Here is a 72,089-nt window from a genome sequence, read left to right as displayed (position 1 = left end):
GGGAATATCAGAGCACCTGACCTGCCTCTTGAGAAACCTATATGCAGGTCAGGAAGCAACAGTTAGAACTGGACATGGAACAATAGACTGGTTCCAAATAGGAAAAGGAGTACGTCAAGGCTATATATTGTCACCCTGCTTATTTAACTTACTATGCAGAGTACATCATGAGAAACGCTGGGCTGGAAGAAGCACAAGCTGGAATCAAGATTGCAGAGAGAAATATCAATCACCTCAGATATGCAGATGACACCACCCTTATGGCAGAAAGTGAAGAGGAACTCAAAAGCCTCTTGATGAAAGTGAAAGAGGAGACTGAAAAAGTTGGCTTACAGTTCAACATTCAGAAAACGAAGATCATGGCATCTGGTCCCATCACTTCATGGGAAATAGATGGGGAAACAGTGGAAACAGTGTCAGACTTTATTTTTGGGGGCTCCAAAATCACTGCAGATGGTGATTGCAGCCATGAAATTAAAAGACGCTTACTCCTTGGAAGGAAAGTTATTACTTTGCCAACAAAGGTCCGTCTAGTCAAGGCTATGGTTTTTCCAGTAGTCATGTATGGATGTGAGAGTTGGACTGTGAAGAAAGCTGAGTGCCAAAGAATTGATGCTTTTGAACTGTGGTGTTGGAGAAGACTCCTGAGAGTCCCTTGGACTGCAAGGAGATCCAACCAGTCCATTCTAAAGGAGATCAGCCCTGGGTGTTCTTTGGAAGGAATGATGCTGAAGCTGAAACTCCAGTACTTTGGCCAGCTCATGTGAAGAGTTGACTCACTGGAAAAGACTCTGATGCTGGGAGGGATTGGGGGCAAGAGGAGAAGGGGACGACAGAGGATGAGATGGCTGGATGGCATCACCGACTCGATGGATGTGAGTGTGAGTGAACTCCAGGAGTTGGTGATGGACAGGGAGGCCTGACCTGCTGAAATTCAGGGGTCGCAAAGAGTCAGACATGACTGAGCGACTGAACTAAACTGAACTGACTAGATGGACCTTTGTTGGCAAAGTAATGTCTCTCTTTTGAATATGCTGTCTAGGTTGGTCATAACTTTCCTTCCAAGGAGTAAGCGTCTTTTCATTTCATGGCTGCAGTCACCATCTGCAGCAATCTTGGAACCCAGAAAAATAAAGTCCGCCACTGTTTCCACTGTTTCCCCATCTATTTGCCATGAAGTGATGGGACTGGATGCTATGATCTTAGTTTTCTGAATGTTGAGCTTTAAGCCAACTTTTTCACTCTCCTCTTTCACTGAAAGATAAATGGATGTAAAATTAAATCTAGGGCAAAACTGCTTATCTTCTCAATGAGAGAAGTGAAAACTTGTGACAATAATCACAATTTCAACATCACTAATTGCCTTCTGTTTACTCTGCTTCCTCTAGGAGGTTTCGATGCTACCTTAATCATCACTGTAGTTTTATGTGTATTAATTAATGGTTTAAGTTTTATGCTTTTATCCTGAGGCAGTTTTATAAAGGGAAATATTGTTAACAAACCAAAATGTTACCCTATAATTCTTCATCTTAGCCAGCTGCACAGGTGTAATGGAGCTCTTGGCTTGTTTACCATTCCCCCTCTGGCAGGGTGAGAATACTCGTTATGAAGCCTAGTCAGGACCATCAGAGCATCTTAATGGATGTCAGTGATGAAGTTCTCTGGCTAAGACCATCCCTTCATGTTTGGATAACACTGGTCACCAAAAGCTTGCTTGGGACTTCCCGTGATAGAAAGCTATAGACCCTGAAGGGAACAGGGAGGTGCAGGACTCTGTTCTAGAGCAGAGGCCACAATGAAAGGTTAGCTTAGGTGAGATGCTATTTTGGAAAATGTCTGCTACAGAGTAGACACTTATTGAATGCTCAGCTTAGGTTTAGCTTAGGTTAAATCACTGTGATGTGGGGAGAAAGGGAAGAGGATGGGAGGGAGAGAGCTTGGGTTCAAAATGCTGTGCACTAGAAAACAAACTTACGTTTACCAAAGGGGAAAGGAGGGGGATGAGTTAGTAGCTTGGGATTAATAGATATACACTGCTATATACAAAATCAACAATAAGGTCCTACTGAACAGCACAGGAAACTATATTTAGTACCCAAATAACCTATAATAGAAAAGAATCTGAAAAAGAACATATATATATATATATATGTGTGTGTGTGTGTGTGTGTGTGTGTGTGTATGACTGAATCATTTTGCTGTACACCAAAAACCCAGCATTGTAAAGCAACTACAGTTCGATAAAAAGTGATATCCCATGAGTCTATCAAACAAAGACCATCACTGACAGTATTTTAGATATTTTTTCTGTGCATTTTGTTTATAGTTATCAATTATACAAAATTTACATAGTTTCATATCATGGCATCCAGTCCCACTTCATGGGACTTGCCCACTTCATGGCAAATAGATGGGGACACAATGGAAACGGTGACAGACTTTATTTTCTTGGGCTCCAAAATCACTGCAGATGGTTACTGCAGCCATGAAATTAAAAAGCTATGACCAACCCAGACAGCATGTTAAAAAGCAGAGACATTACTTTGCCAATAATGGTCCATATAGTCAAAGCTATGGTTTTTTCAGTGGTCATGTATGCACATGAGAGTTGGATCATAAGGGTAGCTGAGAGCCAAAGAACTGATGCATTTGAACTGTGGTGTTGGAGAAGACTTGTAAGAGTCCCTTGGACTGCAAGGAGATCAAACCAGTCCATCCTAAAGGAAATCAATCCTGAATACTCTTTGGAAAGACTGATGCTGAAGCTCTAATACTTTGGCCACCTGATGAGTAGAGCTAAATATTTAGAAAAGACCCTGATGCTGGAAAGGTTGAATACAGGAGAAGAAGGGGACAACAGAGGACAAGATGGTTGGATGGCATCACTGACTCAATGGACATGAGTTTGAGCAAACTCTGGAAGATGGTGAAGGACAGGGATGCCTGCAGTGCTGCAGTCCATGGGGTCACAAAGAGGTGGACATGACTGAGCGACTGAATGACAAAATCCTGGTTTTTGCTGACTTCCCAGGAGACTAAGTGGTAAAGAATCTACTTGCCAATACAGGAGACGCAGGTTTGATCCCTGGATCATGAAGATCCCCTGGAGGAGGAAATAGCAACCTACTCTAGTATTCTTGCCTGGAGAATCCCATGGACAGAGGAGATTGGTGGGCTATAGTGCGTGGGGTCGCAGAGAGTCAGACACAACTGAATGCACACACATACATCCTGATTTTCCCTCTACTTTAATGTAAAAAAATTTCAAATGCTGTGACTAGAGTATTACTAAATGTTCTGTTATTTAATGAGCAGGCAGTTGTGTATCAGATACCATACATCTTGGGTCACAATATATCTTAAGCCGAGAGGATTATTGTATAATGGCATTTCCACTCTTTTTTTTCTTGGATGTTTCCTTCTTATTCTCATTTTTATTTAGGGAAGTTTTCCTTCCATAGAAACTGAGATCTTCACACTAGTGAGGGAAACAATAACAACTTGGAAATTTCAAGGGAAATGAAAATCTCCTTTAGCTCAGTAACTGACTTATCAGAGTCTGGCATTCTTGTAGCTTATAATAAAGGCATCACTTCCAGTTAAGATTTGTGGTGTTCATTGCTGACCTCAGACTTGATCTTTGAAAAACATGAAATATGACAAATGAACTTTGACAGAAATATATTTACTGATTAGTTTGCTGACATACACAGGGAAGAGAGAGAAAACTGCCAGTTTTCACACACACACACACACACACACACACACACAAGCTAATTTTCATCTGGCTGTCCATCCTCACTGAGAGCTGTCTGTAGGCCTTAGTTCTGAGCAGCAGCAGGAGTCCTACGGGGTGCACCCAGCATCCATGTCTGTGGACCAGGCACCATCTATCTGGAGCCAACACTACGGGCCAGAAGAGTCTGCACCTTCCTCGTTAAAATGCTCTGTTTGCAGACAGTGAGATAAATATTTACTTCCTGTAACCTTTACTTGTGTAAGATGATTTTACTCAAGGGATGGGGGAAAAAAATCAGCTTTCCAGAAATAGAAGGTCTTTCTATAAAATGTCCTGAGTTAAATATATTAAAAAAAAAAAACCCTCTATATAACTATATCTCATCTGTTATTAGTTACAGGATTCTGTTTAGTCGGTAAGTCATGTCCGACTCTGAGACCCCATGGACTATAGACCACCAGGCTCCTCTGTCCATGGGATTTCCCAGGCAAGAATACTAGAGTGAGTTGCCATTTCCTTCTCCAGGGGATCTTCCCAACCCTGGGATTGAACCAGAGTCTCCTAAATTGGCAGAGGGATTCTTTGCTGCTGAGCCACCACAGAAGCCCATAGTTACAGTCTTAGCTCTGCCTAAATTCCTTCCTTTCGTGCTTCATGAGTGTTTATGAAAAACCATTTAACAAGCCTGAATACCTGCAAAATGGTATCAAACACAAATCCAGCCTCCGAAAGACAGGAGCTGGCATGTAGCTCCAAACAGAGCCTTAATTATTTGCTAAGAGTAATTAATGAAAATGACTGCACTTAAATATATTCAAAAATTTGGAAACCACTCATTCCAAGTGTCCTTCCACACACAAATCCAAAATATGAATTGTATTTGATGTCTGAGGTCTACAGCCTAGACCAGTTTTAACCCATTGTGGAAGAATGCCAGGGCCGTTGAGTGATTAAGGGCACAAAGGAAAAAATACTTCAGCAAATGTAACGGAGTTAAAATTTCATGCATTTTTGCAGTTGCAAGTAGTTGAGTATTAAATGATGGCCTTCTTGATCAGAGCATTTCATGACCAATTTACATGTGATTAAACTGATCTGTCAGATGGTTTGCAGAACACATTTTTCTGGTTTGATAACAGGAGCGATTCTTCTTTCTGTTCCTCTAAAACCAAGATATTCAAAATGTAGCTGGTGGACCAGCAGCCTTGACATTGAGCTGGTGAGAAATGCAGGATCTCAGCTGCACTCCAGATCTTCTGAACCAGCCGCTCTCTACGTAACTTACTCACTGTGGTTTGAGAAGCACTGATCTAAAACAAGTCTGCACATCTTACGAAGGAGAGATGGGCTCTTTCATTTTCAGAACTAATTATTAAAATTGTCAAAAATTTTTTTTAATTCTAAATTTTAAACTTTTACATATTTAAGTCAACTCAATGAGTAAAACATTAGCATGACTTTAATTTTTTTTCTAGAAATTCTCTCATACAATTGGTGATTTGTTAAAATGTTCCCAATGTGTAAGTAAATTATGTTATAGAATAAGAGGATAATTCTTGATTCAAGAAAAAAAAATTATCAATGACAGATCTAACAGCTAGTTTTGTCTACTGTAATATTTTTTAATGGACCAAGTTTATTATTTTGCCCTTATATATCAAATAATTTGTGCCTTGTATGCAACATTTTCAGAATTTATGAAAACAGAATTACACTGTAAATTATACAGAAAAAATCTAAAAAGCTTTGTTCAGAGCAAGACTAACCTCTACTGGATTGTGGTTGTCTTTCTAGAAATCCAAAAAAGTTGAGGTTTGCTCAGTCTTTACTAAGGAAGAGCAATTGCTCTGTTTACTCTTGACATAATCTGCCTTCACTTTCTGAAATAAACTGAAACTCCTAATGAATAATATGCATGTTTCCTGAAGAACATATTATCTAAATAATAATTTAGAGCTATAACATTTTACTGCCAAATCATGAGGTCAGATTTAATTGGTTCACTTACATAAGCCAATTACATATTTTCTCCTTAAGTTTAAATATTATAATACATCATCTTCAATCCTTTAAAAATAAATTCATTTCAGGAAAAAAAAAAAAACTTAAAGGGCAAATAGTGTGGTATAAGGGTAAAGTAACTTAGCTTGATTAAATTCCTTCAACTCTTCGTGAGATGTACATTGAAACAGAATGAGCATCTCTGATAAGAGTTCTTCTCATCTGCAAACTGTCCATAAAAATCACATCTTTTCATTTTATAGATGCTTAAATGAGCATCAGTTAATTAAAGGGAAACTACCTTATGCAATTAAAATTGTTAATCAGTTATGCAAAATTAACCAACAGTGGTATAAAAATGCATAAAAGTCTGTCCCTCTTTTTAACTCTGTAAGTGATATGTTCTTGAAGATAGGATGGAGAAAATGCAAAAGGAGAAAAGGGTAACCATGAGAAAGTGTGTGTGTGTGTGTGTGTGTGTGTGTGTGTGTGTGTGTGTGTTTATGAGACTTTCTTCCCCAAAAAGCACAGTTTTGATTACAGTTCTTTCCACTCAAAAACTTTCAACTGCTCACTGTCTAAGTTCTCAACTCTAATGGCTAAAATTCTTCCATGATTTTGTCCCAAACTATGTTACCAGTTGAAGGTGAAAGTGTCAGTCGCTCAGTCAGACTCTTTGCGACCCCATAGACTGTAGCCCCCCAGGCTCCTCTGTCCATGGGATTCTCCAGGCAAGAATACTGGAGTGGGTTGCCATTCCCTTCTCCAGGGGATCTTCCCGACCCAGGGACTGAACCCATTTCACACACTGAAGGCAGATCCTTTACCATCTGAGTTACCTCCCACTAATCTCCATCTTTCCTTCTTGCTCCAGTCAAACCAAACCACTTGTTGTTTGCCTTATATAACCTGATTTTTTCCTTTCCACGCTTTTGTTCACTGTTTTTATTGACTAGACTATTCTCTCTCTAACACCATTTCACTGTACCCTCCCCACTATCATAACCCCAAACTGGGAAAATCCTATTCTTTGTTAAGATGCTTAGAGCTTCCTACAACAGAGTACTCAACTAACTGCTTTAAACAATACAGATATTTACTATATACATACCAAGAAATTCTGAGATAGAAAAGAGCCATGTGCTTGCTTTCAGTCTACTTTGCTATCTTTTAGCATGTTGGCCACTGTCTTGAGGCTTGTTTCCTTATAGTCACAAGAGAGTTGCCACTGCTCCAGGCATCCCTTTCTATGTCAATAGAGAGGAATTGAGAAATTCCTCTGTACTTAGCAAACTTCTGCTAAGGTGCTAATTGAAATGAATCATCCGTGCTCATTCTCTAGCTTCAAAGACAGCAAGAAATATAGGCATCTACAGTAGTACTTTCAACCTCAAAAATGGGCGATGGGCTGTACTATCCAGGAGGAGGATGGGACAGATGGGACTGGTGAACAACAATTGCCTCTAGTCCTCCAAAGTCCAGATCTAATAACTCTGACACCATGAAGCCCTCTCCGAGTCATCCACTAAGTTACCTCTCCTTTGGTTTTGCACAACACTGTGTAGCTTTTATATTCACATTTTACCTTGTATTATCTGTATGCTTGCCTCATTTCCACTGTGAGAATGCATCAATCCTATCTTGTTCATCTTTTATTCCCATATCCTCTGGCATAGTCCTTGACCCTTAGAAAGTGTTAAATAAATACTTCCTGAAAACCTCACTGATTTGAACCACAGTTAGATGATTTACTTTAGCTACAGGGGGAAATAAAAATGACCTATCATAACCTCTTCCAGGAAAAAAAAAAAAAAAAACACCACTTAGAGCTTTCACCACATTTGTAATTAATAGAAATGTTGCTTTTCAATAAGCCAAGTACCGAAGTAACAGAAATAAAATTAAAAATAGAGAGAGGCTGACCTTATTATCTCTACCAACAAAATAAAAGCAAGGCTTGGGGCTAGTGCACTGGGACGACCCAGAAGGATGGTATGGAGAGGGAGGAGGGAGGAGGGTTCAGGATGGGGAACACATGTATACCTGTGGCCGATTCATTTTGATATTTGGCAAAACTAATACAATTATGTAAAGTTTAAAAAAAAAAAACCAACAAACATCCTGTGCTGTTTTCTCAAGACTGGCCCACTAGCTTCTGGATAAAGGAGACTCCCAAGGGTTCATCCTATAGGGATCCCAGACTCAACCAATTTAGACCAAGAGGATCAGGGCTGCCTACCGGGGACAGAGGAGCAATGAGCTAGGAGTATCCTGAGGGTTTCATAGAGCAAGGCTGGACTATCACTGCTGGACTTGAAATCTAAGAACTTGTAAGAGAGAGAAATTTACTTCTGAGTTTTCTGCCATTCACAACTAAACCCAATCCAAATGAAAGCACCCACTCTACCCTAGAGACTATGGTACTGCGAGAGCCTTTGGAGCTGGTCAGGACATCTAGAAGTCATTGCCAGTAGGAAAGTCCTCTTGAGTTAAGCCTCAATCCAGCTTGGAACTCAGCTCAACTTGAAGACGAACCAACACTAGTTCCATCCAGTCAAGTACCATCAACTCTCTGCACTCAGTTCTCTTGGCAAAATGTTGGTTGCCTATTGAGTTTCTCAAGCAAAACAAAGGACACTAACTAGGATTGTCATCCTAAGGATCAAAATTGCTGATTGTGTTTATTTAAATGCCATTTCTTCTACCACAGAGTCATAGAACTGAATCAGACCTTCCCAGTGGAAAAGCAGCTTACCTCCATCCAAGCAGTAGATGAGACACATGGAAAAACCTGACTTAGTGGTTCCTTGCTTTTTATTTATATTGCTGTATCTTTTACTAAAAATGATCAAACTAACACTGTGGCAACTCGCACAAGCAAAAGAGTCAACAGAACAGGAAGAAAAGTCAGTCTAAAAGTGCATTTTGTATTTTATTCTAAAGATCAGTTTAACTGAAAAGGTGTTTCTTTGGACCGATAGAGTCAGTTAAAACAAGCAGCAGCTGGTTTGTACATGAAGATGCAGGTAGCTTGAAAAATACCCTTTCACAGCACATGTCAGAATTTATGTAAGCAGCAGAGGAATCTCTGAAGCTGGGCCTTGCTGAGGACAGTGGGATTAATACCCTGGCAGACACACAAGAAGGGCAGGAATGCTTGTTCTCAGTTTCTCCACCCAGAGGGCAACTGTCCAGCCAAGATTAAGCTGAAAAGACATGACAGATTATTCTAAATTCTAACAGGGAGTGTTTCACAACCTATCTGATTCAAATGATAAACGTAGACCTCAGATCATATAATTAAGGTCAAAACATTCAAGAGAAGGCTCGAATTGTCTGACTTATCAAACTGGTCTTATTATACTGTGGTGGTATGTTAGTCACTCGGTCGTGTCCAATTCTTTGTGACTCTATGGACTGTAGCCCAAGAGGTTCCTCTATCCATAGGATTCTCCAGGCGAGAATACTAGAGTGGTTTGTGATGCCCTATTATACTGATATTCAAAACCAAGTTTCACTTGGTGGAAAACAGTTCCCCAAAATGGGTGCAGCCAGTCGCATAAAACTGATCATTAAAAGCCACAAAGGAAATCTATGAACCCATTTGATACTGAAAAGTAAAATATTAATACTACCTTTCTTAAAGAAACTACTGGGTTTTTGTGTGTGTGTTTTTTTAACTATTGTGATTCTCTTTCCATTTGAGATTTGCAAATTGAATTCTCATGTTACTGTCTTCTATATATAATATCTTATTCAGGGCCTTATATTTACCATTTCTTCACATACATTAAATACTACTGAAATGTAGTGATTGTGTATTTATACTTTAGAAAATGAAAACCTAAGGACTTTGAACCTGAAATTATTTTGGTGGCTTATATACATAATCCTATATACCATACTTATTAAAGAGAAACCTGTTTTATATGGTGTTAATTTCTCTAAGAATGTATAGCACTGTGGTTATCACAGTATGTGTGGGAAGCAATACAGCACATTGGTTAAGAAGTGGACGCTGGCTGAGTAGTATTCCGTTGTACGTGCACCACATCTTCTTCACCGTGCCTCTGTCAACGGACGTTTAGGTTGTTTCCATGTTTTGCCTACTGTGAACAGTGCTGCTATGAGCGTGTATCTTGTTGAATTATAGTTTTCTCCGAGTATGTTTCCAGGAGTGGGATTGCTGGATCATGATGCAAACTATTACATTTAGAATGGACGAGGTCCAAGATTTAGGATAAACGAGGTTCTAATGTATTGCACAGGGAACTATATTCAGTATCCTGTGATAAGCCATAAGGGAAAAGAATATAAAAAAGAATCATACACGTGTATAACTCAGTCACTGAGTGTACAGCAGAGACTGGCACAACATTGTAAATCAACTAGACTTCAGTAAAAAAGAAATAAATAAAATTTGTAAAAAGTGGACTTTGAATCCAGATTCAAATTCTAGGATCCTGGCTTCAAATCCTAACTCTACAACTTACTAGCTATGTGAACAATGAGCAGGGTATTTTACTTCCAATGTACCTTGGTTTCCTCATCAATTAAATAGTCCCTACCACACCATCCCACTGGGCTGCCCTGGTGGCTCAGCAGTAAAGAATCCACCTGCCAATGCAAGAGACGTGGGTTTGACCCCTGGGTTGAGAAGATCCTCTGGAGGAGGAAATGACAACCCACTTAAGTATTTCTGCCCGAGAAATCCCATGGGCAAAGGAACCTGGTGGGCTACAGCCAATGGGGTTGCCAGAGGAGTTGGACATGACTTAGCAACTAAACAACAACAACAACAACACTATCCCATTAAGAGGTCAAGATAATTTATTGTTAATACAGCACTTGGGATGGCGCCAAAGCACTTCCTTATATAATACAAAATATCTCTGTAGTTGTCAGTAAAAAGCTAATTTAAAACTCTATATGCAACCAACTTCCTCTAAGGACTATTAGAACATAATACCACCCAACATTTAACTTGATTAGCCAGAGTTAAATTATTAAGACTGCAGATTTGTTCAAGCAGTCTCTCTGGTGAATTCCTTTCTCATTGATCACAAAATCAAAGGACAGAAAAGAAGAAGAAAGGATGGAGTATGAAGTGAGTCAGTCTCCTCCATTCATTCATTCAAAGGTCGAAACCAGCTGGCCCCATGAACTGACCTACTAAGAGTGGCACTGTCTTAAGAATTGACCAGGGAAACTTTTTCTTTTCAATTTGTAAGTTGAAAACCCATATAAAGTACCATCTTAACTACTGAAATAGCCCTGTGTCTCCCATCTCTCCCTACATTATTGCTAGATAAGTCTTCCTAAAGCAAAGAGGTAAGAGTCTGACTCCATTTCTGCTGTTTCATCTCTGAGACTTTGAAGCCCCAATCCCCCCTCTTCCTTTGATGCCTCACATCTGGGAAAACCAGTAAGAAGTGTGTAATGTATATAAATATCAATCTGCTACTAATATAATACTGCATGTCAACTATACCTCTGTTAAAAAAAGCTTAAGGGCCAAAGATGCCATTTCTCCTTTGGATAATTGCAAAATGGACCAACCAGGACTATAGGTTCTATTGAGTGCACAGATTTACCAACATGCCAAAGAGTTATTTCAAAACTGCCTTAAGCCCAGTGTCTCTTCACCCAATAAAGCAACAGTTAACCATGCTGCTACTGCTACTGCTGCTAAATTGCTTCAGTCGTGTCCGACTCTGTGCGACCCCATAGACGGAAGCCCACCAGGCTCCCCTGTCCCTGGGATTCTCCAGGCAAGAACACTGGAGTGGGTTGCCATTTCCTTCTCCAATGCGTGAAAGTGAAAAGTGAAAGGGAAGTCACTCAGTCGTGTCTGACTCTTAGCGACCCCATGGACTGCAGCCCACCAGGCTCCTCCATCAATGGGATTTTCCAGGCAAGAGTACTGGAGTGGGGTGCCATTGCCTTCTCTGACAGTTAACCATGGAAGCCTCTAAACCTGAGTCTGTACTTTCTATAGGAAGAAACATATAAATATGACCAAAGTAAAGAGAACCCTTCAAAGTATATCCAGTAACCACCAAGTAGAGGTGTCGGGGACTTTGTTATGGGGGAAGAATCAGAAATTAAACAGAGTTCTGCAATTTGATCCAACCATAAATCCAAAATATACTAAAATAATTCACAGAACAGAGCACTGATTGTCTTTTGTGCCTCTGCAACATTGCTTCTAAATTAATGTTAACGTCAGCTGAGATGTACCAATTGGCCTTTAAAGACTCAGTACTGGTGCCCAAGTTACAATTATAGCTGTAATACATTTAAACAAGGTACTCCCCTAGGAATAAATCTATCTAAGGAGGCAAAAATTTGTTCTTTGAAAATTGTAAGATTTTGATGAAAGAAACTGACAATGACACAGATAGAAAGATGTACCATGTTCTTGGACTGGAAGAATCAATATTTTTAAAATGACCATACTACCCAAGGCAGTTATAATAATAATATAATCGCTAAGTCATGTCTGACTCTTGGAACCCCATGGACTGCAGCCTGCCAGGCTACTCTGTTCATGGGATTCTCCAGGAAAGAATACTGGAGTGGGTTGCCATTCCCTCCTCCAGGGGATCTTCCCAACCCAGGTATCGAACCCAGGTCTCCCACACTGGAAGCAGATTCTTTACCAGCTGAAAGCCACCAGGGAAGGCAGTCTACAGATTCAATGCAAACCCTATCAAATTATCAATGGCATTTTTCACAGAACTGAAACAATTTTTTTTTATTTGTATGAAACACAAAAGACCCTATTCCTTTGAATAGCCAGAGGAATCGCGAGAAAAAAGAACAGAGCCAGAGGAATCACACTCCGTAACTGCAGATTATACTACAAAGCTACATTCATCAAAACAATATGGTACCTGCACAATGAATAGATATCTAGATTAACAGAAAAGGATAGAAAGCCCAGAAATAAACACACATGGTCAATTAATCTACTGCAAAGCAAGAATATACAACAGATAAAAGATAGTCTTTGGGGGACTTCCCTGGTGAGCCAGTGGTTAAGACTTAACCTTCCAGTGCAGGAAGTGTGTGTTTGATTCCTAGTTTTGGAGCTAAGACCCCATATGCCTCGTGGCCAGAAAAACAAAACATAAAACAGAAGCAATATTGTAACAGGTTCAATAAAGACTTTAAAAATGATCCAATCCAAAAAGATGTGTGTGTGTGTTAGCTGCTCAGTTGTGTCTGACTCTTTGCAACCCCATAGACAGTAGCCCGTCAGGCACTTCTGTCCATGGAATTCTTCAGGTAAGAATACTGGAGTGGGTGGCTGTTCCCTTTTCTAGGGGATTTTTCTGACCCAAGGATCAAACCTGGATCTCCCACATTTCAGGCAGATTCTTTACCATCTGAGCCACCAGGGAAGCCCCTCCAAAATGACAGTCTCATCAATAAGGGGGACTGGGAACACTGGACAACTACATGAAAAGGAATGATTTAGAACATTCTCTTACACCGTACACAAAAATAAATTCAAAATGGATTAAAGAACTAACTGTAAGACCAGATTCCATAAAACTTCTAGAGGAAAAAATGGGCAGGACACTCTTGAGACATAAATCGCACCAACATTTTTTTAGATCCATCTCACAGAGTAATGGAAACAAAAACAAATGGTACCTAGTTAAGCTTAAAAGCTTTTTCACAGCAAAGGAAACCATAAACAAAAAGACAACCTACAGAATGGGAGAAGATATTTGTAAATGATGTGACTGACAAGGGATTAATTTCCAAAATATACAAATAGTTCAAAATATTAATAGCGCAATATTAAAAAAACAAACAACCCAATTGAAAAATGGGCATAAGACCTAAATAGCTATTTCTCCAAAGAAGACATATAGATGGCCGACAGCATGTGAAAAGATGCTCAGCATCACTAATTATTAGAGAAATGAAAATCAAAACCAAAAAGATAACACCTCACACCAGGTGAGATATCCCACACCTGTCAGAATGGTCATCATCAAAAAATCTACAAATAATAAATTCTGGAGAGGGTGTGGAGAAAAAGGACCTTCCTGCACTGTTCATGGGAATGTAAACTGACTCAGCTACTATGGAGAATGGGATGGAGGGCTTAGAAAACAAAAATGGAGCTACCATATGATTCTGCAATCCCATTCCTGGGCATGTATCTGGAGAAAACTTTTAATTTGAACGGATACATGCATTCCAATGTTCAATGCAGCACTATTTACAAGAGCCAAGACATGAATGTAACCTAAATGTCTGTCGACTGGTAAATGGATAAAGAAATGTGGTACATATATACAATGGAATATTCACCATTAAAAAGAAGGAAATAATGCCATTTGCAGCAACACAGATGGACCTGGAAATCATCATATAAGTGAAGAAGTCAGACAAAGACAAATACTATTTGATATCACTTATATGTGGAATCTAAAAAAAAAACTGATACAAATGAAATTATTTACAAAACAGAAATGGACTCACAGACAGAAAACAAACCTATGGTTACCAAATTGCAAAGAGTGGAGAGATCCACTGGCCACCTGGACAGAGAGAGAGACAGTGTATGTGTGTGTGTGTGTGTGATCACTCAGGATGAACTGGGAAAAAGGAATTCACTTATTTGTCCATGATAAGGTCACCATAAAACCTGATGGAGCCTTCTAGCAAGCTGCTGCTATCCACTCCCTAACCAAGTCAACCTATATCAAGGATGAGACTCAAGGATTAATGCAACTGGCCAAACTACATGCAGTGATGAAAAATCCTTGATCAATAATTGGTTCCGTGTGCATGTTTTTTTTTTTTTTTAACAAAATCTTGAGGCATTACCAATTATCTGTCCATTTAGTCTGACCAGTGGCAACAACTCCTTATCCAGGGTCACCTCCTTTGGGCTAAAGCACTATGGGATTGACTGCCCTGTAGATACCTAAGATAAAAATCAAGGCTTGATTTTTATTAATTTATTTGCCCATATTAGGTCTGTCCATACTAAAGTCAAAATTAAAGGCCTCCTCAAAACATTCCTTATCCCTTTCAGAGTTCCAGACATTATCGATGATGACCATGGCATGCATTTCACTTCTCAAAACATATACCAGAAACTCTAGAATGAGACATTCAGTGAAACGTCCACCTCACTAATGGCCACATGCTCTAAACTTTAGAAAGCCATAACAGCTTTCTTAAACAAGTCCAACATCAATTAAATGAGACACAGCACGTCATCAGTCAAACATTAGTGGTGACTTATAATTGAGTCTGACTTCACCTGTGATGTCTGAGTACTGACAGCTTTCAAGCCCATCCCCTCCTCCACTTTCTGCCCCACAGTGGGGCAAACCCATAAGGTGGCCCATGAGCTTCATCCTTTGGCACCTGGTGGGCAGTTAAAATCATGAAAACCCCAACTCACTCTGGTCCTACTGTCTAGTCACAATGAAAAACACAGCCAAGCCTTGCCCTCCCAGAAAATCCTGTATGAGAGTAATAAACCTTTTTCGTTCCCTCCTGATGCACCTGTGGTGTCAGCAGGCTTGCTCACCCAAACTTATTTGGGGAGGCAGTGTGGATCACATCCCCGAGGAAACAATCACATCTATGCACATCACTCCCTCGCTCAAAGACCTCTGATACCTCCCCACTGACAACTGAATTAAATGGAAACTATTGACCATAACCACTTCCCAAGTGGCACTAGTGGTAAAGAACCCGCCTGCCAATGCAGGAGACCTAAGAGATGCAGGTTTGATCCCTGGGTCAGAAAGATCCCCTGTAGGCAGGCATGGCAACCCACGCCAGTATTCTTGCCTGGAAAATCCCATGGACAGAGGAGCCTGGTGGGCTACACTCCAGAGGGTCACAGAGAGTCAGACACAACTGAAGCAGGTTAGCATGCATGCACACATGCACAGATAGATCTTTGTAGTGTCACTTTCCACTTTTCTCCTGGATAAACATCATGCTTCAAATGCTATAGTTCCTAGAACATGCTTGGTCCTTAGTCGCCTTCATTCTCTTTGCTTATGCTCTGTCCCGAGTTTTCTCTTCTACCCACTGTCTCCACTGGTCCTTCTTCAAGTTCATATTAAAAGCCAATCCTCCATGAACACTTCTCTGAATCTTCCAATTAGATAAGCTCTCTCCCTGCTTTGAACTTCATATCACATGGTTTGAATCTCTGGCAGTGTTTTATCATATTCTGCCCTATAACAGTCATTCACATCTTATTGCTCCTAAAGGTTAGGCATTGACAGCACATGTCCTGGAAACAGACCAAAAAAAAAAAATCCCACATCTGATTCTTGCTACCTAGTTGTCCTTGGGCAAGTCACCTAGCATGTCCAAGCCTGTTTTCTCTTCCAATGAGAGGAGTAAGATCTTATATGTGAAGGGTTTGCCTAGTATCTGATTCATACTAAGCACCCAATAAAATGTTAGCAATTATCATTATTTATCCTCTCCACTAGATCAGAAATAATTTTATTTCAGAAATTCATTTTTTACTCTAATGCAACAATGTTTGGTATATGGAAAGCACTGAATAAATATCTATTGAGTGAACTGAATAAATGGTTCATAGAACTTCAATGAAATTTTAAAGCAATTTAACCATAAGATTAGCATAATTAAATCACATGCACAAATCTAATTCTAAGAAAACACAAATCACCAAAAAAGAATTCAGGAAAACAGGTTTGTCTTCCAAAAACTGCTTGCTAACTTATAACTAATTTTCCTGACGTTCCTCCACACTCCATACCACCTCTCCCAACCCTGCAACATGCACACACACAAACACATATAAATGAGTTATTTAGTTAGCTATCTTCTAATTCTGATATTTTAACAGAGCAGACATTTTTGGACTAAAAACAGTGACAAATTAAATAACAGTTTAAACTTTCTAGCTGTTCAAAATCTTGTCAACAGATCATTCAGCACTCTATAAGAAATCTGATATGAGACTATAAAAATATACAATGAACAATGCTATTCTACATTTAATATTCTCAAATAGACATCAAAAATATTTTTAGTTTAAAAAAAAATATTTCCATCTTTTGCAGTCAATCCCATTCAAGGATCTACTTTAAGAGAAAAATGGGAGATGTATCATAATAGAAACACAGGTGAAAATACAGGGAGATGTATTATAATAGAAACACAGGTGGGTTCAACAGTGCTTATTAGAACATTAGCAAGGAACATCCTCTTTGTGTAAAATACCTGATTGTCTGCAGTACTTTAAACTATTAAAATAGTATTTAATGATAGTGAGGAATGCTCATAACATTGTAAATGAAAAGACAAGGTATAACATAATACAAACAGAAGGTGGTTTCATCGATATTAAGGTGCTTTTTCCTTAGTAATAGGACTATTCATGGTGTTTGTCCCCCTGTATTTTTCAATAATCTGCAAGAAACATGGGTTAATTTAAAAATGTCCTTTATATGTTTAATAGCTATGTGTTTGCCATGATCTATAACTACAGAGGGACTTTGCTGGTGGTCCAGTGGTTAAGACTGTACTTCCATTGCAAGGGGCGCGAGTTTAATCCCTACTTGGAGAACTAAGATTCCCTGTGCCACGTGGCGCAGCCAAAAAATAAATAAAAATAACTACAGAATGTGTCTAACTGAAAGAGTGAAGTCGTCCTTGAATACATTTAACTAGCTGTATTGTCATAAACTCAGAGAAGCTGCATTGCACACAGAAAGGTACATCTGTAAACTGAGCAACCTAGTCTTTCACTCAGTCCAGTGCTCTACTGTGCCAAGTCGTCACCTTGAAATGTTATGTATCGTGGTTCTCTTTGAGGAAAGAAAACATCGTTGTACAAAAATTACTACAGGCGTTCAGGGTTGGGGAGAACTGTAAACTTCCACTTTAAAAAAGCCTCTCTTGGTAACATCTTCAAGCCCTGGGAAACATATTCTCAAATATTTGCTTTTTCACAAAAAGTATTATAGTTGGTCATATATTAAGCTCTGGCTTCCTTAAAAGCAAATGTATCCTTATATTCACCACCTTCAAAAGGGAACCAGCAGTAAATCCTATTATCAGAAAATGTCAGCTAAACATAAATTGCATTTCTGTTTTTATCAACATTTCCATACAGGTTTGTGATATGGTAATCATGATCTCAAATCTTACACTGTATTTTCATTTTCAGTAGTCAAGCAAACCTAATGAACTTCCATGTAACACATTAAAAGGCACCAACAATAAATTTTTCTCAAAATTCACATAGATGAGGAAGTTTCTGTGATCTGTGACATGCATACTTCTAGGCGCGGATGTAGAGGTTGTCATGAGGTCAGTCCTATATATATAAAGACAATGAACTTGGCCTATCAGCAGCAGGGCTGGCAGGATCTGGCCCGTCAGTCCGCTGGTTTTCCAGGGTGATGATGGATTTGCACTGATTTGGATTCCCTGTTTGGTCTCGGTCCTCAGAGAAAGGGAGACAGCCTGCACCTGGAGCTGGTGTGGGCCTGGAGAGCTGAGCATGCAAAGCTGTCTCACCTGGTGATTGAGTGACTTCACGGCCATGAACTTGGTCGTATTTGTTTGTTGTTCTCACCAGCTGAGCTAACTCATCTTTTAAGATAGAATTATAGAGGCTAGTACAGCTTTCCAGCATTTTCTTTTTCACTTCCCAAGAAATACCACCATTAAATTTCTGAAATACTTCCTATATTATGATGGACTCATGAGCTCAGAGGAGCTTTACAGTAATAAGATTTCCTATGACCAAATTATTTCAAACATATTTAAGCATACTCAGGGGTCTGAATGTCTTTTTCATCATAGGGGACTGGAATCAAATCCCTTATGATTATACAGTAGAAGTGACAAATAGATTCAAGGGATTAGATCTGATAGAGTGCTTGAAGAACTATTTGTGACATTGTACAGGAAGCAACGACCAAAACCATCCCACAGAAATAGAAATGCAAAAAAGGCAAAATGGTTGTCTGAGAAGGCCTTATGAATAGCTGAGAAAAGAAGAGACATGAAAGGCAAAGGAGAAAAGGAAAGATAGACCCATCTGAATGCAGAGTTCCAAAGAAGAGCAAGGAGAGATAAGAAAGCCTTCGTTAGTGATCAATGCAAAGAAATAGAGGAAAACAATAGAATGGGAAAGACTAGAGATCTCTTCATGAAAATTAGAGATACCAAGGGAACATTTCATGCAAAAATGGGCACAATACAGGACAGAAACGGTATGGACCTAACAGAAGCAAAAGATATTAAGAAGAGGTGGCAAGAATACATAGACGAACTATATAAAAGAGAGCTTAATGACCCAGATAACCACAATAGTGTCATCACTCACATAGAACCAGACATCCTGGAGTGAGAAGTCAAGTGGGCCTTAGGAAGCATCACTAAGAACAAAGTTAGTGAAGGTGATGAAACTTCAGCTCAGCTATTTCAAATCCTAAAAGATGATGCTGTGAACGTGCTGCACTCAATATACCACCCAATTTGGAAAACTCAGTGTGGCCACAGGACTGGAACAGGTCAGTTTTCATTCCAATCCCAAAGAAAGGCAATGCCAAAGAATGCTCAAACTACCACACAATTGCACTCATCTAACATGCTAGCAAAGTAATGCTCAAAATTCTCCAAGCTAGGCTTCAACAGTATGTGAACTGAGAACTTCCAGATGTTCAGGCTGGATTTAGAAAAGGCAGAGGAACCAGAGATCAAATTGCCAACATCCTCTGGATCATAAAAAAAAGCAAGAGAATTCCAGAAAACCATCTGCTTCATTGACTACGCTAAAGCCTTTGACTGTGTGGATCACAACAAACTGTGGAAAATTCTTCAAGAAACGGGAATACCAGACCACCTTACCTGCCTCCTGAGAAATCTGTATGCAGGTCAAGAAGCAACAGAACTGGACATGGAACAACAGACTGGTTCAAAATTGGGAAAGGGGTATGTCAAGGCTGTGTACTGTCACCCTGCTTATTTAATTTATATGCAGAGTACATCATGCGAAATGCCAGGCTGGATGAAGCACAGGCCAGAATCAAGACTGAGGAATCAGTAGTCTCAGATATGGCAGAAAGCGAAGAAGAACTAAAGAGTCTCTTGAAAGTGAAAGAAGAGAGTGAAAAAGCTGGCCTAAAACTCAACATTCAAAAAACTAAGATCACGGCATCCAGTCCCATCACTTCATGGCAAATAGATGGGAGAAAAGTAGAAGCAGTGATGAATTTTATCTTCTTGGCCTCCAAAATTGCTGAGGATGGTAACTGCTGCCATGAAATTAAAGGTGCTTGCTCCTTGGAAGGAAAGCTATGACTAGCCTAGATAGTGTGTTAAAAAGCAGAGATGTCACTTTGCCAACAAGGGTTTGTATAGTTAAAGCTATGGATTTTCCCGTAGTCATGTATGGATGCAAGAGTTGGACCAAAAAGAAGGCTGAGCACCAAAGAATTGATGCTTTTGAACTATGGTGTTGGAGAAGACTCTTGAGAGTCCCTTGGAGTCTCAATCCTAAAGGAAATCAACCCTGAATATTCACTGTAAAGACTGATGGTGAAGCTGAAGCTCCAATACTTTGGCCACCTGATCCAAAGAGCTGACTCATCAGTAAAAACCCTGATTCTGGAAAAGACTGAAGGCAGGAGGAGAGGGGGACGACAGAGGAAGAGATGGTTGGATGGTATCGCTGACTCAATGGACATGAGTTTGAGCCAGCTTTGGGAAATGGTGAACAGGGAAGCCTGGCATGCTGCAGTCCATGGGGGCACAAAGAGTTGGACACGATTGAGCGAATGAACAACAACAACAACAGGGGTCTGAAACTCATTTTTTTTTTTAACACACTGAAAGTTAAATTTAAACAAATATAGTGAATGAGTGCAAAGCAAAAACAATAAAACAAATTCACATCAATTGCCTTTTTAAAAATTAGCCATGAGGATTTCAAAGGTCTCAAGGTAGATAATTAGCAATACCATCATGTGGTCAAAAAAGGACTGGAAGGGGAGGATGGAACCTAAGACCTAGTCCTGGTTGTTGCTGTATAACAACAGATCACAACTATTAGATATTCATTTGTAGGGTAGAATGAGAATCTGGGCTTGACACATTTAAGAGCCCATCCAATTTTAAAATAGTGAGAATTCTGATTCTTGTTAAAAATACATAAATCATATACTAAATATTTTTTAAATCTAGATTTTTTTGTTTAACCGATGGCAAAGTTAGAGCTGCAAAAATGTTTTAAGGTAAGAGATGACCTCTTTTAAGGCAAGAGAGAATAACATGGAAACTTATATTACCATATGTAAAATAGCCAATTTGCTGTATGTCTCAGGAAATTCAAACAGGGGCTTTGTGTCAACCTAGAGTGGGATGGAGAAGGCAATGGCAACCCACTCTGGTGCTCTTGCCTGGCAAACTCCATGGACAGAGGAGCCTGGTAGGCTGCAGTCCATGGGGTCACTAGGAGTCAGACACGACTGAGCGACTTCCCTTTCACTTTTCACTTTCATGCATTGGAGAAGGAAATGGCAACCCACTCCAGTGTTCTTGCCTGGAGAATCCCAGGGACAGGGGAGCCTGGTAGGCTGCCGTCTATGGGGTCACACAGAGCTGGACAGGACTGAAGCGACTTAGCAGCAGCAGCAGAGGAGTGGGATGGGAGGGGGATGGAAGCAAAGTTCAAAAGAGAGGGGATATGTGTATACCTATGGCTGATTCATGTTGAGGTCTGACAGAAAACAACAAAATTCTTAAAGCAATTATCCTTCAATAAAAATAAATTAAAAAAAAACAACTGAAAAAAAAAAGGTAAAACAACATAAAACCAGCCTGTGTTTTTAAACAAACATTTCTAGGAATGAAAAATACCTGTACAAAACACCCTGAAGGAGCTGTTTTTCTCCTTCTATAACACAAGATCACCTGGACAATACAAAATATATTTTCTTAAACTATTTCAAGCACAGCACTGCAGAATTACTGAAAGATTTTAAAAAGACATCACTGAGGTCTTTTGCATATACAATCTAGAAATCTCATTTGCTTCTTCCCTCTCCTTTACTATGAAAAATCCTTGCACAAGTGTAAAAGTGAAACTTGAATCTCATCTGAAAAATGTCTGTCTTCACTTTAGTTATGCTGCTCTCTGACGGATGGATGACTAAATGGATTTTGGAGCAGGAAGAAAGCACGGGCCAAATTGGTTTTAACCTTGCACAGATGATAGCAAAGCTTCCCAAACTAGAGCTGCAAAGCCTCTGATGTCGTCAAGTAAGCAAGCCCCATATTTGGAACACAAGTCTAAGATGATGAGATGGTTGGATGGCATCACCAACTCGATGGACATGAGTTTGAGCAAGCTCCGGGAGTTGGTGAAAGACAGGGAAGCCTGGCGTGCTGCAGTCCATGGGATCACAAAGAGTTGGACACAACCAAGCAACTGAAATGAATGACAGACAGAATCCCTAAGGGAACAATGACAGTTCATTTGGGATCTTTTTTTTTTCGTACCCACTTTAGTTAAGACAGAAAACAAAGCTATAACTTATTTCTGATTATATATTGAGGTGACCATAATCCACATTTGCTCCCAATTAAGGTAATTATAAAGGATTTACCCTTTATTTCAACTAATCTTTTCTCTACCTCTGGGGAGGGGGAAACTTATTATCAGTCTTTCAATTTAAGCAGCTCTTCTGTCTTTAAATTTTTTATTTAATGTGCTTCAAAGACTCCTCACTTTGTAAGAAAAATCTGTCAGTTATAAGGTATAAATGTGCCTCATGGGTCACTATTGAATCACATGGGGCAGCAAAATTGATGATAAATGTATTAATGTTGCAAACTGAATTAGTCCATTGAAAGGGGGGAGTTACAATTCAGGGTCAAGGTATATTAGCCTAAATTCTTGCCACTTTAAATCGAAATTTATTGGACATTTTAATAACCTTTTAAATTGAGGGATTTATCAAGTGCTTACATTTTTAAGTATTTTTCTAACTTTCTTCAAATGAAACTGGTAAAGAAAAAAGGGTGTTTTCTGCTGAAATCTTTGCTGAGTAACAGAATGTATCACCAAGCAAAGTAAATTTCAAAAATGGATTACTTGTAGGTTTCTAGGATCGATAATGCATGATACCAAGAAACAGTGTTTAAAACAAGTGCACTTCAAGTGATGATACTGTCATTTTCTTTTTGCCTATTCTATTATCCTTATTGGATTTTTGTAGTACCTATCTGCCAAGGAATTCAGAATGCATTAGCTTATGCTGTGTTGTGCTTAGTGGCTCAGCCGTGTCTGACTCTACCCCATGGACTGTAGCCTGCCAGGCTACTCTGTCCATGGGATTCTCCAGGCAAGATTACTGGAGTGGGTTGCCATGCCCTCCTCCAAGGGATCTTCCCAACCCAGGGATCGAACCCAGATCTTCTGCATTGCAGGCATGTTCTTTACCAGCTGTGCTACCAGAGAAGCCCTACAAGCTTATAGACTTAGAGTATTATAACCATACAATAGAATTGTTTTCAAACAGTAATATTTTTTACCTTAAGAATGTGTATTGCCATGGTTTGGGGAATAGCAAGCAGTGATATGCTATTAAATTGGGAAGTTTATACAGAGGAAGAAGCAAGAAATCAAACTTCAAAAAAGCCGTCACTTAACAGGCTAAAAACTCAGCTTCACTGTACCACAGATTCTGCTTCAGTGAGTTGATGATGAGAAAATCTAGACTAACCCATCTACTGCTTTCCTGGATCTTAGATAAAGGTCAGTTTTAACTGTTAGACTCTCACATGATGAAATAATTCTTCTGAACAGAGACGCTATAAATATTACAATTTGTTGTTTTGTACAATATCAGCAGACTTACCAATGAAAGTCCATTGGCAGTTTATTCCTAAGATGGTGTGCTTTTATTTATTAGATGTTTTTGATAATTTGGCATCATCCTTAGGAAATAATGGCAGCTGGCCAGTTTATGAATTCCTGGTGAACATTTAAAATGCTTAATGGAATATTAAGTACCATATATTTAACCTTTTCTTAGGTAATTATAGGATCTAAAGTATAACCCCAAAATAATGAATACTATTTCATAAAATGAGCCTTAGAAAACTTAATAGAGTTAAAATTAAAATATCATATCTATCTAATCTAAACAAGGAACAAATTCAGATATTTTTAGCTCTATTTTGAAAACTTCTGAGTTTAACTCAAAGAGGGAAAATGTTTCTATTCTAAAAAAAATTTCTACAACTAAAGTACTACCTAATCCTATTTCATTTATAAAAATATGGAAACTTAAATTTTATTTCAAATATAAAACTCTCTAGAATATAATCATTTTAAAGGGAAAGAAGGGCCCTAAGACTTACTGATACAAATTTACCTACACTTTAAATTAAACAATAATAGCTAAATTAAGATCACTTTATATAAGAGGTTAGAGATTAATGGAATTTACTCTTAAGCTTAATTGGCAAATAATAAACTGAAAAAAAGAGAAATTCTTGCCTATCGTTGAAAATACCACTTCATTAACCAATTGCTTTTATTTACCATTAAATGTGATTCATTCTTCATAAAGGTGTATATGCTAACTTCGAATTTAACTTAGCAAAATGTCCCCAAATTCTTAAATACTGAATTGAACATAAGAAACTGATTGAGACACTTGTTTATAATTATAGACAGTTAGCTCTGGGTATTTCCTCAAATTCATATTGTACCATGAGAATTTTTTAAGCACACTAGCAGGGTCTCTGATAATCAAACCATCAACCCTGGTATGTTCCATTTTATGCATTTTAAAAAATACATTCTCAAGAAAATCTAAGTTCCAATTTACATTATGATATTAGGAATTTTTATTTACATTTTAAAATCTTTTATTTTAGAATATTGTCTTAAGACACTTCACTTTCATACATTTATTTGCATTATATTTGTTTCACACCCTGCTCTAAAAATCCACAGAACAATTTTCTATGGAGGGTTTTATTATGTAACTAATTTTGTTCTGTCCTAACTTAATCAGCCTAGGAAGAAACCCAAAATGTGAACTGTTTGTCTTACAGAAATCTTCCTTCTTACCAACTTTATAATGCTTTTACAAAACTGTTTAATAAATAGCATTAACTTTCACATGAATATTCAACTTCTCTATGTAAACTGTGAAAGGATCCACCATCTCAAATCTATCTCCAAAGCCTGTCTGTATAAGACACTGCTCCTGTTTCATTCTCAGCTATAACTAACAGCTTAATTATCAGCAGAACCAAAACCATTCAGTATCACTGCCCCTAATCCTTTTTTCAAATAGCAAACTTGAACACAGCTGTAATTCTTTTAAGAATCTTTATTGAATTTTTTTTAACAATTTAGTTTGTTGGCTCTCGATGCAGTTTATAAAAAAACTTCAGCATAGTTTCATATAAACTGCAATCAAAAAAGTAACTTGTCAAGAAGTTATCTGAAGTTGCAAGTTATTTTTTGAAATATGCAGAACAGTAAAATGTAAGCATGCTCTCGGATGCAGGGGCTCCTGTGGACTATGGAGTTACTCTGAAGAGCTTGCTAAGGTCTGCAGGCAGTTTATGAAATGCAATCATTCTCTCCACAATTTCGGTACATGAGAATAAAACTGATATTTATGAAATAAGTCTTTTTCTCAAAAAAGTTGAGGCAGCTTTTGTTGAATGCTATCAGTGAGAGTACACTTGCTACACCTTGAACTGTACTAAGAGAAAAACAGCCAGGAGGCCATGTTCATGCTGAAACTTGAAAACATCCCTCCACACATGTTGAGTTCCAAGAAGAAGGAAGAGGATAAAACACTACGCACAGTTGTTCATCGTCCCACAGTAACAGAACACACCAAGAAACTTTACAGAAGAAGGGAGCAAATTCCTTTCGCTGCTTTCAGTCAAGGTCACTGGCGGCTACAGTGGAGGGTGGAGGTGAAGCAAGCCTAGGACGGGATAAAGCTGAAGTCTACATCTCATGCAGAGTTGTCCTGGTTCTGTCCTCACGCGCTTCTCAGACATCCGAATTCGAGCTGAGGTTTGTTAACCTGGGGTCCGCATTGATTTCGTATCTGTAATGATACCCTTCCATGTGATCCCTACAGGCATCTCTGATGTTATGCATCCACTTCTTTATCCCTTTGCGGTTCAAATACAAAACCAGGAGGAAGATGGCGCCTATCAGAGCTAAAACAATACCCAGGAACACATAAGACGTCTGCAGGGATGGCGGGAGGATAGGGTCACAGTCCAGATCGGAGCTGTTGAGTTCCAAGAGGACCCGATGCCTCATTTTCTCCGGGAACGCACAGGTGAGCCTGCCTTTGCCCTGCACTACCTCGGTCTCCTTGAGCCAGGCCACCATGTCCACCATGTGGCAGTCACAGACCCAGGGATTGTCGTCTAGGAAGACCCGGACGTGGGGCAGGCTTTGCAGCTCGGCCAGGGTGCCGTTGCGCAGGACCTTGAGGGCATTGTCCTCCAGGTGCAGGCTTTCGAGGTGCGTCAGGTTCCGGAAGGACACGTGGGTCAGGCCCACCAGCGAGTTGTTGCGCAGGTCCAGGTGCCGGAGGCCGGGCAGATGGGCCAGGACGTCGTGGGGCAGGTAGAGGAGCTGGTTGCTGGCCAGCTCCAGGCGGCGGAGCCCCCGCAGCGCGTGGCCAGCTCGCAGGGCCGCCGCCACCATCCCCTCCAGGCTCAGGTTCTGCCGCTCGGCCGCGGGGAGCTCGAGGCGGTTCAAGATGAGTTCCGCCAGGGGGCTGGGGGTCGCGACACTGGCGTTGCTGCCCGAGAAGGCGAAGGGGCTGAGGTCGGCCAGCGGGTTGTGGCTGAGGTCGAGCTGGCGCAGGCCGGGCAGGTGCTCGAAGGCGCCGGCGTCCACCTCCTTCAGGCGGTTGCCGCTGAGGTTGAGCGCGGCCAGGTCGGCCAGCGGCGGCCGGCGGGCGAAGGCACCGGCGGGCAGCACGGCCAGCTGGTTGCCCGTGAGGAAGAGGTTGCGCACGTAGGGGGGCAGGTCGGCCGGCACCTCGGTCAAGTTGCGGTTCACGCACTTGACCGTGCGCGCCGCTTCGGAGCACTCACACGGCGCTGGGCATCGGCCCGGCAGCGCGGGCTGGCCGGACGCCGCGGGAGCCGGGAGCGACGCCGAGGAGGTGGAGGAGGACGCCGACGAGGGGAGGGAGGTCGAGGAGACCCAGCCCAGGAGGACTAGCGCCAGCCGCGCCAACCGCAGCCGCCCGTCCCCGGCGGCGGGGCCCCGGGAGCACGCCCCAGGCATCGCGGCTCGGGTGTCCCCGGAGCCGGGCTGGGACGCCGCCCGCTCCGAAGGTTCGGGAGACGGGGCTCCGGAGGGCGCGGGCCGGCCGGAAGCTTCTGGAGAAAACTTTCCCCTCGTGGGAGCGGAGGAGGGCCGCCGCCAACGCCGCCGCCGGAACTTGGCCAACCCCCTGGCCACCGGGCGTCCCCCTCCCGGGCCGAGTCCCCCGCCCCGTCCCTCCAGAAAGTACGCACGGCCGGTTGGGACGCTCGGCTCAGCGCTCCTCCTCCCGCTCGTCTTGCGGCCGCCGCCTCCGGGTGGCACCTCCCGCCTCTTTTGTTGGCGCCTCCCGCAGGATCCGCTGCGCGACCTGGGACAAGCGGGAGACAAGCGTGAGGCGTGGTGGCGCCCGCGGCTCCCCGAGGGCAGGAATCGGCCGCCGCGAGCCAAGCCGACCCTACCGGGTACCCGAGACCTCCCTCCGAAAGCCCGTCCGGGCCTCGCCTCCTCCAACGCCACGCACATCCTTACCCTAGCAGAGGGGCAGGCGACCCGAGGGGCGAAGCACAGTCTTGCAGCGTCCCGAGCCCTCACTATATATACTCTTCCCAGCTCCCGCCCTCCTCCTTTCCCCGATCTGTCTCTTCCCCCGCATCTTAAACTTCTTGCTTAATTCCCAGCGCCTCCCGACTAAAACTTCTCCTTTCCAGCTCCTTCCCCCCACCTCCTCCGCGGACGACCTGCCTTCCGGGGTCTCCGCCCCCGCCCGGACCTCTCCTCCACGTCCAGGTTCGGACGCAATGGAAGTTTCAGGTTACAGGAATCTTTTGATGTCTTTCAGGACCCTGACGGATAAAGTGGAAAGCACTCGGCTGGCGCCCCCAGCCCGCGCCCCCGCCAGCCCCATCAGACCCGAGGGCGTTCAAGTCATCTCCAAAAGGGAGGCGGGGGTGAGGCCGCAAACAAAGCGGCGGTGGGACCCCCGGACCGGCGCTAGTCTCCTGCCTGAGGATGGGGAGGGGCCCCGGAGCCGCCCCCCCAGGCCCCTATTCCCCCCCGCCCCCCAGGCTCTCGCCTTCTCCGCTTGCTCCCCGGCGCTCACCTCCGCACTCGAGATAACTCCCAGTCTCACCAGAGTCGCAGCGACTTGCCCGTTCCGCGCTGCGGGCGCCGACTCCTCGCACCCCAGCCCCTGGCCCAACCTCCGCAGCTGGGAAAAACCAACCCGGGGGGCGGGGAGGGGGGGTGCGGAGGGCCAGGGCTGCCGGAGAAGCTGCTCCGGCTGCGCGGCGAGCCTGGGCTGCGCTCGGTAGGGGGATGTAAGAAAGGAGACGAGAGGGGGATCTAGACCGCGCGCCTCCTTCTGGTGGAAATTGACAAGGAATGTGCCGGAAAAGGTGAGGGAATCCCTTTTTCTCCCCCTTTCCCTGGCATCCTTTGGTGGTTCCTCATTTTGCATACTGGGTTTTACCTTGGACTGGAACAAAACCGCTCGTGCATCTCGTGAAATTCGCCCTGATCTGGGCACTTAAAGCGGTAACCAGGTAGATTGAGGCATAACAGAGCAGGAGCGTAGGGAAATGAGCTGCAAATGTACAGCGGCAGCACGAAAACGCCCAGCTGCCTGCAAGGGAGTTTCGGAAAGGCTCCCCAGCCAACTGATGCTTTAGGCTGCCAACTTCGGATTTAGGTGTAATTAATCCGTCCCCACCTGTCCCGCCACCCGCACTTCTCGGATAGTTACGGAACTTGTGAAGGGAAGAGAGCCAACTGGAAGAAGAAGGGAGCGGGGGAAAGATGGGTGGAGAAGAGATTCACTCTTGATTCATTAGTTTTCCTGCTCCCCAAATTAAAAGCAGAGGGACGAAAACGGCCGCCAAAGCGTCCTAGAAACAAAAGGCGAATAGCGAGGACGTGAGTCACCAGAAAGCGGACCCGCCCCCCTCCCCAGACGTGGCAGCCGTGTGTCAGTGCAAGTCAGTTAGATGGGAGAGTTCGCAGGGTGGAGGTGGGAGGCCGCCAGGGAGAACAGAAGTTTGGTAACCCAAGTCTGACGCCGCAGGATGCGCCCGGTAGGCAAGGAGCAGAGAGGCTAGGATTGGGGTAGGAGACAGGGAATGATTGATTACAGAGAGGATTTGTTACCCCGGAGAGGTTTGGGGTCGTGAAAGCTCTAGTCTTGTTCTCTCAATGAGTGTCTGTCTCTTTTGTCCCGAAAAAATAATTTCCCTAGAAGAGTGAGAAAGTGCTGGTTATTCAAGGTTCTTCATTTCAGAAAACTGAGAAAACAGTTGCAAAAAAGTAAGATCTGGTAATATAAAAAGGATCCAATAAGGAATGCCGAAGTTTGTGCCTATGACATGGGCCTGCCTTTAGTGTGAAGGAAAGGTCCCAATTCTCAAGTCACTTCTTGATTACTTTTGTGGGAAGAAATAGACTGCACCGCCAACAGCAAGAAGGGCCCAGGTGAGACCTAGAGGGCGTGAAAACTGCAAAAAATTTGTGCAAAAAGCCAGTTTTGTTCATTTGCATCCTCAGCACTTTTATCTAAATCTTTTTCCTGTTTTTAAAAGTGCTTTGTAATACGAATGTGAAACATTTTCAAAAAAAGAATCTCAAAAGCTGGAGTCATGTTCTGTATCCTGATGGTGGTGGTGGTTACATAAGTCTAGACATGCGTTAAAATTTACAGAACCTTGTACACTGAATCAGTTTTACTGTATGATAATTTTTAAACAAAATTAGTTATTCATGGGAAAAAAAATACTAATGCTCTGCCTTGGTATTCTGGTTCTGCTCTATTGAGGAGAGTAAGAAGATTCTAAGTATCTTTAGAATTTAGAAAGATATATTCTCATCTGATCTCACATCAGCTCGGCAATATAGATACCAGTAGTTATTCGTATAATTATTCTGTTTTACAAATGAAAAAACTGGGGCTCTGAGCTGAGACTAATTCACATTGACAGTGTCTTTTACTTGCCAAACCTCCTGCTGATCACTTTACAGAAATCATCTCATTTGTTCTTCCCATCAGTCCTCAGGTAGATTCTCTCACTCCAGTTTTAAAGAGGAGAAAACTGAAGCCAAAATAAATTATATAACTTGTTCTAATGTGTGGTGGAGGTAAGGACTGGGCCCAGATTTGTCTGCTTTTCATGTGTATCTCACATTCCACCTCTAGGCAAAATTGAGGCACTTGTGCAAAGTCCTACACTGCATCCCTTAGGCAGAACCAAAGCCTCTCCCCTGGTTCGCTTTCTCCTTATTTTCTTCTACCTGCCTGCAGCTGGCAGTTAGTTGGTTATGGCTGCTGAATCAGGACTCAGAAATGTGGGGTCATTTTTAGCTCCACCACTTACTGTGTGGCTTCAGTATACTTCTGTTTCTTCACCTGTAAAATAGGACCACTAATAAAACATTATGACATTTCCATGAGAATTGAGATAAGATATCTAACATGCTTGGCAAAATTGCCTGTTATTATTGTGTTAATCTTCATTACTCTCCCGCTCGCCATTTGTTCTGTACCCACCAACTCACTGTAACTATGTTAGTTATAGGAGTCCAAGGATGGATAGTCTAAGGTCTCCTTCAAGTAGAATTGCCAGATTTAGCAAATAAAAATACAGGACACTCAGTTAAAATTGAATTCCAGGTATACAATGAATGATTTTTTAGTATGAATATGCTCCGTGCAATATTTGGGATGTACCTATGTTTAAAAAAAATCACTTTTTACCTGAAACTCTAATTTAACTGGGCATCCTATATTTGGTCTGGTAACAAAAGAGTTCATAACCTGGTGGAAGAAACAGACAGAAATAAAAGCTTTCATTGCAGAACACTGAGGGCAGTTTACTGTGTGTATCTTTCCAGTCTCTCTGTTTGTATATATTTTACTTTTGTTTCTAATATTTTTTATATGAATGGGATCATAGTCGATGTATTATATTATTCATGATTTTTAAAATTTTAAAACAACTATGCCTCGTTCTGTGTCCATACTTTCTTTGTTTTAAAGATTGCAAAATGTAGTGTGGACTGTTTTACCACATTTTAAAAACTGCCCTGTTGAAAGACAGTAAGATCAGTAACTACTTTTTGAAGAACTCTCCTTCAAGTGAGAAAAGCTTACTAGGATGAGTTCTATTTTGATTGTCTTAAGCATTTAATTATCCGAAATTATCATACTTGCTTAACTCCTGACAGCTTGAAAATTTTTTGTGTGTGATGCTATTTACATGCTCTAAAGCAGGACAGAGAATTTCAAAGCACATTTTCCTCCATTTATTCTTCCCTTCCAAAATAAAAGAAGGATCTGAATGTCCTAATGGAGAAGAACCAATCTAGTGTATTTCATAGGTCACATTGTAGCCTCCAGGAAAATGTCTCTGCACTATTATTTATGCAGCACATTGTTTCTCCAGCAACCATTTTTCTTCTAATGACCCAAAGGAAAGTCATTAGTAAATTTTTGAAATATTGCTGTTAAATTCTGGGAAGGCAAAGAACAATGTAGTATTTAAAAAAAAAAAAAAGACGGATGATTATGGTTACCCCAATGGTAACCAGAAGAGAGAAACCATGTGGTCCAGCGGAAACATCAAGATTATTTGAGACTAGTTAATTTGCAAATTAGCAAAGGAACTGAAAAAGGTGAACACTCTCAAATCTAAAGAATTTCTAAAACAAAATTAAACATTGGTGAACATCAACCACACATGCTGTAAAACCATGAATCAACACTTAAAACCAGAACAATCAACTTGACAGTTTGTGTGAAAAAAGTTAAACATTCATGAAAAATATTTTTAATTGTTAATGACTAAAAAGAAAACTCATGTGCTGATTTCAAATCATTTGAGAAAGAAAGAAGCTTCTTATCTGAGATATATACACTAAATTAAGTAAAAATATCAACTTCGGAATGGGTTGAAAGGACATATTTGTTTCATGAGTCAATACAATGGGAGTTGAAGCTGGTAAAAGAAAAAGCGAAGCCATTTCAGGATTTATCAGAAATTAAATAATTACAAAAAATAGAACGAGCTAAAAGGCTGTAATATTAGACTGAACTGGATGGAAATATATGTTTATTTAAGAATGGGAAAATATTGAAAGGTAAAAAAAATAATAATTCTATAGCAATCTGCAGAACTTTCCAAATAACATTATAGGATTATTCAACTTTAAATGTGTTTAACTGTCTAAGACCTTACTGTATACTTCTACCTATATGATGTTCTTAAAATATAAAGGTAGATAGATAGGATAAAAATCTCTGCCTTCAGACATCTCACAGTCTAGTGATGAACACCGGCTACCTACCAGTTACAAAACAGGGTGAGTGCAAAGGGCAGGGTGGACTAGGGAGATTGAAGATTTCTTTGGGGAAGTAATACCTGAATTGCATTTTGAATTATTAGTAGGAACTTGCCAGACAGAAGATCGCCAAGTTGGTGGAAAGACTCAGAAAACTTGTTCAGTTCTAAAGACCACATGGGGAAGACCACAGCAGAGCACACATTGGAGAGTGGTAGTAGCATGGGTTTACTTCATGCGAAGAGTTGACTCATTGGAAAAGACTCTGATGCTGGGAGGGATTGGGGGCAGGAGGAGAAGGGGACAACAGAGGATGAGATGGTGGATGGCATCACTGACTCGATGGACGTGAGTCTGAGTGAACTCTGGGAGTTGGTGATGGACAGGGAGGCCTGGCGTGCTGTGATTCATGGGGTCGCAAAGAGTCGGACACGACTGAGTGACTGAACTGAACTGAACTGGGATAGGATTACTGCCCTCTATTCTAAAAAGTTTGATTTCATCCTGTAGAGCTGGGAAGCCTCCAAAGATACTCAGCAGGAAAATGACGTGATTAGGTGTGTATTTTACAAAGATCACCTTCGCGATCTATTTGAAGGATAAATTCACAGGCAGAGAGACTAGGGACACAGAGAAATTGGGAGAGCCAAGTGATAGATGTTGAAGAACTATAAACCAAAGCAGTGTTAAAAAGATTGACAAGGCAGGAACAGTTATGTAGACCAGTGGTTCTCCAGGGTGACACTGCCCCTAGTGGGCATTTTGGATATTTGTTGGAAGCATTTTCTGGTTGTTTCAGTCAATGGGGAGAACTACTGGCATTTAGCCTGCAGAGGCCAGGGATGTTAGACATCCTGCAATTAAACGGACAGTGTCATACAATGAAAAATTATCCTGCTTCCCACATGACGTTCAAGTATCCATCTAGGCATTCTTATAGGTGAAAAACCTAAACAACCATCCTACATTTAAATTGCAAATACTTATAGAATGGTTTTAGTATACGCTGAATTTTCCAGAAGGCAGCTACTGTGTTCATCAAAGAAAAAATATATATTGTTTTATTTGGGACGCGACCAAAATTGTGTCTCTGACAGCTGTGTTGCTCATGGTATTTGAATCACTAATACAATCAACCATATCCGTGTGCATTTATATTTATTGCATTTACAGTAATTCTTATTTCAAAATGTCTAATGTAAAGACAAACTGTTTTCACTATTAATTTGAATCTTAGTCTAATTTCTCAAGTCCTAGCCTGTTTATAAGTGTGTGTGTGTGAGTCACTCAATCGTGTCTGACTCTGCGACCCTGTAGCTCACCACGCTCCTCTGTCCATGGGATTCTCCAGGCAAAGATACTGGAGTGGGTTGCCATTCCCTTCTCCAGGGGATCTTCCTGACCCAGGGATAAAACCCTGGTCTCCTACATTGCAGGCAGATTCTTTACCACTATGCCACCTGGGCAATGTGTGACATAAAGAGAGACTTGAACCCACAAAGTACTGGTGTGATGACATTTGCATTTCATTAGGTCTTCTGGTATAGACATAGGAGAAGGAAATGGCAACCCACTCCAGTATTCTTGCCTGGAGAATCCCAGGGACAGAGGAGCCTGGTGGGCTGCCATGTATGGGGTCGCACAGAGTCAGACATGACTGATGTGACTTAGCAGCAGCAGTATAGTCATTTATATATTATACTACCTGTTATTTATTATTTAATTATACTCTTATTTCTCTTTATATTATAGTTAGTATAATATGTATTTTTAAAATTTACATGAAGGTATGCTTTATATAAAGGCTTTATAAAATGCTTGTTTTTAAAAAGGTTGAAAATAGCCCATATAAATACTTGAGGTAGAATCTATAAATCGTGTTGATTTATTCAGCATGGAGGGGAGAATACAGGCATTTATAATTCTAAAACATGTGACATAACAGATAACTTCTATATTTTAAATGATGTCCAAGAGAAATCCTAATAATTCTAGATGGAAGAGTCAAATTTACTGTAAGGAAGCTGGAAAATACCTAGAGGAAAGGATAGAACAGTGAACTTATTCACTTAGAAGACCTAGCTTATTTGTTTGTAATTATTGTCTTTTCAAAAGAAATTGTAATAAATATTTAATTCAGTAGTGTTACCTAATACTCTTTTTCTAATGTAAATTAATTCAACTTTGAAGTTGACATTGAAGATTTTCCATTTATCTAGTCCTTGCCTAAACTGGGTTCTAAACCAAAACTGGAATTCAGCCCAGCAATGGGAGCAGTTGCAGTTGTAGCTACCATCCAAATTTAATTAATTTCAATTAAATTTAATACAGTTCAATAAATGTTTACTAATGTGCCTTTTTGTATGGAATTCACTTTGTCTTCCAAATAGAGCCATCTCCAAAGCCAGAAATTTTTCTTAAAAATTTTCTAATTCTGGCACATTGATAGGCAGTCTAGTGCATGTCCATGGCAGAGGTTCAGCAGATAGACGTGGGCCAAAGCTTAGATATGTGACCCAGGTGTCTTTAGTCTATTTTCCAAGTCCTATCCGGTGAGCTAAAGGACATAGGTCAATAAGTTGCCTGTAGCACTGCTTGAGATATTTAAAGCCAAAAAGCAAATGTTTACAGATTTGGTTTAGCTCCCCCATACAAAAATCCAGAAGAGAAGACTGAAAATATTGTAATTTTTGGAATAGAAATTTATCACATTACCTTGGCAGTGCAAAAAAATGTTTAGGGAAACAAAATCAAGCTAACATCAAATCTTATGGCCTGAACAATGAGTGGATGTTATGTGTCTTCTGTAGGTAATAACAAATATTTTAATTCATTTAAAATGTTAGAATAAAGGAGTTGGGTACAAAATGCATGTCAAAGGATACCTATTTTGAACTTGAACAAAAGCCTGCAGGAGAAATGTGTGACATAAAGAGAGACTTGAACCCAGAAAGTACTGGTGTGATGACATTTGCAAAGGGGTGATATTCAAAATAGTTTACAACTAGTATGGTTCAGTCACTGACCACTAAATGTTTAATAATCAGACCGGATGCCACCTATCAACAAACAATAGGGCTTTGCTGGTGCAAGCTGCCCAAATACAAGTAATTACCCTGTAAAGGTTTCTGATTCTCTTGGCACCCTCCACAGTACAGGTAATCACTACAATTGTTCCATAACTTCTAAGCTTTACCATAAGGAATTGGAAATCTTCTTTAAGAAAATAACCAGTAGGGTGAATAAATTGAGTTTATTCATTATGTGTTAGATAAGTAATTTTGAAGGGTGTAAGGGCTTCTAGGCCCTGTCCTGAGAACTGGGGATGAAATGGTGAATTAAACAGACAAAAGCCCTGTTTCCATGGAAATTATTGTTTCCATCAGTTTATTAAATCAGCTCAAGTGAGAGAAATCTAGTTTCCTCCCTGGAGAAGGAAATGGCAACCTACTCCAGTAATCTTACCTCGAAAATCTCATGGATGGAGGAGCCTGGCAAGCTACAGTCCATGGGGTCGCAGAGTTGGACACGAATGAGTGACTTGGCTTTCACTTTTAAAAATTGAATTAAAATATTTTGGTATTAAATGTAGAAAACACATTAGAAATAGAGAATTGTATAACAAAAGTTTGTCAACTATTCAGCTTGACAAATCCTAACATTTGGTTTCTTCTTCAAGTTTCTTTTGTAGATAATTAAAATGACAAATTGGTAAGTTTTGACATATGCAAGCATTCTTGAAACCATCATTCAAGGAAATTAATGAATTCATCACCCTCAAAAGTTTTCTCATGACCTTTTGTAATCTATCTACATGTCACCCCCACCCCAAGCCATGCCCAGGCAACCACTGATTTGATTTCTGTCACTATAGATTCCTTTGAATTTTCTAGAATTTTATATAAATGGAATCATATGGTATGTACTCTTTTTTCATCTGGATTTTTTTCACTCAGCATAATTAATTTATGATTTATACATGTTATGAGTATCAGAAATTCATTTTCATTTCTTTACTAAGTAGTATTCTGTGATATGGATATAGGAAAATTTGTTTATCCCTTTACCTATTGATGGACATTTGGACTTTTTCCAGTTTGGGGCTATCACATATGAAGCTGTGATAAACATTCACATTTGAGTCTCTGGGCATATACTTTCATTTCTCTTGGGCAAATATCAAGAGGTGGAATTAGGTAATATGGTAGATTCATTTTTAACTTTATCAGGAATGCCAAACTGAGTTTCTAAAGTGATTATACCATTTTACATTACTTCCCATTAGTGAAAAAAGTGTTCGTTCTACGTTAGTGAAGAAGAGTTCCAGTTGCTCCACATCCTTCCAATACTTGATATCATTAGATTTTTAAATCTTAGATATACTAAATTGTGTGTAGTGGTATCTAATTTTGCTTTTAATTTTTCAGTGATGTTGAGCACCTTTTAATGTGTGTGTTTGTTACCTGTATTTTCTTCTTTCATGAAGTGTCTAATCAATTGATTTGTCCATTTTTTTAATTGAGTCATTTGTCTTCTTACAGTTGCGTTTTAAGAGTCCTTTACATATGTATTCTAGCTACAAGGAAATAATAATAGAGTTCTACTCCTAGATAAACATCGTTCAAACTCCTAATTTAAGGAAATAATAAAGATTCTGCAGTTATTGAAGCAAAATTGGCCCTTGTCAAGAGAATAAAAAGTTAACTGATTTTAGATTTTTTTTTCTGTTCTATTAGATAATAGAAGAATTTGGAGGTCTATGAATAGACTGAGTTTTAAAAAAATAATTTCTTTTTTTGAATATATAATGCATTTAAGCTGTTGAAAATTCAAAAGTGGAAGAAAGGTTATAAAAGGAAAACCTCCTTTCACTCCTGTTCCTTGACTTTCCATTTAACTTCTCTACAGACAACCAGCTTTTATCAGGTTTCTGTATGTATCTTTCCAGTTAGATCTTATGCAAGTGTATGCAAATTCCATTTCACAAATTTCCATTCACAAAGTGAACACTGCATGTTGTTCTGAACCACATTTAACTGAACCATGAGACTCAGAGATTCTACATTATTTGGGTATTAAAGAATTCTTTAATGGGCAGACAGTATTCACTGGACAGTGTAATTAGCTGCCTCACTTGCTGTGTAATAAACCACTGAAACTCACTGAATAAAAAAAAATGAATAAATCACTGAAAACTCAGTGGCTTAAAACAATTCTTTATAAGCATAGCTTATGCATCTGTATGGTGGCTGAGGATTAGATGGTTTGGCTTGGACTTGGTTGGCAAACTTGGCTAAGCTGCGCTGGCTCACACTTCTGCAAATTGATTGGTGGGTTCTATATTACGTTCTTCCCAAGACCAGTGGAATAGCAGCCGAGGCAGTAGAAGCACAAGAGCAAGCAAGCCTAATCCATGCCTTTCAAGATACTGCGTCCATCACATCTGTCACCATGCTGTCAGCCAAGGCAAATCACATTCTAAAGCTGATGTACGACAATTTATTTCAACAACCTCCCATTAAGAGATTATTAGCTTTTCGCTATTACAACCAATGCAGCAATGACTAAATACACATATCATCTTTCATATATACTAGTATCTCTTTGAATAAATGCTAAGAAGTGAACTTTGAAATTAAAAGATGAGCTTTTGTAATTTTGATAGGTTTTGAGAAGTACTGTTTAGAGATTATTGTAACTGTATATTCCCATCAACAATATTGGGGCTATGTTATCATTTTTTATTTTTACCAATCTTGCACGTGAAAATGTTATTTTTGCATAGCTCTAACTTGTATTTTTTAATTATAAGTGAGGTTGACAATCTTTTTATATGTTTAAAAACAATTTATATTTCCTCCTGTTCATATCTTTTGCTCCTTTAGTTCCAATGGCTTTTTAATTTTTTTCAGTTGATTGATATATCTTAAAGAAACTAATACTTAACCTATTAGGGCACTCACACCCCCTAAAAAAGCTCCTATACTTAAAAACAACAAGCAGAACCATAGTCTAACCAGTTCACCAGGGAGTCAGTGAAAGAGAGAGCTAAGAAAAGCCCTCTTTGTCAAAACAAATCTTAGAGATGTTTTTAAATGAGATGGTGTTAATTTAATATCTTACCTCAGGCTGCCATTGCCATAAAGCCATAGTGAAATGCCATAAGCTGAGTGACTTAAACATTTTTTCTCACAGTTCTAGAGCCTAGAAAAGTCCAAAATCTAGATATTGGCAGGGTGGGTTACAGTCTGAGGCCTCTTATCTTGGCTTGTAGGCAGCCATCACCTTACCTGGTACTCATACAACCTCTGTGTGTATGGCCAAGAGGGGAAGCTCTGGTGTTTCTTCTTCTTCTGGTAAGAATTCTAACCTCATGGGAGCCTCCCATTAATGACTTCATCTAACCCTAATGACCTCCAGGGGCCTCGCCTTCTAACACAAGCACATTGGGCTTCAACATATGAGTTAGGAAGTGGGTGGATGGAGCCACACAATATTCAATCTTTTATTTTAAACTTAGCTTTTTCAATAAACACAATAATTCATTCTAGTTATAAGACGGTATAAATGAATATATCTTCATATTTCTTTTCTTAACTAATTTAAAGTACAATTGTATATTTTGCTTGTAATTGTACTGTTGGACCAGAACATATAGAAATGTAATATATTTGACAATAACAACATCAAGAAGGTAGATGAGAGCAAAGCTGTGTTGTACTAAGGAAAGGACCCCTGATGGTAACTTGAATCCTTAGAACATACATAGGGAACCAAAATCAGTAATTAGAACGTTTACTCTAACAAACTCTAATAAACTTGTTCCCATCTTTTCTCAGCCTGTTCAATACATATAAAACTATATAAGATAGTACTATTGGTGGATTAATAGCATATATACATGTGACATGTATAACAATCATAGTGGGAAAGGGGAAAGAGAGACTAACACTGCATGGAAGTAATGTTTCTATATCACACTGTAGTTAAGTATGTTTAAATCTGAAATAGATTCTGATAATATGTACATAGTAACCCCTAGAGCAATCACTAACAATAAGTTTAAAAATAGTGAAAAAGTAATCACAGTAATTAAAGTACTACCCTAGAAAATATTCACTTAATTCAAAATAGAGCAGTAGAGGGAACAGAAACAAAAAGACATTAGTTCAGTTCAGTTCAGTTGCTCAGTCATGTCCGACTCTTTTCGACCCCATGGACTGCAGCATGCCAGGCTTCCCTGTCCATCACCAACTCCTGGAGTTTACTCAAACTCATGTCCACTGAGTCAGTGATGCCATCCAACCATCTCATCCTCTGTCGTCCCCTTCTCCTCCCACCTTCAATCTTTCCCAGCATCAGGGTCTTTTCAAATGAGTCAGCTCTTCACATCAGGTGGCCAAAGTATTGGAGTTTCAGCTTCAACATCAGTCTTTCCAATGAATATTCAGGACTGATCTCCTTCAGAATGGACTGGTTGGATCTCCTTGCAGTCCAAGGGACTCTCAAGAGTCTTCTCCAACACCACAGTTCAAAAGCATCAATTCTTCAGTGCTCAACTTTCTTTATAGTCCAACTCTCACATCCAAACATGACTACTGGAAAAACCATAGCTTTGACTAGATGGACCTTTGTTGGCAAAGTAATGTCTCTGCTCTAGATGGACATTAAACAGTCATTACATTAGACAGTAGAAAATAAAAATTTTAATGAAAGACATAAATCCATCTATAATAATAATAATATTAAATGCAAATGGGTTAAATAATCCAATAAATAGGCAGAAATTGTCAAATTGGATAGGAAACATGACCCAACTATTTACTGTCTACAGAAGAAGCTTCTTAGGTTCCAAGATACAAATAGATTGAAAATAAAAGAATGGAAAAAGATAAAATCATGTAAACAGCAACCAAGGAAAGCTAGAGTGACTACAATAATATCAAATATAATAGACTTTAAAATGAAAAGAAAATGGTAGTAGAGATAAAGTGGGATATTTATAATGAAAGAGTTAAACTATCAGAATGTTATAATAACTATAGACCTATATGCCCTCAACATCAGAACTCTGAAATACATGAAATAAAAACAAACAGAAATGTAAGGAAAAATAGACAATTTGGCAAAAACAATTCATGAGTTCACTACCTTCCCCCATAATGGATAGAACATCAAAATAGACTATCAACAAAGTAAATGGAAATCTTAAACATTATATGCAAAACAGTCTGATGGACATCTATAGAAAATTTCACCCAACAACATCAGAACACACATTTGTCTGAGTATGTGCTCAGGATAGACTATGCTGCTAAGTCATTTCAGTCATGTCCGACTCTGTGTGATCCCACAGACAGCAGCCACCAGGCTCCCCCATCCCTGGGATTCTCCAGGCAAGAACATGGAGTGGGTTGCCATTTCCTTTTCCAATGCATGAAAGTGAAAAGTGAAAGGGAAGTGAAAGGGAAGTCACTCAGTCGTGTCCGACTCTTAGCGACCCCATGGACTTCAGCCTACCAGGCTCCTCCATCCATGGGATTTTCCAGGCAAAGTACTGGAGTGGGGTGCCATTGCCTTCTCCGAGGATAGACTATGCTAGGCTATAAAAAAATCCTCAGTAAATTTAAATGGATTGAAATTATAGAAAGTACTTATCTGATCACAGTGGAAATTAGAAATTAATAACAAAAAGAAATATGGGATATTAACAAATAATGAGGAATTTAACCAGTACACTACTAAATGACCAATGGGTCAAAGAGGAAGTCAAAAGAAAAATTAGAAAATATTTTAGGATGAATGAGTGAAAATGAAAATATAATATACTAAAATGTACAAGATGTAATTTAAGCCATTCTCATATGTATGCATGTTAGTCACTCAGTTCTGTCAAACTCTTTGCAACTCCATGGACTGTAGCCCACCAGGTTTCCCCTGTCTGTGGAATTCTCCAGGCAAGAATACTGGAGCGGGTTGCCATTCCCTTCTCCAGGTATCTCTTCCCAACACAGGGGTTGAACCTATGTCTGCATTGCAGGTGGATTCTTTACCACCTGAGCTACCAGGGAAGCTAAGAAATTCTTAGGGAGAAATTTATAGTTGTAAACACCTACTTGTGATCACATTACTTCATGGTAAATAGATGGAGAAACAATGGAAACAGTGACAGATTTTATTTTCTTGGGCTCCAAAATTACTGTAGATGGTAACTGCAGCCATGAAATTAAAAGACACTTGCTCCTTGGAAGAAAAGCTATGACAAACCTAGGCAGCATATTAAAAAGCAGAGACATCACTTTACCAACAAAGGTCTGTATAGTCAAAGCTATGGTTTTTCTAGTAGTCATGTATGGATGTGAGAGTTGGACCATAAAGAAGGCTGAGCACCGAAGAACTGATGCTTTTGAACTGTGGTGCTGGAAAAAACTCTTAAGAGTCCCAGGTACTGCAAAGAGATCCAACCAGTCAATCCTGAAGGAAATCAACCTTGCATATTCATTGGAAGGACTATTGCCGAAGCTGAAGTTCCAATACATTGGCCACCTGATATAAAGAGCAGATTCACTGGAAAAGACCCTGATGCTGGGAAAGATTGAGGGCAGGAGGAGAAGGGGATGACAGAGGATGAGATGGTTGGGTGGCATCAGTGACTTGGTGGACATGAGTTTGATCAAACTCCAGGAGATAGTGAAGGACAGGGAAGCCTAGTGTGCTGCAGTTCATGGGTTCACAAAGAGTCAGATACAACTTAGCGATTGAACAACAAACACCTGCATAGCGGGGGGAAAAAAAGAAACAATCTCAAACAATGATTAAACATTTCACTTAAGATACTGGAGAAGGAAATGGCAACCCACTCCAGTGTTCTTGCCTGGAGAATCCCAAGGACAGAGGAGCCTGGTGGGCTTCCATCTATGGGGTCGCACAGAGTCGGACATGACTGAAGTGACTTAGCAGTAGCAGTAAGATACTGGGAGGACTTCTGCAGTGGCCCAGTGGCTAAGACATTGTGCTCCCAATCCAGGGAGCCTCGGTTTGATCCCTGGTCAGGGAACTAGTTCCCACATGCCACAACTAAGACCTGGCACAGCCAATTAAATAAAAATAAATTTTTTTTTAAGATACTGGAAAAAGAGGATCAAATTAAACCCAAAGCAAGGATAAAGGAGAAATAATGATTAGAACTGAAATAAATGAAATGGATAAAATAATAAAGAAAATCAACAAAAGCTAGAGTTAGTTCTTCAAGGTCAACAGACTTGATAAAACTTTAAAAAGATTGCAATTACTAAAATCAGAAATGCAAGAGAGCACACTATCACCAACCTTACAAAAATAAAAAGAATCATGAAAGAATGCTATGAATAAGAGTGTACCAATAAAAGAGGTAATTTAGATGAATTGAAAATTTTCTAAAAAGACACAAGTTGCTAAATCTGCCTCAAAAAGAAATAGAAAATCTGAATAGACTTCTAACATGTAAAGAGACTTCGTTAATAATCAAAAAACATTTCACAAGGGAAAGCCAATGACCAGGCAGCATCACAGGTAATTTATACCAAACACTAAAATAAGAGTTATAATTTTTCATAAATTTTTCCAAAAATAGAAAAGAAGGTAACATTTCTTTTTTTATTGCTGCTGCTGCTAAGTCGCTTCAGCCGTGTCCGACTCTGTGTGACCCCATAGACGGCAGTCCACCAGGCTCCCCTGTCCCTGGGATTCTCCAGGCAAGAACCCTGGAGTGGGTTGCCATTTCCTTCTCCAATGCATGAAAGTGAAAAATGAAAGTGAAGTCACTCAGTCGTGTCCAACTCTTAGAGACCCCATGGACGGCAGCCTCCCAGGCTCCTGCATCCATGGGATTTTCCAGGCAAGAGTACTGGAGTGGGGTGCCATTGCCTTCTTTTTTATTGAAGTGTTGTTGATTTGCAATGCTGTGTTAAGTTGCACAGTAAAATGATTCAGTTATATATATATGTACACATACATACACACACACATACTGTTTTTCAGATTCTTTTCCATTATAGATTATAAGATACTGAATATAGTTCCCTGTGCTATACAGAAGGTCCTTGTTGTTTGCTTTCCTTATATATAGTAGTATGTGTAGTTAACCCCATATTCTTAATTTATCTTCCCCTTGCACCTTTCCCCTTTGGTAAGCACAAGTTTGTTTTCTATAACTGTTGGTCTGTTTCTGTTTTGAAAATAATTGCATTTGTATCACTGTTTTTGATTCCACATATAAGTGGTATCATATGATACCCGTCTTTTCCTGTGTGACTTTACTTGGTATGGCGATCTCTAGGTCCATCCATGTTGTGGCAGATAGCATTATTTCATTCATTTTCATGGCTGAGTAATATTCTGTTGTATATATACCACATCATCTTTATCCATTTATCTTCTGATGGACACAGGTTGCTTCCATGTCTTGGCTATTGCAAATAGTGCTGCATTGAACATTGGGGTGCTTGTGTTTTTTCAAAGAGTTTTCTTTAGATATATGCCCAGGATTGAGATTGCAGGATCATATGATTAGAGATTATATTTTTATGGAACCTTCATACTATTCTGCAAAGTGGCTGCATCAAGTCACATTCCCACCAACAGTGCAGGAGGAAACCCTTGTACATTGTTAGGTGGGAATGAGAATTGGTGCAGCCATTGTGGAAAACAATATGGAGTTCCCTCAAAAACATTTTTAAATTAAAAAATTTTTAAAGCTTAAAAATTAAAATGATCCCACTATTCTGCTTTTTTGTATATAGTTGAAGAAAATGAAATCAGTATCTCAAAGAGATTTTTACACTCCCATGATCATCGCAGCATAATTCACAAGTAGCCAAGATGTGAACAGTCTAACTGTTCAGCAGCATATAAATAAATAGAATGTGGTATATGTACACAAGGGACTATTATTTGCCATACAATAAAAGTAAATTCTGCCATTTGTGACAACATAGATACACCTGGGAGGGCATATGCTAAGTGAAATAAGTGAGACAGAAAAAATAAATACCACATGGTATTGCTTATATATGGAATAAAAAAGTTTGTATTTCATAGACCCACAGAGTAGAATGTTGGTTGCCAGAGTCTGAGAGTGGTGGAAATGAGATGTTATTCAAAGAGTACAAACTTACTGTTATAAGATGAATACATTATGAGGATCACAGCATGGTGAGTATGTGAATAGATCTTATAGACCACACATAAAAAAGTAATTATGCAAGTTGATGGATGTGTTAATTGATTGTGGTAATGATTTCATGACCTATGTATATAATCATCACATTGTATACTTTAAATATATATAATTTTATACCTCAATTATATCTCAATAAAGTTAATGGGGAAATCTACAAAACGTTGCTGAAATAAGGAGATCCAAATAAGTGGATAGAAATCCCTTGCTCATAAAACTTAATAGTAAGATGACAGTATTCTACAGGTTGATCTGCACATTCAAAACAGTCCCTATTAAATTCTCATTCGAGATTTTTACAAACATTGACAAGTTGATCCTAAAAGTATTTTAAAAAATGCAAGAGACCCAGAATAGCCAAAATGATCTTGAGAAAGAACAAAGTTGGAGGACTCAGGCACCTGACAACTTCAAGTCGTATCATGCAACTGCATTAATCAAGAGAGTGTGGTGATGCAGACACAGAAAACAGACCTGTAGTTGCCAAGGAGAGTGGGGAAGGGACAGTGGGAGTTTGGGATTAGCAGATACAAATATATACAGAACGGATGAACAACAAGGGTCCTGCTGTATAGCACCGGGAACTATATTCAATATCCTGTGATAAACCATAATTGAAAAGGACATAAAAAAGAATGTGTGTGTGCATCTGAATCACTCTGCTGTTCAGCAGAAATTAACACAACATTGTAAATCAACTATACTCCAATAAAAAGAAAAAGAGAGAGTGGTGATTTCATGAGGATAGATTTATAGATCAGTGAAATAGAACTGAGAGTCCGTATATAAACCCTCACCTTTAAGTTTGGTTGGTTTTTGACAAGGATGCCAAGACCATTCAAAGGGAAAGAATTGTCTTTCAACAGATGGTACTGGTACAATTAGATATCCACATGCAAATGAATTGAAGTTGGTTTCCCTTTTTACCTACATACAAAAAAATTTAACTCCAGAAGGATCACAGAAGTAAATATAAGAGATTAAACTAAAAAACTCTTAGAAAAAAAATAGGAATAAATCTTTGTATCATTGGGTTAGGGAAAGTCTTTTAGATATGACACCAAAAGCACCAACAGTATTAATAACAAAAAAAAATCTATCAAATTTCATCAAAACTAAACACTTTTATGATTCAAAGAACACTACCAAGAAATTGAGACAATAACTCCCAGAATGGAAGAAAATGTATATAAATCATGTATCTGATAACAGATTTATATCTGGAATATGCAAGGAACTCTTACAACTCAGCAACAAAAAGACAAACCTGCTTTTTAAATGAGCAAAATATCTGAATTGACATTCCTGGCAAGTGAAAAGTAAAAGTGAAGTCACTCAGCCATGTCCGGCTCTTAGCGACCCCATGGACTGCAGCCTACCAGGCTCCTCCGTCCATGGGATTTTCCAGACAAGAGTACCGGGAGGGGGGTGCCATTGCCTTCTCCGAAAGAAGATATACAGATAGCCAATAAGCCCTTGAGAAGAGGCTCAGTGTCATTGGCTATTAGGAAAATGCAAAATAAAAGCACAGTGAGATAATGCTTCCAGCCCACTAGGATGACTGTACTCAGAAAGACAAGTAATGACAAGCGTTGGTGAGGATTTAGAGAAACTGGAGCCCTTGGACACTGCTGGTGGGAACGTTAAATGATGCAGCTGCTGTGCAAAACAGTTTGGCAGCTCCTCAAAATGTTGAGTAAAAGGTCATCACGTGACTCAGCAATTGCACCCTTAGGTAAATACCCAAGAGAAAGGAATACATATGTCCCCATGAAAATTCATAAATGGAGAGGTTTTCTGACCAGCTCAGTCATGTCTGGAAGAGGAAAAGGCGGCAAAGGCTTAGGCAAGGGTGGTGCCAAGCGCCACCGCAAAGTCTTGAGAGAGAACATCCAAGGTATCACCAAGCCCGCCATTCGGCGCCTTGCTCGGCGTTGGGGAGTCAAACGCATTTCCGGCCTCATTTACGAGGAGACCCGAGGCGTGTTGAAGGTGTTTCTGGAGAATGTTATTCGGAATGCGGTCACCTACACAGAGCACGCCAAGCGCAAGACGGTCACTGCCATGGACGTGGTCTACGCGCTAAAGCGGCAGGGGCACACCCTCTACGGCTTCGGAGGTTGAGCTGCTGCCCCTGTGCTGTGTGTGACGACAATCTCAAAGGCCCTTTTTAGGGCCACAAAAAAAAAAAAAAAAGAAAATTCATAAATGAATGTTCATAGCAGCGTTAGGCATACTAGCCAAAAAGTGTTTTCACACTTTGAACAGTGTTTGGACATTGTTCCCAAATCTTTAACAACTGGTAAATTATAAACAAGTATTGTAGGAGTGTGAAAAGTGAAAGTCATATTTCTTTATAATAATGTCAATATTTTCATGGTACATTATTTGACAATAAACATGTCAATAAATGATATATTATTTGACAATAAAAATGAAAGACTAACACATGCTATAACATGAATGAATCATAAATATCATGCTATATTAAAAATGTAGTCAAAAGGGGTCACATATTGTATGATTCCATTTTTATGAAATATCAAGTGTAGGCATATCTATAGAGACAGAAAGTAGATGAGTGGTTGCCAAAAGCTAGAACTGGTAGTGGGGGAAATAGGGAGTGTCTGCTAATGCATACGGATTCCTTTGGGGAAGTGATGGAAATGTTCTAAAATTGATTTGATTTTGGTGATGGCTTCGTAACTCTGTGAGTATCCAAAAAAATTAAGTTAGCATTTTAAATAGATTATTTAGTATGTAAATTATATCTCAAAACTGTTAAAATAATAGCAAAATTTTTTAATTAAAAAGAAACACCATTGGGCAAGTAAGTTTCAGACATAATAATGACCATAAATAAGAGAGTCCTGGGAGAAATTGTGGAAGTGTAAAACTTCCAATCTCACAGATTAAAGGACCTGATGTGAATATAGGTGGATCTGGAAGGACCGAAGACATTTCATATAGAGAGTAGAAATACATGTACAAAAACCAGTACTTCCAGTCTGTCTGTTTTCTAACTTACCCTTCACACTATCACAGGTGAGGTCTTTCGAAAGGCAAAATTCTGAGCAGTTCATTTCCTGCTCAATGCCCTAATTACTCTGCTCCTTACCTCCAGAGTAAGATAATGGACCTGTAGTATAATACTGAAGCCTCTCACACCACTTGCCTGAAACTACTCCTTGTATTCCATTCTCCTGCAATACCGTTCAGTTTATGGTTCCCTAAACCTGGGATTTCTTTGGAAGGAATGGTGCTAAAGCTGAAACTCCAGTACTTTGGCCACCTCATGCCAAAAGTTGACTCATTGGAAAAGACTCTGATGCTGGGAGGGATTGGGGGCAGGAGGAGAAGGGGACGACAGAGCATGAGATGGTTGGATGGCATCACTGACTCGATGGACATGAGTTTGAGTGAACTCCGGGAGTTGGTGATGGACAGGGAGGCCTGGCGTGCTGCGATTCATGGGGTCGCACAGAGTCGGACATGACTGAGTGACTGAACTGAACTGAAAACTGTCATATTTTTTTTTCTTTCTATTTTCTGAGCATTCAACACTCTGCTCAGAGGACTTTCCACACACACATTTTCTACACCTGCCTGGTAAACTCAGATTTATTCTCTCATACTTGGCTTAACACCAGCTTCTTCTTGACACATGTTGGCCTCAAATAGCATGTACTGACCCGTCCTCTGCAATACCCAGCAAGTTATGACTCCTCATGTATGATAATTATTTGTTTACATGGTGGACTTTTACATCAGACTATAGTCCTTCCTTCTTTGTATCTTCAGTGTCAAGGAAAGCACTTATCGAAGGGCTGGATGGATGGATGAATTACAAACTAATTACAAGTTCTCAATCATCTACTTTAATCTTAGTGTAGTTTGAAGTACCTAAATGATCAATCTGATGGCTTCCTAACTAATAGGACTTTTAGAATAATTTTTTAAGTTTTCAGAAAAAGCTTTAGAGATTATATAACATCGCTTTTCATGCAAACTGATCTTTCTCTTACTGTTTTTCCTAAAGGAAAACAAGTACTCCATGGGGGAAAAAAATGTTAAAAAATAATAATAGACTTCCCATGATATACATTCACTATTGCAAGATATACATTCACTATTGCAATATTCATTGTATCAAACAATGGAATTTAGCTTGATACTTCCATATTTGGGTGTTAGGAGAAGTTTTTTTTAATAATTTTATTTATTTGTTTATTTTTGGCTGCACTGGGTCTTCATTGCTTTCTGTGGGCTTTCTCTAGTGGCAGTGAGTGGGGGTGGCTATTCCTCGCTGCAGAGTGCAGGCTTCTCATTGCAATGGCTCCTCTTGAAGCAGAGCACAGGCTCTAAGCATGCAGGCTTCAGGAGCTGTAGCTTACAGGCTCTAGGGAACAGACTCCATATTTGTGGTTCTCTGGACTTAGTTGCTTTGCGGTGTGTGGAATCTGCCCGAACCAGGGATTGAACCCATGTCCTCTGCATTGGCAGGCGGATTCTTATCCACTGCGCCACCAGGAAAGTCACTTATCAGGTTCACATAATGAAATATGAAATTGTAATTATATTTAATTAAATATAACTATGCATGAAAGTAAAAGTGTAAGTCGCTCAGTTGAGTCCAACTCTTTCTGACCCCATAGACTGTAGCCCACCAGACTCCTCTGTCCATGGAATTCTCCAGACAGGAATACTGGAGTGGGTTGCCATTCCCTTGTCAAGGGGATCTTCCTGACCCAGGGATTGAACCCGGGTCTCCTTCATTGCAGGTGGACTCCTTACCATCTGAGCCGCAAGTTCCTCCCATAACCTTGTATGCTGCTGCTGCTGCTGCTGCTAAGTCGCTTCAGTCGTGTCCGACTCTGTGCAACCCCAGAGACAGCAGCCCACCAGGCTTCCCCGTCCCTGGGATTCTCCAGGCAATAACACTAGAGTGGGTTGCCATTTCCTTCTCCAATGCATGAAAGTGAAAAGTGAAAACGAAGTTGCACAGTCGTGTCCAACTCTTAGGGACCCCATGACTGCAGCTTACCAGGCTCCTCCGTCCATGGGATTTTCCAGGGAAGAGTACTGGAGTGGGTTGCCGTTGCCTTCTCCGATATAATTATATGTAAATACTAATTTGGAGACTGTGACTGAAATGCGTTTTTAAAGACCTGTCTAATACATGCTGTATGTGGATAATGTAATGAATAGATGTTATCACAGGCAATTCATTATAACATTTTTTTTTTAGTCTTTGGACAGAATGAAAAAATATACTTAGTGATCACAAGTTGTACCCAATATGAAAAATACTGAGTTCCTACTTATTTGAGCATGAAATATTATTTACTGTAATTCTCAATAGTTTTGCTGAACTTGGTTTTCTATTAAAATATCTGTTATAGACTCTTTCATGTGCATAATTTCATTAAAAAATTGACTTTTGGTTAAGAAAAAAAACACCTAACAGTTCTATTTTATGATAAAAGCTTTGTTGAGAAAAATGTTTTCATGGTCAAGAAAACTCAACAATAGTTTTGTCAATACAAATAACGCACAATTTTTATTTCCAGTGTTCCTTTTGTATACCTAAAAGTTTGTGGCTTAAAAGCAGACCACATGATGTTAGATTTTTTTATAATTAAGAATTAGAGAAGGACTTTGCTTTTCCTCTTGAGAGCATTTTTAGAGACCAGTGCAGTTATCACTGAGTTAAAGGCCCATCTGGGACCTGTCTGTCTTTTCTAAGCCCAAGTCTGCTTATTATTAAACTCCAACTAGCGGGCTGGCAAGTGGGCCAGCAAGTAGGCCACATTTAATGAAATTTCCAGGACATTTGGGCTAGGCTTAGCTATTAATATTACCATAAGAAATAATAGATTGCTTGGTGCAGAAATAATTTTTCTATCTTAGAATTTTCACAGCTCATGGTATTTTTTTTTATGGATCTTATCACTTTCCACCTTGCTTTATGGTTGCTTATATGTAATGTTCACTCCTTCTAATGTATTGTAAGTAAGACACTGACTTTCACTCACCTTTTTATAACTCATACCACTTTTTACAGAGATTTGGCATATAGGAGTTACCTAATCAATGTCATTAGAATGTCAGATTATTCAATTAATTTTTCTTAAATTCAAGTATAGAATTGTTACAATGCCAAAAATGTGTTTAGAGAAAATTTTAGTTTCACCGTGATTATATACATCAATGACATAATATTGAAACATGTCCTATAGATCAACATATATGTAAATAAGGTATCATCATCTTCCTCTAGTTCATTTTCTTGAATAGTCAGCAGCTCCCTGCAACACTTCTTGTAAGAGGGCTCCTTGGTGTTTCAGCGCCCTCCAGAGGTCTCCAGAATATTCTGACACTTGTCCTTGAAGAGTATGCAGAAACCCACAGTTTTGCATTGGAAGCACAAAGGCTGCTGGAGCCTGTAACACCTGGCAGGCTCCCAAGAGACAGACGAGATACTCTTCTAAATGTGGAAAGGAAATATTGCATGTGTGCTAAGTAGCTTCAGTCGTGTCCAACTCTTTGCAAACCCATGGACTGCAGCCTGCCAGGCTCTTCTGTCCATGGGAGTCTCCAGGCAGGAATACTAGAATTGCCGTGCCCTCCTCCAGGGAATCTTCCCAACCCAGGGATTGAACCTGTGTCTCTTTCTGTCTCCTGCATTGCAGGTGGGTTCTTTACCACCAACACCACCTGGGAAGCCCAAAAATGTTAAAGAAATTATACTTTACTGCTAATGTTTAATACATGATTGCCAAAATATGGTACTCAATACATCCTGAGGAAAGAAAGGAAGAAATAGATGCTGGCGCCCTCCTTTCTTAGTTTGCTTCATCAGAGTGTCCTAATCCTTTCAGTTTATCAGAGTGTCCTAATCCTGACCTTAATCCTGACCTTCACCAAATGGAGAAGGTTAGGGTTTAGACTTCCCTGGTGGTTCAGAGGGTAAAGCGTCTGCCTACAATGTGGGAGACCTGGGTTCAATCCCTGGGTCAGGAAGATCTCCTGGAGAAGGAAATGGCAACCCACTCCAGTATTCTTGCCTGGAAAATCCCATGGACAGAGGAACCTGGTAAACTACAGTCCACAGGGTCACAAAGAGTCGGACACGACTGAGCAACTTCACTTTCACCAGGTGTAGCAGAGACTGTAGGTACCATGCCCCATACCTGCCAGACCCACCTGAGTTCACCTTAGATGCAGTTGGCAGCCATCTAAAAACTTCCCACCTCTAGCACCACCAATGTCTCTCTTCTTCCTCCCGGTTCTCCAGCACCACAGGAGTTTGCTCTGCCAAAGATAGTGGCAACCCAGGAGTCAAGGGGATGGAAAGCAGCCAGGGACATCCATCAACCCTCGGGGACTGGAAGTTGGTGTCTAAGTGCCACAGCCACACTGCATCCAGGCACGGGATTCTGAGGTATATCTCACCTGGCTTCTCTGAAGGTCACTATTGGGGTTGAGCCCAGAGCGGCATCATTATCACACCCTGTATCTCACTGCGTTGCTCCCTCCCTGTGCTTCCGAGGGTCAGCTCCCCAGAAAATGACTTGCACTTAGTCCTTCCCTTGAGGGAACCCAAGAAGTCAGGGAAATGAACGTATGTACTACATGCTATAGTTAACGAGCACTCATATAATGCATACCCCTTTTGAAAAGATTTTTCTTTTCTATTGGATGTTATATTTTCATTGGCTGGCTGCAGTAGACTAGTTTCTATTTCTGAAAGATTCCCTTTTAATTTAGTTTTTAATTGGAGTATAATTGCATTACAATGTTGCATTTGTTTCTGCTGTACAACAATGGGAATCGGCTGTAAGTATACATATATCCCCTCTCTCTTGAGCCTCCCTTCCACCCCCATTCCACACCTGTAGGTCATCACAAATCACAGAGCTGAGCTCCCTGTGCTCTACAGCGGCTTCCCACTTGTTGAAAAGATTTTGCAAGGAAATTTCATAATGAAAATACTGCTGATCTATAAAAGCCAGTGAACAAGAAAATGACATTACTGACACTTTCCTGAATCTAAGAAAAAGCTCTCTGTCAGCCAAATTGCAGTATAAAAATAATGACAGTCTAATCAGATCTAACAGGAAGTGGACAAAAAAATCAAAATTATTAATGGAAAATAATAGGGATCTCAGTCTGATACACAGAAGCAGAACAAAGGGAAGCATAAGAAAGTACAATGGGCTTCCCTGGTGGCTCAGTGGTAAAGAATCCACCTGCCAAGCAGGAGACTTGGATTCAATCCCTGGGTTGGGAAATCCCCTGGAGTAGGAACTATGAACCCACTCCAGTGTTCTTGCCTGGGAAATCCCATGGACAGAGGAGCCTGGCGTCTACAGTTCATGAAGTCACAAAAGAGTTGGACATGACTTAGCAACTAAAACAAGGAAGAACAATGGCTAACAGCATGAATTTGAAGCCAGACTGTGATCTTACTCCAGCTCTGCCATTTATTAGCTGTATAAACTTGAGCAAGTCAGTTCCTCTCTCTGTTTCCGCATCTATAAAACAGGCATAATAATTGTACCTACTTCAGAATAAATTTGTGAAGATTAGCTAAGGTAATACAGCTAAAGTATTTCGAATCATGTCTGATGAAAGCAAGTTCTATGTAAATATTAGACAGTAGAATAATCTTCATGAAATGTTAAGTGTTGAATAGATATTCATCTATCCCTGGTGGCTCAGACAGTAAAGCGTCTGCCTGCAATGCGGGAGACCCAGGTTTCATCCCCTGGAAGATCTTCCAGGAAGATCCCCTGGAAAAGGAAATGGCAACCCACTCCAATACTCTTGCCTGGAAAATTCCATAGATGGAAGAGCCTGGTGAGCTACAGTCCATGGGGTTGCAAAGAGTCAGACATGAATGAGCAACTTCACTTTCACTTTTTTTTCACTTTATCATTGAACAAGTGCCTGATAATCTATATCTGTGTACAAAATTGGGCTAGCTATTGTAGGGACTGCTATGAAGTACAACACACAATACTTGACCTCAAAAGGGATAATATAGGGTAAGAGTCTGAGTTAAAGCAGCAGGAATGGTAATGGAAATGAATGGACAAATTTTTAAATTAAAAACTCAGAATACACAGGATATAGTAACCAATTAAATGCAGGCGTGAAAAAGAAATAAATGTAAAAAAAAAAAGAAAACCTTTCCCCCATTCTTCAGCTTGTGTGTTAGATAATCTATGTTTTAAATGATGGAGGAAATGCAGAGGGAGAAACAGGCTTTAAAGGAAACATAATGAAATTTGACTTGTGTATTTCTAGTACCTGTAAGTACAGATGAACCTGGAGTTCAGGAGAAAGGGACAGTGGAATTTGAACTGAGCTGATCACTGAGAACATAGGAGTCATTGAGATCACCCAAGGGAGACATTGAAAAGAAGAAGGAAAATCCAACATTTTAGAGAGAATGGGAGGACAAATCAGAAAGTCAAATAGTTAGAAACGTAGAAGCAACAATTGTACATTATCATAGAAATGAAGGATGTAGAAAAGTCCAAAGTTCCAACAATGGCACCTGCTGTGGGAAGAAAGAGCAGAATGAAGACTGTACACCCGTGGATATGATGATTAGGCTATGATTGGTTGCAAGAAGTTGTTAGAGACAGTACACATTGTGCATTGCAACAGTGATAGAGACAGCATCTCCAGGAGGAAACTAGAGTTGCTCTGTTGCCACCCACTCTGTTGTCTGAGTGAGCAACACACAAACACCCTCTAAGCCTCTGTCTTCTCGTCTGTATCAACAGGGCTGCTGATGATACCTACTGCATTGGATGCTTGGAAGATTTAAACTGGATAATACATATAAGCTGCACAGTGCCTGGCACACATCATCCACTCAAGGAATATTAGCTATTGTTATTATTAATGATACTATTGCAGTCAGTTAGAGAGAAAATGGGAAGTTAGGACATAAGGGCTTCTCAAGAAGTCTACCATAAAGAAGAGGGACGTGAACCATTCACTAGAGTAGGAAATTGCACCAAGAAGGAATTTTTTTAAATTTTAGGATGGAGAGAGGCTTGTGCATGTTTTTAGGTGGAAGAGAAAGGGCCAGTAACTGAATAAAAATACTACTGTAAGAAGCGGAGAGTTCTTTACTTAGATAAGATTGTTTCATAATGGATAAATTTCACAAAGAGATAATATGACAAGTTCAATAAATCAATAACAGAAAGTAATACTTGAGTTGAAACAACGATGGGTGAATCTAATTTATGAAAGCACCTGCAATTTGTTGGCTGTTTTCAAGCAAAGTAAGTTATTTCCTCCATGGAGCGCTTTCAGTTTTTCAATTTGTAATTCTTTACTGCTTCTGAAATGAACATAAATTCTTGAAAGATGTGGCTGAGAGTCTGGGCAGGTCTACCTAGATCACCTCCTTCCAACAGTTTTTCTAATCATGTGAGACTTGAAAAGAGAGACAGACAAACACCTGTCTATCTCAACAAACCAGGCGGTCAATCCCCAAGTAGATCTCAGGTTTGGGAATTAGCATCAGTAAGACCCGGTGGAAAACAGTGACTACTTTGTTATCCATAAATATTCATCAAGGAAGTCAAATAGCCCCTGGTAGTAGATGGAGACCGGTAGACCCACATGATCAAAGAAGTGGGGAGAAGGGAAAACTGAGCAGAGTACAGAATACTTTGATCTCACTACACAGCTTGGTTCAAAAACAGGCGCTTCCAAAATTATTATGTTTTTAAAAATGTGATGAACCATTCTGACTGCCAGATGCCATTTTGAGCTTTACCAGAATCATCAACTTGTCATGCTGAAACTTTAGAAGAACTTAACAGCTACCTTTTCATGATCCATTTGACCCTGCACGCAAGTGAAGAAGATCCTTGTAACCCAGTTCCCTAGATCTCTCCAATCCCGGTAGTTCCTCTTTACAAAAGAGCTCTAGTCTCCTGGTCAGTGGAGAGAGTGATGGGGGCCGTGTAACTGGCCAGCCTTTTCTCTCTCATGACGACAGCAATAACACAGGACTCAGCTCACTTCAGTGAAAACGTTTTGACTGAATTCTCACTTTCTTCTTGGCCAACTAGTCTTATCAGGAAAAGAATCTAAAAGACCCATTCCGACTGAGTTGCTGATTTCTGATAATGGTTTATTATGATATCCCTTCAGGCTATTTACATTTGAGGAAGAGAAAGCTTTGATGCTGAAGGTAGGAATATAAGTACTTTGGAATGCTCTAGGGGAGACCTGTGAAGACTTAGGCCTCTTCCCAGCACTTTACCAATTATATCATATAAACAGCCTACTCTTAGCTCCAACGATTCTTGGCAGGTAACATGGCTGAGGATACTAAGAATAATAACCACATTACCAGAGTCCCAATCCTAAACCCTTTCTAGAAAGAAAAGCTTTCATGATTTAGGAAATAAAGGTAAATTACCTCCTTACTTTATGGGGCTCTCTTCATGGATTGGGAGAAGGCAATGGCACCCCACTCCAGTACTCTTGCCTGGAAAATCCCATGGACAGAGGAGCCTGGTAGGCTGCGTTCCATGGGGTCACTAAGAGTCGGACATGACTGAGTGACTTCACTTTCACGTTTCACTTTCATGCATTGAAGAAGGCAATGGCAACCCACTCCAGTGTTCTTGCCTGGAGAATCCCAGGGACGGGAGCCTGGTGGGCTGCCATCTATGGGGTCACGCAGAGTCGGACACGACTGAAGCGACTTAGCAGCAGCAGCAGCATGGATTAGCTGTGACAATTAAATGTATCTTGTACTGATTATTTAAAATATGTTGGTTAAAAATATGTATCCCCAACCATTATTCTGTTCTGAGAAAAGAAGAAAGAGGAAGAATGAGGTTCACAGAAACTGTACTCCATAAAAGTAAATCTTCAGGCTGCCTTTAGGAGATAGAGAATTTTCACTGATTAAAAATTTAGCATACGAAAGCACTGGGTAGATACTTATAAGTCAGGTAGTAACATCTGTGGAAAAGACAGTAAGCTAACTATTGTGGCAAATATAAAGGAGACAGTAAGAAACTACTAAATCCATGACGACAAGTGTGAGAAATAGACACTACCCAATGCAGCTGTGTGTGTCTGTGTGTGTGTTAGTGAGGATAGAGTGTGGATGAAGGGCATAATAAAGTAACCAAAGCAGGCAAAAACATGGAAATTCCTGTCTTTATATAGGGCAATTACTCTCATAAGTTTTTTTGTAATTTTCTTCTCATATCTACCTTAAAATATTAAATATTAAATTTTATTTTAAAAATTAAACATTAAAGTACTAAAAACTCAAACAACAAGATTCTACTATAGCTCAGGGATATAGTCAATATCATGTGATAAACCACAATGAAAAAGAATATATAAAAGAATATATATGTGTGTGTGTGTGTGAATATACATATAAATCTGAATCACTTTGCAATACAGTAGAAATTAACATGGTGTTGTAAATCAAGTATACAACAATTTAAAAAAAAGAAAAAAAACCCTGAAAATTCAAGTGCAGCAGAGATCCAGAGAAAAGAAAGGAGGCTTGTCTGAAAGGTCACACAGCAGGGGGACAGTTAGGGAGAGAGATGGGGGAGAAGTCAGGACAAAGCTATGCCATTTAGCATCGTTATTGGCTTAAGCACCATTTTATTATACTCTCTGTTTGTGGAAACTTAAGGTTATTCAAGTCATAATAATTTCTTACTTGTTAATGTACAAAACATCTTATTTCAGTTTAAGTATCCACCACTCCTGTGCGTTTATCTCAGGATAGTCTCACATTTGTTTGAAATGACATATATAATTTTATATATATATATATATATATATATATATATACACACACACATACTATAGTATATGGTGTATATAGTTATATGTTAATATATAGTTATTAACATAACTATACTATACTATCGTGTTGTGAAATTCACTCAGTCATATCCTACTCTTTGCAACCCCATGGACAGTAGCCCGCCAGGCTCCTCTGTTCATGGAATTCTCCAGGCAAGGAATACTGGAGGGGGTAGCCACTCCCTTCTGCAGGAGATCTTCCAGACCCAGGGATTGAACTCAGGTCTCCTGTCTTGCAGACAGATTCTTTACCATCTGAGCCACCAGGGAAGCTCTATTATACTATAGTATACTATATATAATATATTATATGTTAATATAGCTGTAAGTTATAATAAGTTATGTTTTATAAATATATTAATATATATATATATAGTTATTTGCTTTGTGTTGTTTCTAATGACAAAGTTAAACACTGAAATGTTTGTCAGTAGAGAGCTAAATAAATAAATTCCCTGGCGGTTAAGTGATTAGGACTTGGTGCTTTCATTGCTATGGCCTGGGTTCAATCCCTGGTCAGGAAACTAAGATTCCACAAACCATGCTACATGGCCTAATGAATGAAATAAATGAAATTAAAAAAAAAATCATTGTCCAGCCATGCAGTTAAATACTATATACGTGTCAAATAGAATGAAGCATCTCTCCATTGATTTGGAAAGATCTAGGACTGTTGGGAAAAAGAGGTACAAACTGTGGCTTAAAACAATGGAAAGGTATTGTTCACAGTTCTGGATGCTACAAGTTCCAAAATCAAGGTGTTGGCAGGGCCCTGCTCCCTCTGAAACTTAGAAAATGGTGCCTTGCCTGATCTTAGCTTCTGGTGATTATTTGTAGCAAAGCCCTGGCATGCCTCAGCTTGCAGCCACATCACTCCCTTGTCTGCCTCTGATGTCAGTCACCACATCACAGTGTCACCGTGCATGTACGTCCTCCTACTGTAAGGACACCAGTCACATTGGATTAAGGGCTAATCTACTCCACTGTGACCTCATCTTAACTTTATTTACATCTACAATGACTTTATTTCCAAATAAGGTCACTTTCTAAGATACTGGGGGTTAGGAGTTCAGCATGTCTTTTGGTGGACCCAATTCAATCTATAAAAATCTCCAAGATATATTAGGTTTTTACCTGATTTTCTCAAAACAAGGTAAAGAGCAGAGTACAGAACACCTTTGTGTAAAAGAAATGCATACATAGTGCTGCTCTCAGTTGCGTCCGACTCTATGACTCCATGGCCTACAGGCTGCCAGGCTCTTCTGTCCATGGAATCTTTCAGGCAAGAATACTGGAGTGGGTTGCCATGCCTTCCTCCAGGGGATCTTCCTGACCCAGGGATTGAACCTGGGTCTCTTATGCCTCTGCCTTGGCAGGCAGATTCCTTACCGCTAGTGTCACCTGGGAGGCCACCTCACTGTTATCCTCTGTTCATTTCTGCTTTTTCCCCCAATAACTCTTATCAAGGGTTCTCTGACACAGGCTTTATTTCACTCTGCATCGTTTAGATCCTGTGGGAAGACAGTCAGTCTGATATTCCAGAGAGTTTTAAGGCGAGGTAATGCTGAGGGATTAAGATCTAGAATAGAGTTGGCATGGGAGGAAAAATACCTCCTCCTCAGGATGAAAAGGAGGTCTTTTCCAGGTCCAAAATTAGGAAACCCACTGTTGACACACGGGTGGAGGAGCCTGGCAGTCTATAGTCCGTGGTGTTGCAAAGAGTCAGACTGAGCAGCTTCACTTTCACTATTGACAAAAAATGTTCTAATCTGTATTTTGATGCAATTTTCTCTGGAAGGAATAAATCGTATGCTGTCTAAATGGGATTGGTAAGAAATAAATTTGAGAAATACTTATCATGATCCCCCTCTAAAGGATTCACAATTCATATTAACATAGTTAAGACCCTAAGGAGTCCTTAATGTAAAGAAATTTGTTGAACTTAGAGTTTATAAAATGTTCTTGGCCCCACATGATTTTCTTAAAGTATTCTTGCAAATTTGAGATTCCAAGGAGCATAGTGTGGGAAAACTAACCATAAATATTTCTACATTTCATTCACCAAGAGTTTGGAGAGTCGTTTGGAAAAGGAAGCGTTTAAATAGAAATGAAGTCATCTGAGTGGATGAGATGGACTATTTCTGGGAGCATTTATTTGTTTAACAAACATTTATTGAACACCATCTAGAAGAATAAACTAGACTAAATATTTTTTCATAAAACATAAGGATTTTATAGACTCCTTTATTAATATTTTGTTTTAAAAAATTGTAGACATTTTCTGGTATATTCTCCTTTACAGAATATTCAGTTTGATTAATCCACACACTAGCCTCATTTATTGTCTCAGAATGTACCAGATTATGAGAACATGGAAGCATTTATGTTTCAAATGTACAGTATAGCAAATGTTTAGTTTTAGAATGTGTGCATGTGTGCTAAGTCGCTTGAGTCGTGTCGTACCCTTTTCAGCCCTATGGACTGTAGTCCAATAGACTCCTCTGTATATGAAATTCTCCAGGCAAGAATACTGGAGTGGGTTGCCATTTCCTCCTCCAGGAGCTCTTCCCAACCCAGGGATCAAACCCAGGTCTCTTACATCTCCTGCATTGGCAGGCAGGTTCTTTACGACTAGCACCACCTGACTTACTTGAATGAATAAAATACAACAGTAGTGTTAATGACAAATATAAATTATCTGAGGTCAGAATAAGACTTTCGATTAAACATAGCAAATTGAGCCTGTTTATTTCTGTACTCTCCTAAAGCTCCTCATCAATGGCAGCAGTGGAATGAAAAAAGGAATAAACCCACTATGACAAAGAGAACAAGGTAGGTAATAATAGCAGCCAAGAGACAGCCACGTGGTTCTAGAAGGTGGAAAGTACACGACTGAATGGTGAGATTTAGCTCTGCAGAGAAACAGAAGCCCAAATGCCTGCAGTGAGAGATGCCCCCCCGCCCACACCCCGCCACAAGAAGGGGACCAGCTGAACCATAAATACCTTGAAGCTCCAAGATACGAAGACACTGGTTATCCCTGAAGAACCAGGGTGCGGGATGGAGCTAAAAAGAATCAGTTGAACGACAGTAAGTGACAATAAGACTCCAGATGCCCTCTGCAGCCAGTAACATCAGGCATATCCCTCCAGCGTCTGGGAGAAGGCAGGATGCAGATCCAGCCTGATCCTGAGGCTACTAAAGCCTAGGCCTGGGGCTGCCCACACCCGGGTCCCTTCCAAGGCCTTCTATGTAATTGTGCTTCATAATTTTATATTTGTCCAGAAGAGGGTCCTCCAAATGATGTAAGCTTGAGACCCCACAAAACCTACATCCATCCTAGAGAGGGTGGAGAGATTGAACCCAGGAGACACCATTTTAGAAACAAGGGTTCAGTACAAGTAGCTCAGTCATGTCCGACTCTTTGTGACCCCATGGACTACAGCATGCCAGGTTCCCTGTCCATCACCAACTCCCAGAGCCTACTCTAACTCATGTCCATAGCATCGGTGATGCCATCCAACCATCTTATCCCCTGTTGTCCCCTTCTCCTCCTGCCTTCAATCTTTCCCAGCATCAGGGTCTTTTCCAGTGAGTTGGTTCTTCACATCAGGTGGCCAAAGTATTGGAGTTTCAGCTTCAGCATCAGTCCTTCCAATGAATAGTCAGGACTGGTCTCCTTTAGGATGGACTGGTTGAATCTCCTTGCAGTCCAAGGGACTCTCAAGAGTCTTCTCCAACACCACAGTTCAAAAGCATCAATTTTTTGGCACTCAGCTTTCTTTATAATCCAATTCTCACATCCAAGGGGGACTTTTTTTTTTTTTGAACTATAGTTGATTTACTGTGTTTTAGATATACAACAAAGTGATTCAGTTATGCATATACATATATATTTTTTTCATTCTCTTTCAGATTCTTTTCTCTTATAGTTTATTACAAGATATTGAGTATAGTTCCCTGTGCTACACAGTAGAGCCTTGTTGTTTATCTACTTTATAAGTAGTATATGTATGTTAATCTCAGACTCCTAATTTATCCCTTCTCACCCTTTCCCTTTTGGTAACTGTAAGCTTGTTTTCTATGTTTGTGAATTTGTTAATATTTCTGTTTTGTAAATGAGTTCATTTGTATCATTTTGTAAGATTCCACATAAAAGTGATATTATATGGTATTTGTCTTTCTCAGACTTACTTTACTTGTTATAATGATCTCTAGGTTCATCCTTGTTGTTGCCAATGGTATTATTTAATTCTTTTTATTGCAGAGTAATGTTAATATTCCATTGTATATGTGTACCACATCTTCTTTATCCACTCATCTATCAATGGATATTCAGGTTGCTTCCATGTCTTGGCTATTGTAAATAGCTTTGCAATGACTTTGGGGTGTGTATATCTTTTCAAATTAGAGTTTTCATCTTTTCTGGGTATATTCCCAGGAATGGGATTGCTGGATCTAGTTTTAACTTTGTAAGGAACCTCCATATTATTTTTCCATTGTAGCTGCACCAATTTACATTCCCACCAACAGTGTCAGAGGGTTCCGTTTTCTCCACACCCTCTTCAGCATTTATTATTTGTAGACTTTTTGATGGCAGCCATTCTGACCAGTGTGAAGTGATACCTCATTGTAGTTTTGATTTGCATTTCTCTGATCATTAACAATATTGAGCATCTTTTCATATATCTATTGGCCAGCAGTATGTCTTCTTTGCAGAAATGTCTACTTAGGTCTACTGCCAGTTTTTCAGTTGGATTGTTTGATTTTTTGATATTGAACTGCATGAGCTATTTGTTTACTTTGGAAATGAATCCCTTGTCAGTTACATCACTTGCAAGTATTTTCTCCCAATCTGTAGATTGTCTTTTTGTTTTGTTTATGGTTTCCCTTACTATGCAAAAGTTTTTAAGTTTAATTAGGTCCCATGTGTTAAAAGCAAGAGGATTGTGCGAGAATCTACATGAAAAACATTTCCCTTCCTTTCCTGCCACATCTTAGCTCCCAGAACACTATAGCCACACTATACTCCCAGGCAAGAGACTAGAAAACACTGACCAGCTCAAAGACAAAGATCTACAGAAACTGACATTTACAGGGGCCCACCTGTCTCTTCAGGGGATTCAACTCTGACCCAGTCTCCCTGCAACAAAGCTCACTGGTTGACAAGTCCTAGAGCTTAACAGCCTTACTTTTAGTATGAATAGACATTCAAGAATCACCAAAGAAAAGCCTTCAACAAAATAGAAAAAAAAAAAAAGCAGCAATAAATTTTGACAATAAAAATAAACCTTTTAAGAAATATCTTCAGGAAGAAAAGACAAAATACTAAATTCATTTAAAAACTTTATATGCACTTAGTTACTTCAGTAGCATCCTACTCTTTGAGACCCTATAGACTTTAGCCTGCCAGGCTCCTCTGTCCTTGGGATTCTTTAGCCATGAATACTGGAACAGGTGGCTATGCCCTCCTCCAGGGGCTCTTCCCAACCCAGGAGTGGAATCCTTGTCTCCTACATCTCCCCCACTGCAGGCAGATTTTTTACCCACTGAGACACCTGGAAAGTTCAAAAGCTTTACACACACACACACACACATATATATATATAATATACTACGCATACATATATAATACATATATAGTATACAAAAGGGTAGGGCTTCCCTGGTGGCTCAGATGGTAAAGAATCTGTCTGCAATCCAGGAGACCCAGGTTTGATCCCTGGGTGGGGAAGATCTCCTGGAGAAGGAAATGGCAACCCACTCCAGGATTCTTGCCTGGGAAATCCCACGGACAGGGGAGTCTGATGGGCTACAGTCCATGGGGTCACAGAGTCGGACACGACTGAGCAACTAACAGACACACATATGTAAGTGTTTCCCTGGTGGCTCAGACATAAAAGAATCTGTCTGCAATGCAGGAGACCCAGTTTCGATCTCTGAGTTGGAAAGACCCTCTGAAGAAGGGAATGGCTACCCACTCCAGTATTCTTGCCTGACAAATCCCATGGACAGAGGAGCCTAGTGGGTCACCGTCCGTGGGGTTGCAAAGAGTCGGATGCGACTGAGTGGTGAACACACACAAGCACATATAGTATACATCCATGCATACTATATATACATAAATATACATATGTGTGTATGTATATATATATATACACACATACATACACATATTCAAAAAGTATGACAAAAATATTGAATATTTAAAATATGATTGCCGGTGGATTGAAATATAACATTGAGGAAATTTGATAATAAGGATTCCAGGAAAAAAGTGTGAAGAAAGTGAAAGGAAATTACAAAAGAAATAATACAAGCAGATGTCCCAACTGTGAAAGTTTGAGTTTCCAAATTAAAATAGTCTACTAAATAACCAGTGCAATAAAGAAATAAGTTAATAGTAATAACATAATAAGAATGGCTAGTGTTTACAGAGAACGTTTGTGCCCAGCATGGTTCTATACATTTTGAAGTATTCCTCTTATCCTCCCCAAGACCCTGTGATGGGGGTACTAGTATTAACCTCATTTTACAGCCAACAGAGGCATAGAAAAGTTGAGTACCTTGCAAAGTAGAGAGGTAGTTAAGTGACAGACCCAGCAATTTGGCTCTAAAATCTGTGCTCCTAATCACCACACATTTTTGCCTCTCCATAAAAAGAAAAAAAAAATCTTGCAAAACCCCAATTATTCTGAAATTTTAGAACCCTAATTCTTCCAGGTCACACACCCAGGACTGGGAACAAGAACGTCATCAGAATTCTCAATAGCACTCGATGCACAGCAATCATTCCTGACTTCCAAGGAAAAATCATTTCCTGCCTAGAGTTCTATACCAGGCTCTCGGCAAGGAGCAGAGCGGAAGAGAAGCATGTCAATCATATAAGGCTGCAGACATTCACTTCCTGTGCACTGTTACCAGAAGCTACCAGAAGGCTAAAGAACGAGGAGGATGTGGTGTCCAGGAAAGGAGACGATGTACCGAAGAGCAGATCAGAGGGAGATCCTGGAAGGTGATAAAGGAGACCCCAGGGTGACAGCTGTGCTACAGGCCTGGAAAGCTCCCAGACAGCGCTGGAGAAAGAGGACCTGGGTCTCAGAAGGGGTAATGAGAGAGGAAGAGGAGGAGGAGGAGGAAGAGAAACTGAGAGATTAGCTGTAGTACTGGATCATCTCGAGAGACATTTTCTAGTCCTGGCAGCATGTTTAGGAATGCATTCATTCTCGGTACATGAAAAACTAAGGAAATGCAATAACAAGGCCCTTTCAGACTCAGAGAAAATAGTTATACAATAAGTGAAAGTTAATCATAATATAATTTATGCTGCAGTGCTGAGTAATACTTATCTGGTTATACCCATGCAAGCATCAAACATTTTATTAGAACTATATTGGGTGAGTGGAGGAAGGGAACATGTATTCTTTCCTCTGCTTAATTTTTTTCGTGTCATGGATCACTTTCTGGAATTCTCCAATTATTTGGCTACTTGTCTGTTTTTTATTTTTTCACACCAGAATGAATGTAAGTTCCTAGGGATGGGGACTTGGTCTTATCCATTGATATATCCCCAAATATTTCCAGAAAGGATGGGAGCAAGGCATGTTTAATTGAAATAAATCCCTATCCTTCAGATAGAGAATCAACAGGCAATGTCTAATATTGGGAAATCTTAAAATAACAGTATATAAGCATATATACTGTTATTTTAAGCATATCATATCAAATAATACCAGTAGAAACCTGTAAGATACTTGAAAACAGTTTCTTCTGGGGAGCAGCAATTGGGAACACAAAGGGATAAAGCAGGAGAAAGCTGTCTCCATTATAAGCTTTGTAATATTTTCTGGTTCTTAAATTATTAAATATATTACTTTGGTAAACAATAATTAAACCTTGAAAAGAGAGAAAATAAATGGATAGTATAACAGTATGTATAGTAAAGTTTCATTTTACATTTTAAACATTTTGTAATAGTGTTTTAGAATGACTTACTTCACAATATTATATAGAATGGATTGAGTGAGGTAAGAGATTAGAGGAAAGAAAACTAGGAAGGCTTTGGGATGGTTAAGATGATAGGTGATGGGACCCTGAGCTAGGTGGTACCTCTGAAATAGGAGTAGTGACATAGTAGAACATATTTTGGAGGTTTAAAAAGTATTTTTAAAGATATCCAGGAATGACCACATATTCCATGGCCATCATCTATAGTCATTCTCAACTAATTTTTCAGGACTTTGGAAATAGTGAGTGCAATGCTTATAAATTAAACACTTAAAAGTAATCAAAATTTACCCTGATTTGTACCAATATTCCTTTCAGGACATTTTTGTAGTTCTATTGTCCATGATAAGCAAAGTATTTACAATTGTTTGACACACAGGCTAACTTTCAAAGCATGAGATAGAATTGCAGTATCCATATTGTATGATTACTTACAGTTCCACAAGTTTAGGACTCACTAGCTTTCAGGAGTCAGCATCCTCTGATTTTAAGAAATCATCTGCCATATTCCTGATAAAGATCTCAAGTTATTTCTCAGCCCTTTGGAATACCAAAACACCCTGTTTTTCCTACTCTATAATCATTTACATTATTCTGCCTTGTATAATTTTGAATTGTTTTCATCCCTCTTATGATGAAGTCATTTGGACCAGTTTTTATACCATAGACATGTGTGCACTCAATATGGATTTTTTTAGTTGAATTGAGTATTCGCCATTTGTAAGTGCTTATAGAAAGCACTTGGTATTTAGTTTGCTGAAGTTCCAATACTTTGATCACCTGATGGGAAGAGCAGACTCATTGGAAAAGACCTTGATGCTGGGAAAGATTGAAGGCAAAAGGAGAAGAGGATGGCAGAGAATGAGATGGTTAGATAGCACCACCGACTCAATGGACATTAGTTTGAGCAATCTCCGGGAGATAGTGGAGGACATAGGAGCCTGGCATGCTACAGTCCATGGGGTCACAAAGAGTAGGACACAACTTAGCAAGTAAAGAAGAGGAGAGGAACTCAGTTTCCTCACTAAATAAGGAATTAAACTAGATTCATTGTTTTTACCCCTCTTGCATGTTAGAAACATCTTGTGACTTAGAAAACTTCTGATGTGCAAGTCCAAAAAAAAAAATCTGGGTAATTTTTTTAAATTCCCCTGTTGCTTCTAACAGAGATTGAGAGCTCCTGAGTTCAATTATGAAAACTGAGTTTGATTCCCAAACCTAGTTAGGAAGCACTAAGAAGCAATTCTAAAAGTGCCTCCCTTCCAGCCCCAAACTCTGATTATGACCAAGGGCACTCAGACCACTGCTGTTGATTTTTCTCATACAGTGAATTTGATTTAACAAGTTACAGAAGCAAAGAGCTTGCAGTGGGTGATCCACTTAGAGAAAAATGTTAAGTTTGGGCTTGTGTACAAGGAATTGGGGTTTCCCTGGTGGCTCAGTGATAAAGAATTCTCCTGCAATGCAGAAGATGCAGGTTGGATCCCTGGGTGGGGAAGATCCCCTGGAGAAGGAAATGGCAGCCCACTCCAGTATTCTTGCCTGGAGAATCCCATGGACAGAGAAGCCTGGTGGGCTACAGTCCATAGGATCACAAAGAGTCAAACGCAACTTACCAATTAAACAACAACAACAAGGAATTACAAAGTTGTAAGAAGAGTGTAACTCTCTTTTATCTCTACCCTCCCCTATGACATGCTTCTCTGTCAATACTGGGCTTAATTCCTGCCTGGAATGGAGTTTTTGGATTTGAGCCATTTGACACCTACAAACTAGTTCCAAACCCCTAGGGAAACATGGAATAACGTCTCCAGTTCAGTTCAGTTCAGTCGCTCAATCGTGTCCGACTTTTTCTTTTTTTAATTCAGTTAATTGATCAATGGCTCTGCTGGGTCTTCGTTATCGCGCATGGGCTTTCTCTAGTTGAGGCAAGTGAGGGCTACTCTCTAGTTGCGGTTTGTGGGCTACTCACTGGGGCAGCTTTTCTTGTTGCGGACTCCAGGGCATGGGCTTCAGTAGTTGTGGTGCTTGGGCTTAGTTGCTCCGCCGCATGTGGGATCTTCCTGGACCACGGATCACGTCTCCTGCATTGGCAGGAAGATTCTTAACCACTGGATCACTCAGGAAGTCCCACTATCATGCTTTATGCAATGCTATGCTTGCAAAAGATAAGCATTGGTCTCATTTAATGGTAAACATTGTCACAGTTTCCTCCTCATACCACAGGTTGTAGTATCCCTAATACTAGTTTCACTATGAGTTACTAAAGACCAATGTTTATTTAATCGTACAATATAAACTCATGGAAGCTTCATGACAGTCAAATAGGCTGGGAAAGCCTGACTTGGCATATGAGCAAACTGAAATTAAAACTTGTAATAGCCAAGCCATGGTCTTTCTGTCACCTGGACAGAAAGTGTTCCTTCTGTTCTAGTATATCCCACTGTCTCTTTTGTGGAGAGAGTGGAAACTTTCCTTCCTTCGAGAACGTCAGATTTGTGGGGCTTCCCTGGTGGTCCAGTGGTTAAGAATATGCCTGCCTATGCAGGAGACATAGGTTCAATCCCTGGTCCAGGAAGATTCCATGTGCCTTGGGGCAGCTAAGCCCATGTGCCACAACTACTGAAGCCCGAGTGATGTGCGGCAACGAAGACCAGCGCACCTGAAATACATTAATTATTTAATTTTAAAAACGAACATTAAAAAAAAAGAAAGTCAGATTTCAAGTTCTGAATGTGCAGTTTACTTACTGATGAACCCTTGCCCTTGAAGAAGAATGTCTGGGGTGCTAGATGTTCCAAGCAACTGAGGCAAATGCAATTTGTATAATAAATTTCTATGTTACTTAGGTTTGTCTTTTTTCCACGTGGACATCACTGTGTTTAAAAACTACAAATTTCCTATGAAACTGCTTAACAGCAGAACTGTGAGTTTGATTTTTATTTTATCAACATGGAGAAGTGTTTGACTTGCTGAAGTCAAAGGTTTGTTTTTCCATGTTGATATCGTTGGTGCTTAATACCTGGTTCTTGAAAATAATGATGTCATTTGTGTTAGCAGTCATGACACATACACCATGCTTATCCTGTGTACCATTTGACCTTGCGGTGCTGAAAAAACAGAAAGATTTTATGGGGGAAAAAAGAACAAAAGGAGACTGAAATGGTTATACATAGGGGTCTAATTACAGGTATTTGAAGCATAAAATCATTGTTTAGAATCTCTTTGCAGAGAAAAGCTTGTCCTCTACCAGCTGTATTTTTTCTGTGCTCTTTTCTGCTTTTGTGGAAGTCAGCTTCTTTGTTAGCCTTCCAGTGTTTAAATAGACTGGAGCTATATTTTGAGAGACAATTAGAAAAACTCTTGAGTGCTACCAAAGGTTGCAAAAGACAAAAGAACTTTTCCAACTAATCCTCCTAATTTTACTTCATTTTATTTATTTTTTTATTGGAGTATTGTTGGTTTACATTGCTATGTCAGTTTCTGCTGTAAAGCTAAGTGAATTTGCCATACATATACATATGTTTGGATTTCCTTCCCGTTTAGGTCACCACAGAGCACAGTAGAGTTCCCTGTGCTATAGGGAAGGCTCTCGTTAGTTATCTATTTAATACAGTAGTAATTTTACTTCATTTTAGAATGAGAGATGGAAGAAGAGAAGACCTGAATGGGGAATGGTGACCCTATTTCTAGCCCTGATTCTGCCACAAATGTGATGTAAACCCTTGGGCATATCACCTAACTTCCCAGAGCCTGTATCTCCTGTGTGTGAAATGAAGGCATGAGGCCAGACTTGTTCTTCCTTCCCAGCCTGCATAGCCCATGCTATGTCTCTACAGGTCTCAGGTTTAATCTTCTTTCTACAATGAGCATATCTGAAATCTCAAATTCTATGTGGATCCTCGCCTGAGACATTTTGCTGCCACTAACACCGTTTTTTTAAATTGTGATCCTCAAGCTTCCTTTTAACAGAATCATCTGGAATGCTTATTTAAAATGCAGAATCTTGGGAATACCCTGATGTTCCATTGGCTAGGACTCAGCACTCTTACTGCCAGGGCCCAGGTTCGATCCCTGGTTGAGGAACTAAGATCCTGCAAGCTGATCAGCAAAACAAACAAACAGCGAAACCAGAATCTTGAGCTATGACCTAAGTTTCTTCAATCAAAATCTTGAGGATAGGAACTAATATATAAGCAGAGTGATCATAGTTAACAGTATTGTAAAGTTCTCACCACACACAAGATACACACACACACACACACACAATGATAGTACTATGTGGTGTTAACTACCTGATTACAATAATCATTTTACAAGATATGTATGTATGTGTGTGTGTGTGTATATATATATATATATATATATATGTAAAATAATTACCTTGTACACCTTAAACTTATACAATCTTATATGTCAATTATATATCATTAAAGCTGGGGGAAATAATAGTCCTAAAAAGTCTGTGTAATGGGAGGAGGGATTCAGGAATGTGTCTAGTTGGCTCTGAGGGGATCCCTATCTTCTCTCAAGTTTGTAAATGACTGCAAATCCAGGAATAAACTGTCAAAGAAGGGAGGGAAGGGTGACAGTAGAAATTGGTCATTGCTACCTAGCTTTGGATGCGGCGGAAACAGGTTGGGAGGGAAGAAGGGTGCAATCGGGTGGTGAGGATGCCCCTGGAGGATGCACCTCTCTGCTGTCATTGTCACCTGTTTTCGTGCTTGAATGGACTGAAGTCAAGCACTGGCTATGAGAACTATTAATGTAAAACTACCCCACAGCTACAGCATCACCGTGGGTACAATGGGACCCTAGCTTACGTTTTCCATGATATACAAAACCAGACGAGTAGGTTGAGGTTCCGTTTTACGAATGAAGAAATGCCCTTCCTCAAGAAGCTGAGAGAAAGCAGGTAAATGGTGACTATTTCAGATTTCTGAAGATATTTTTTTATGAGTGGAAATAAACCCTTTGGTGAATCAAAATATATTCATTTCATGCTGTGGATTTTGCTCAAATTTTCTTTATCCTGGTTTGGGGACTGTTATTCAGAGTATGTAGGTGAGATTATTTGTGAGAATACATGGAAAACCCATACTTGGTCAGCGTGATTTCCTACCATGGGTTGAGAGTTCTTTAATGATTATTTCTGTAGGTTCTGTGACAACGTTGTCTTTTTAGCACAAATACAAATACATACAAATTAAAAAAAGAAGGGAAAATTTCATCAGTCAATGTTTTAACTTCAGACAAGTTTGAGATCAAGCCTCAAAGATTGATAAATCAGGTATCCCATGCGCAAGTAACCTTGATATGCCTAACATTGGGTGAAGTTCAAAGCTCCATATCACTTGAGTGAAGAGTCGATCAGAGGGAGGAGCTTCTTTGGCTTAGAAGGATCTTTCAAGAACTACGGACGTGTGAGTACCCCCAGCACAGGGTAGCATTGCATGGGAAAGCCCAGCAACCTCAAAGAACCTAAAGAAGACTTTTGATGAGGAGTGGCAACAACACAATAGCAGCACTCTGGCTTTGCACTGGTTGAAGAGTGAATCTCTACACTTGGGGTAAGCAGGCTCCTGGGGTGAACTCATGCCCACTCAAGTTCAAGTGTCATCTTGGTGGAAAAGAGAAGTATAGGGGAGGGAACTTTCCTGGTGGTCCAGTGGTTAAGAATCTTCCCTGCAATGGAGGGGACTTGGGTTTGAACCCTGGTCAGGGAACTAAGATCCCACATGCCAGGGGGAAACAGCCCACATGCTGCAACTAGAGAGAAGCCTGCTCACCAAAATGAAGAGCCTGCCAGCCCCAGTGAAAGATCCCACATGCGGCAGTGAAGACCTCATGTGCTGCAACTGAGACCAGAACACAGCCAAATTTTTTTTTTGTTTTTTTGTTTTTCATTTTTAAATTATTTATTTTAATTGGAAGCTAATTACTTTACAATATTGTGGTGGTTTTTGCCATGCCCATTGACATGAATCAGCCATGGGTGTACATGTGTCCTCCATCCTGAACCCCCCTCCCACCTCCCTCCCCATCCCATCCCTCATGGTCGTCCCAGTGCACCAGCCCTGAGCACCCTGTCTCATGCATCGAACCTGGACTGGTGATCTATTTCACATGTGGTAATATACATGTTTCAATGCTATTCTCTTAAATCATCCCACCCTCACCTTCTCCCACAGAGTCCAAAAGTCTGTTCTTTACATCTGTGTCTCTTTTGTTGTCTCACATATAGGGTCATCGTTACCATCTTTCTAAATTCCATATATATGTGTTAATATACTATATATTGGTGTTTTTCTTTCTGACTTACTTTACTCTGTATAATAGGCTCCAGTTTCATTCACCTCATTAGAACAGGAACACAGCCAAATTGGTCAATCAGTTGTATCCGACTCTTTGTGACCCCATGGACTGCAGCACACCAGGCTTCCCTATCCTTCACTGTCTCCTGGAATTTGCTCACACTTGTGTCCACTGAGTCAATGATGTTATCCAACATCTCATCCTCTGTCTCCCCCTTCTCCTCCTGCCTCCAGTCTTTCCCAGCATCAGGGTCTTTTCCAGTGAATCGATTTTTCATATCAGGTGGCCAA

At 39.9% G+C, this 72,089-nt stretch overlaps 2 protein-coding genes and 1 long non-coding RNA gene across 3 annotated transcripts; 2 read left to right on the top strand and 1 right to left on the bottom strand.

Moving 5' to 3' along the window:
- Positions 1-25,113: 25,113 nt before the first annotated feature.
- On the bottom strand, positions 25,114-28,388 carry TPBG (trophoblast glycoprotein). The gene is made up of 2 exons (XM_027551002.1): positions 28,156-28,388; positions 25,114-27,423 (listed from the first exon to the last, which is right to left on the bottom strand). Exon 2 carries the CDS (start codon positions 27,072-27,074, stop codon positions 25,812-25,814), a length of 1,263 nt encoding a protein of 420 aa, XP_027406803.1. The 5' UTR covers positions 27,075-27,423; positions 28,156-28,388; the 3' UTR covers positions 25,114-25,811.
- Positions 28,360-60,935, top strand: LOC113898130. The gene is made up of 3 exons (XR_003512545.1): positions 28,360-28,450; positions 51,893-52,039; positions 60,246-60,935. It is a non-coding gene; the product is annotated as an uncharacterized LOC113898130 (long non-coding RNA).
- LOC113898129 (histone H4-like) lies at positions 46,181-46,719 on the top strand. The gene has a single exon (XM_027551003.1). The coding sequence runs from the start codon at positions 46,243-46,245 to the stop codon at positions 46,717-46,719; it is 477 nt and encodes a 158-aa protein (XP_027406804.1). The 5' UTR covers positions 46,181-46,242.
- Positions 60,936-72,089: the final 11,154 nt, after the last annotated feature.

Source organism: Bos indicus x Bos taurus, chromosome 9 (assembly GCF_003369695.1).
Source record: "Bos indicus x Bos taurus breed Angus x Brahman F1 hybrid chromosome 9, Bos_hybrid_MaternalHap_v2.0, whole genome shotgun sequence".
NCBI classification, from domain to species: Eukaryota; Metazoa; Chordata; class Mammalia; order Artiodactyla; family Bovidae; genus Bos; species Bos indicus x Bos taurus.
Note: the sequence above shows the minus strand (reverse complement) of the source record. Positions and strands in the feature narration are given on the sequence as shown.

What these genes read in the sequence shown, in the direction of transcription:
- TPBG (XM_027551002.1), bottom strand. Translation starts at nt 27,074, where the DNA reads ATGCCTGGGGCGTGCTCCCGGGGCCCCGCCGCCGGGGACGGGCGGCTG.
- LOC113898129 (XM_027551003.1), top strand. Translation starts at nt 46,243, where the DNA reads ATGATGCAGCTGCTGTGCAAAACAGTTTGGCAGCTCCTCAAAATGTTG.